Below are 72,089 nucleotides of genomic sequence, written 5' to 3' on the forward strand. Positions count from 1 at the left end.
ACTGATGTCTATGTCTCCTAAATGCGAACGATCCGACCTTTTTCTACCGTCAATCTGAAATCATTTTTAGAATTTCTAAGGGTCATGTATTGTCTTGAATTTATAAATCTTCTGTTAAGCTTTGCTGATTGTGTTTAATTATGTCATTTAAACTTTATTTTTTGTGTGCAAGTGACTACAGTTCATTCAACGTCAGCAGCCATATTAAAAGTCACTGACAGTTGATTCCGTCATTCTGCACGTGCGCTCATTCACTCGCACATTATGGAAAAATAATACCGAGTAGCATGGTTGCCAAAATTGCAAGATGACCTTGATCTTGCCATAATGGTTCTGAAATACCCTAGATTCTGTTACTTTATATAGTAACATAAGTATTAAGCCTAAGTAACACTCTACAATTAAACTGGACACGCAAAAAGCAAGGAAAAATGTTTTAAAAAATGAAAATAATTAAGCATTTCTGAGACCTATGCTTTTAGAATTCGAATGAAATGTATCAGAATCCAAAGCTGGGCAAACCCATTACACAAATACAGCTTGTTACATATTAAACAGAATGATTATAAAAATAAATTATGTATATGTATTTTTTTGTTAATAAGCGAGGGGTTTATTTAGATCTGTGATTAGTTTTCAAACATTTTGTCAGCTTATTAATACTTTTACAGATATTCATTGCGTTCAAATCACATCCTTCCACAATATTTTACTGCTGACTACCTTCAATGGACTTACCCTTTTGAATTTTGGAACAATTTATCAAGTTTAGGAAACTTTAATATCACAATGCAAAAAAGAGGTACCAACAGTATTAAGGTTATGACTTTTATTCCCAGCAGGTAAGTTACAGTAAATATTAGTTTAATTTGTCCAAAATTAATTAGCAAAGTGTTTTCAGTTTTAAGGAAACTTAAAATTCAAATGACGGCAGGTGTTTAATCACTTTAAATTGTTTATTAAAAAAGGATATCAAAATAAAGATGATAGATTATTTACCCTTTGTGCCTTCAAAACAAAATAAAACCAATCGAGTGTAACGCGTTACAGCTTTATTTATGACAAGATGCTGAGGTAAACAGCAACTGGTCGGGCTGTCTGTTCAAAAATGATATTTTTATATTAATAACAAAAAAAATAACAAAACTCATTAAAGAGAGACTTCTCAAACACAATATACATAATTTATTTTCACAGTTATAAATTAGTTTTAATAAGGCTGTAAGAGTCTAAGAGAGAGAGAGAGAAAGAGGTCACTGAATGAAACAGAATAACTAACGCCAGTCACCTGGTACACGCGGGAAGTCAGAACATGACCTGTAAAGTTAGTGAATGTCATCCTCTGACGTCAGATAAGGCTATAAAAAAATAATGTTTTATATGATTATATATCTGATCAATTCAGTAGTCTTGTTTGATCTACGTGAGTTTCAGACATGTTATAAACCTTTTCATGTTTACATGTTTAGGTTTAAAACGTTATCCTGTGTAAATATTATTAACAGTTTGCTTACTGTTATATCTTTGACACATTTATTACTATCAAATTTATATAACATATGACATCAGCGTTAAAAAAGGTATAAAGAAATAATCACAACGTTTATTATATCATACGATTTGCTTTAATCCTCTTGAAATTGTAAAGTGTACATGACATAAATATGCTCATAAAAATTGGAAAATAACTAATATCAAACAGTTTCGTTGTCTTTTAAATCATAAATATTTACATGATAACTTTAAGGTAATGTAGATTTTAAGTCTGAAATTGATAATATTTTCCCCCAAAGCTCTGTATCTTTGATGTTCTATAACTGTTTCTTGACAAATTGGTTTAAAGTTATCTTTTGCTTCTTTTGCGTTTTATAATAAGTACAGTTGTACTGATTAAGTGTTTTGTACGGAAGTAAAATACCACTTTGCTAACATTTTTTCAACGTCACTTTTGCAAACTGTCCGTGCTATTTAGATGGTAAGCATCATACATACTCTAAATCTATTACTTCAACATTATTTATCATGTTTGCTCTTCACACACACATACACACACACGCACGCACGCACGCACGCACGCACGCACACACACACGCACGCACACGCACATACAGACACAGAAAAAAATGAGGCTTTGTGTGTCTTTAAATGTCTATAGATTCAAATTTTGACCCAAGCGTTAAAACAGTATATATGTACTATAATAGACTTAAATAAAGTTTATAGAATATATTTATTGTAGTTAAAAACTTGAACATAGAAACCGCATGTTAAAAAAATACAAATATCATCTAATCATTTTTATCTTTTTTTGCGCACAGATGATATCATGTTTGTTTACTTAACATATCTCTTCACCCCGGATCATGTTGTATTTGGTAAGTGTATATAAATATTGATACTTAACTTTTTATTCTTAAATGCTGTATATGTCGTCGGATACTAATAAAAACAAATAACGAGTTATTACAGACGATAGCACAATACGTATTCTACTGTAATGAAGATTGTCAGACACTTTTGTTTTTTTCTTTCCTTTGGGTTCATGTCAGTTAATGGGGAATCAAACAGATTTGTATTTAAAATTAAATCTAGATTCCATGAATTCGAAAAACGTCTGAGTGTGTACAACTTTACGGATATGCTGAAGGTAAGTTTTTTCAGATTCTTTATTAGTTCTACAATCATATTTTTTCATAGGCAGATATTATCTTTAAACAGTAACGATGGTTTTAATTTATATACATTTTTGACTTGATTTGAACAATATAAATATCAATATAAATTGAAACAATTTGAAGAATACTTATATTTGAATATTAGATAAAAACAGCTTTGCGTCAACAGGTGAAGTGCTTTATTATAATAGGGAAAATATATTTTTAAGTTGTAATCTGAATACCTAAAATGAACAGGATAGACACGTTCGTAAATAAGCAGTTTGATGTGCTGAACGAAATATAATCAAATTTGACACACGGTTAAATAAAACTGAATCTAGAAATTAAAACTTAAACTTGACATACATAAACTTAAAATTTTTTAATCGAAATTAAAAGTTTGATAAAGCATATTTAATGTTTTACTTGCCACATAATATTAAAATCACCGTATTGTTTGTTAAAAATGATAAACAAAATGCGTGTCGTTTAAACGGCGACCTAATCACTAGTAAACAATTAATCGACAGTTATAAAATAATTCTTAGATTTTAAACAGTATATTTGATTTTTTTGTGATAAGGTACCACATTTTGTTCGTATGTTACTGTATTTAACAATGATTGAAGAAACATTTCCGATCGTTGATCTTATTCTTTAGGACTGTTCCCACCGTACATAAAACAATAGCATTAAATAAATATAAAAATGATAAAAGCTTTAATAAAAAAATATGTTCTAACATATAGTTTACAATCAAATGGCATATATAAATCAACATCTTCAAAAAATATTAATGTAAAGAGCCGATAGATTTATTGTTGCACTTCTAAAATCAGCGGACATAGTTCTTTGTCTGTAGCTATTGTCTGGAAGGAATCGAAATTCGTTAATTTGCATTAATGATTTTTTGAGCATTCTTATATTTGTTCTCTCACATCTCTTCGTAATTTTATAACCTAATCTGCAGTTCACGGGCAGCAGTTTCTTTTCAAATTCAAATAAGATCACGTGACATTTCTGTAATTTTAGGGAACTCAGCCTCCTACCATTAAATATTTTGGGGAATTATATCCGTCCGTATCTATATTCTTTAACAGTCCTCCAAGTACAATTTCGTTTTAACTTATGTTTACAACACAACCCGTAATTGAAAGGCTTGACGTTTGTGTTCATTTTGGCCCGTATTATCACTTTAAATCAATTTCAGATAACTCCAAACGTATTCAGTTTTAAATATGACGGTTTTGAAAGTCGAAAAAAGACAGAACAAGTGTTAACAGAAGTGAAGAGAGATCTTGCAGATGCAGTAAGTATTGACTGTTCTAGTTTACATTACAGGAGGGATCCATCAAGTTACCGGGTGCAGTTAAACATCCAACAGTAAGAACTTCGCCATTTCACCAGCGCGAAGAGGCGACACATTTCTATGTACTAAATTTGCGTTTGCGTTTAATAACGATGGACTTTCCAACGTTAGCTGTTGTATCAAAATTTCATTTAGTTCATTTCAAAAGGCTGATCCTGACACTGTTATTCATTGTCCAGGTAAAATTATTGGGTGAAATTAAAGTTGTCATCGCAAACGTATAATTCAGGAACAACAACGCGTCGTTTACCATTTAGAATATGCAGATATTCTACTTGGGGATTCGCATAAAATACAAAAATGCTTCGCCGATAATTAATTGCCATTTTCGTTAATAAATATGATAACTGAAGAGTAAAATATAATTTCGCATTTCAAATTAAATATCAATCATTAACATTAATTGATAATGTTCATATAAATTTAAATGTATTTTCCGTTTAGATATTTTTGTTGTTGTAGGGCTGTGAGATTCGTGTAAAGTTTAAAGCAATAAAAACAATCAAACGGTTACACTGGACAAAGTAAATTATTAAAACTGGACATTATGTTATTTGACAAGGATTATTATGTTGATGAACATTTAGCATTCTCAAGTTCTATAAATAAAAATCTGTTCTTATGAAATAAATCATAAATCTTATTAAAATATATCATATTTGATAAAAAGGAAACGCACCAAGAGGAAAAATGTAATGTTAAACCATATAATAAAAAGACAAAGGCAATATATCATACATCCCAGTATAACGTAAGATAAAATACATTAAATATACTTCCTTATTCAACTGATAACGAATAGCGACATATGTTTTAATCTCTTCACACTAGAGGAGGCGACAATATGAAAATTGTATATAGTGTCATTAAAAAAGTTGGCAGTTTTTTTAGAAAGGACAATTTTTACTTGACCTGTAATAGGGAATACAGACGCCAATATATAGTTTGTAGATTCTTCAAATAAGACATATTCAGTAAGAATTCAATATATTTCAATACATTTCTCCGCTAAAATGTTTTACTCACATATGAGCATAATATATCTTTAATCTCATGTAAAATATAATTTTGGCTATACTATAATACCTGCATGATTTTCTACCACTGACATTTCTAAATCAGATAGTTGAGATCGAGCAAGCTAAAGTATTAACTATCGGACAAAATTGGATCCTCGCTGATGAAAAACGAGAAGGGGGTGAAGATGTTGTTGGTGATGATGTCAATTCAGAATTAGCTTATGATACTACAAAAGAGGTGAGCAGCAACTATAATGTCATTGTTGAATGTTGAACCTGTTAATAAGACTCTCTCTCTCTTCCCTCTGTGCAGAAAAGCTTCTTTAGGGAGGATTTCGTTGCAATCATTTAATGCTGTTCAATCTTTGTTTTCATATATTTACAAATACGAAAGAACGCTTATGTTACGTTGAGTTATCATCACTATTACACACATATGAAGTAATGTTACATAATTATATCAATAAAAGATATGTCAATCAAAATATTCTGATAATATAACGTTATGTCACAGGGCAATGACAAAAATGTTGCTTTTGGGATGAACGTCGAAAGAGCATGGTCAAATGGTGTTACTGGTGAAGGAATCAATATAGCGGTGCTTGATGTCGGCGTTAACACAAACCTTACTGATCTGAAAAGGAATATCGTAAATATATTATTTTTAAGAACATGTTTGAATAATTTTCAATAACAATATCTTTTTAATGTTCTTCTAACGAAATATTCTTTAGTTATTACCTTCAACAAACCTTAAAAAATCTAATTGAGCGCAAAAGATATATACATGTATCATATTGCAACAAGATAATGTTATCAAATATGACTTGAAATATGTATGATATCTATTTAATGGTGATTTTTCTGAGACTAATTTGGTAAAAGTGTTTGTTAAATGAAGGAATAGGTTTGGTGGCCGGTAGGTGAACTTGAAATAAGTCAATAAAATGTCATGCATCTAAATACACAATTTTACATTTCCGCCATGTGTAAAGAATATGGTGCTTGCAAAAAACTTCATTGACAACACGCAGAATGTAATACCAGAGTATTTTCACAATTATCAAGCGGAATCACTTTACATTGTTGAGTAAGTATTCAAAAAGTGATAAACAATTCAATTTATTTTTCAACAAATGGCTCCTGTGTCTTCATGAAATATAGACAAATGATGCATCAACTTGCTGTCGATAGATTTCATTAGAAAATATACCATTTTCCTTTATCTTCTATAATATTACGACCATAACAAATATAACAGATATGAACAAGGGAATATCTCTTAAAATTATTTTTATTGACTAAGGGTTTCTGTCTTACTAATAAGAGATTCTAAAAGGTAAAAACTTCTGATTATTTTACAAGCTCTGGCGTTTACCATGCAGAATGGTTGATACACAATTTTTTTATACTAAAGTGACAAAATGTAATTTGCGAATGCACAAGGCAAAGTCGAAATAACTTTATTTTATTTTTTATTTTGGGTCCCATTATAATCCTGTTGTTTTTAAAGATAAACTCAATTTAGCTTAACATGACAGCAAAAGAAATGAGCATTATGTCACTTAAATACTTTATGATAGTTTGTATATTCTGGATATATATATAATTTAAGCATTACATGAAGTCATGTAAAAATGTCGTAGGAGGACTGCATCGAAGTTATATTCTTTTAAAATTATATGTAAATATCCTATTAAATTGCTTTTGAATCATAAAATTTAAAACGGGGGCAATGATTCTCAATTTAAATTTATTTTTAAGCCATGGAAACAGGTGTACAAGCGTTATTGCTGCTGAGAGAGGAAATGGAATGTGTGGTGATGGCATTGCGTACGAGGCAAAAGTCGTTCGTATGTGTTCCACTGTTCAAAAGTGTTTTCTTCCCTGAAATAACATAAACTTATAAGAATTCATTGTTTCTTGTCTTCATGGGGATACTTCACTAAATTCATAAACGAGTAAAATCTAAACTAAAACCTAATATTATCTATTTTGTTATGTATATACCAAGAAAATGCGGAGCAACTCTACAAATGATAAGTGAAGTGAATAAAGAGCAAGCTAGAATGTTGAATGCTCTTTCACAAAAATGTCCTTTGTATAACGCATTTGAGCTTTTGAGACAATATAATTTAGATAATGAAGTAATACTTAAATAGAGTTACATTATACTTTATTTATAAGATTTTTATGTAAAAATGTACGGCAGATAAATCAAATTCTTGAGGGATCTAGATAAAAGGATCCTCGGTTAAACTTCAGGACCTCATGTTGGTTACAGTTGAAAGAACATCATACCCTAAGTCTAGAAGCTTTCTGCTTTGGTCCATGTTAACCAGTTCCTTCCACATTTCTTCTATCTCTCTCAATTTCAACCAACTGCGTTACTTCTTCATAGACACAGTAGCATCTTGCCTTATTTCCTTTCCTGCTGTCCGAACCATATGTCTCCTTTCTGAAACAGACATAGATAGAAGAAACAGACAATATGTTTATATACAGAAAGGCTTTTTTCAGGCAATTTACATGACTAACTTCCTGGTTTAGTAAGTTTTTAGTCGGTATACGAAAGTAGCAAAGGGAAAATGTCAAACACAGTTCGGGATGATGCTCGTTTTCATTTGCAATTTTCATGTAATTTTGCTGTTTTTCTGGGGTATCACTTTTTTCAAGATGTATAATTTATTCCCGTTTTACATCTCGTTGTTGTGATATTTTTCTGACTTAAGGTTTTCAGCGTACCCGTTTATATACTATAACATGACGTGACCGCTAAAGACAGACCCGTAGGGAAAGTCAACCAATAATCGTGCCAGGAATCTGACACGCTCATATTTATTCTTCGAACATGCAATGAAGTAAAGTGAAGCATACCTTGATAAAACTATATATAATCTGTTGATAAGCCAAGGATGGACAAATAAAAATCTTATTACGAAGGTAAAAAATTCAGCACTTGGCCGCCATATTGCCAACATGTTTCACCACGTGATTACGAGATGTTTGAATTTACATGCTTCTCTGAATTGGTGGTGTAAAGATTAATATCAATAAAAACACATAAATGTAAATAAACCTTTTCGTTATGTCTAAGGACTTTCCTCGACATCTGATTATCCTTTAATGCCGTTTTAACCTCTACCTTCTAGCTTTGAAAGTATTCGAAGTCATAGGGAGTAGTCATCAATTTAGAATTTCCATCACCTCGGATGTTGTTGCTGCTGGGCTTGCGCATGCGCCACAACGAATCCATATCTATTCCAATAGCTGGTCCCCGACAGACAAGTTTGAACCACTAGACTTGTCAATGTGTGAAGCTATTGACGAAGGAGTTATGAATATATATCATTTTCATATGCCTTGTTATTCTTAACATGCCCATTAAAAGATGACATAAACATGTTAACTTAACAATTAAAGAACCAAATAGCAAATTGACATTTTTAAATGATATCATTATTATTATAATATCAATATTTATGCTTGTAAGTAGACATAGAAAAAAACGGTTATCATTTCTATAAATGACACTACATCTTATAATGATATATTACAATGATCGAAAACATTTATCTTCAGGGTCGTGGGAAACTGGGATCAATATATGTTGTTCCGGACGGTTCAGAAAATATTTCTGGCAGTGGATTGGCAAACAGTGTAAATACAATTACTGTTAATTATGTCGGTTTCAATGGACAACTACCAAAGAGTCCACAAGTTAGTGCGAGCGTATTGACGTCAGGCCTCGGGGAAGGAAATAGAATCTACACCTATGGTATTGTAAGTAGAGATTGATCACATTGGGTATTTCCATAATTGCTATTATTGCTATTAATAACATATATATAAAACGTTCGTTCGAAAATTTCCTACAAAAGTAGGTGAGGAATGGAACATCCTGCTAAAGGCCCTAACTGACTTATGTGTCATGTTGTGGCTAATAAAAACTCAAATAAAATCATGAATTTAGATTCAAAGAGTCTTTTTCAATATTAAACAACACAGGTAGACTAATTTACCTGCCTTAGTATTCCAAAGCATTACTGAACTTAAACGAAATTTATAACACACAAGGAAATTTTTTAAGCTGACATCAACTTTAAACGACAGATGTATAAAATCATTTAAAGGAGGATCAGCTGCTGTTGCAGAATTATCAGCTATTATTGCCCTTGTTTTGCAAGCAAGGTAAAGTACTTTCTTTTTTTTCATTTACCACAGACAATTTTGTAATATTTTTGCCTGGTTAAGAATGATAGTGAATAACAAAATAACTAAAAATGCCAAATATGAAATATTAAAAATGTTGAAGGCTCGGTTTAACTGAGTGCAAGCTACCGTACACTGCCCCTGGCACCAACATAAGCAGTATTCAATATTTATACATTGAAAGTGTAAGAATTTGAACAAATTTAGCATGCAGCGGTTTTCATTGACCTAACCTTAAATAACATGTTAGAGCCATTTCATTAAAAGCGGCTTATAGTTCCCAAGTAAAAAAAATCATGTGCCCTAAACGCGAAAACAACGGGCACGGCTAAATGGAATTGAATTTGAGATATCATATAATTCACATGAAAACCTCGGTTGTTTTCTTATTTCTCATAGTATTGCAGCAAGAGTTTTTTTCGCGTGAGCTTAATTCTTTTATTAGAGAAACGCAACCCTTAGATCGTATGCAGAACGTCAAATTAACAAATGTTGCAGGCGCATGTCTATCAAGGGTGGTTCATGGACGATATTGAAAACTGCAAGCACCGCCCTAGCCCGAAACACCGGCTTGAGCAGAATTGAACATTTCAACAAGAAAAATGAAAACAAAATGAGTTTAGAGTATCCACAGATGTAATCATAGATCATTTAAGCCAATAAATTAGTACCATATTATAAAAAGAGGTGTATAGTCCCCAACTAACATATAATGCATGTGCCATAAAGGAGAAAACAATTAACAAACCTAAAACTAATTTAATTAAGAAAGGGGGCTTTATTTTGTGGTGTGGCTGCTTTAATGCTGTATAAAAAGATGACGTAACAATTTGATTTGAACATCATTTTGGTAATGCCTTATTCAGTTGTGTCCGTTTATTGCAATATAAAAGTTTTTACAATTGTCTTAATGTTCGTCTTCTGCCTTGCTTCGTCGGGCCCTTGTAGGTGATTTTCTTTTTGCTCTGCCTTCCTTTAAGGCATCGAGTACTTTGGTAATGGTCATTTCATACATTTTCGTGTCATTCAGGAACATATTGGGGCTAAGAGAGAGGTTTGGCGCGCCTAAAACCGGTTTAAGCTCCCCAGTGGTGTTTAACTACCACTGACCGTTCCAAGGCGGTACCCCTCGGTGTTCCTTCACGTGTTTATCTTGTCTGTATTGTTACTTGTTTTTGGATGTTTACATGTTTTGTGATGTCTGTCTTGTTGGATTGTCGTTGACGGTAGGCATTTTCTCTCCCCCCCCTCTTCCATTTTTAACCCCCACCCCCACCTTTTCACCCGTACAGCCCTTATCCCTTTAATTCCCTTATGTGCCCGTTTTTGTTTATATTGTTTCACATTATATGTCCCACTCCTTTCGCCCTTGTGTCCACTCCAGGTTTTTGCTTGGTGCCATCTGGGTGCACTACTTGGGTGTGTCCGGGGGCGGCGTCCTGTGAACGTTACCTTTGCCTTGTTGATCTTTATTCTTGTTATTTGTGTTGAGAATTGAGGAGCGTAAGGATGTAAAATTTACGTGAACAAACTCAATAACATCGAGTCCACGACTATTCAACTACTTATATTTAGTTTCCATTGCTTCTTAGCAATATCCCATTTCCCGATGTTTTTTTTCTATGCCATGTGTCCTTCATATTCCGCTTGGAGCTGTCTTTAAACTATCTTTTGTACGTAGGCCAGTTCTTACGATGCGAGACGTTCAGCATTTATTGGTTGAATCATCAACTTCAAAAGAGCTCGAAGAATCAATTAAGTTTGAGAGAAACGCAGCAGGAAAGTTATGTACGAACATTCTTTTATTTATATTGAATGTAAGAATTGACGTTTTGCCGTTTGAATATATTAAGATTTATCGGCATCATTGCATTTCATCATTTTTTCATATGAAAAATTTCCTACACTAACTGAAAATTGATGTAAGCTGTTACCATATTAAAAATTATACATTTCTTAGGAATAAAACAAACATATTCATTCATACACATTTAAAATAGGCAGTAAGACTCTTAGAAAGAAAACATAGCAACTGAAAACAATCTAAATAGTTTACAATAATCAAGATAACGTATACGTATTCTTTTATTGTTGTTGACACATAATGTGAAATGAATAAATGATTATGATTATTTCAAAAAGACAAACTGCTAAGTACTTCATTTTCAATTCTTAGTTATTCCTATAATCGGATTTGGATTAATTGACGCTGGTAAAATGGTTAACCTTTCCAAATCTTGGACATTAGTTGAAAACTTGCACAGTAACACATTACACAGGCTTGGGGATGTCAGTAAATACAGGAATCGTCACAACAATTTACAATATCATAGGTATGTAGTTTAAATTTACCTATAATATGTACATTTCATATTACAAATGTTTTCTTACTATGGAAAAAGTTGGTTTAGCCATCAAACCTGATTATTATACATTCAGTGTGCGAATATAATAATAGATTAATATATATTGGAAAATTTTCAGTTTACATAGTTTAAGGTTAATTTTAACCCAATTTTTCCTTATGATATTTTATTCATTAATAGACGGTTTTTAAAAATAAATGATCTTAAGGTATGATAACTAATCTTCAATATAACAAAACCTATTTGATTCAGCGATTGACGTCCTGTTATAATGTTCTTCCGTAGTTGTAAGAACTGATCTTTGATTTTGCTTCACGATTTACCATCGCTCATCATTGCGTATCTTGTGATATTCTAAATATTTTTTTCCTCGGTGAGAAAAATTTATTTGTAATGTTTGATCATTATTTGCTGAATATATATAAAAAAAAACATTTCACAGTTTAATTTGATACGTTTGACTGAAAAAATTATTATGGTGCAAATGTCAAAGTTGTCTCCTTGCCGCTGGTCCTTGCTGCTGGGTCGTGTGGGGATTGCGATTTTTGAGCACCGCCATTCCTTGTTGATCTTGTTGATCATATTTTACACAAATTACAATGGACTCAACTGTAAATTATTCTTAAAAATAAGACTAATGACACACCACATTAAAATATATGATTCAGAACCATAAATCTAAAACATTTTATGAAACTAGTTCATTTACCACTATGTTTCGTTTTGCGTGTTCGTGTTTTAGTGTTTGTCAACATTAAGAGTTTTGTTTCTGTTGCCTGTCTATATTTTTGTTCTTTCATTCAAGTAGAAAAGTGTGTTTTCGTGTGTGGTATTTCTTTTTCTTTCATTTAGGAATTAATGAACAGATGGTAAATGAATGTTGATTAAATTATAGCAGATGAATGCTTATATTAATATGTATGGAATATGAAACAAATGGACAAAAATAAATAGATAAACAATTGGTTTTCAGTTAAAGTAATTCATCTTTTTAGAATAAGTGAGCTTTATGATAATCATAACAGATATTCTTTTATTATTTATAAACAAGGGAAGTGTTTTAAGAACTCATTTCCATTATATAACTTGAAATGAATAACTAGAAATAGATGCCCCCACATTCCGGTGTTATGTATGTCTACGGATGGATATCGTGACAGTGGAACACCGATAAAACGTGACATCATGTTAGTTTAATTTTGAGCATTAAAAGTTTTCTATCATTCTCTCTGATCGTTTATTCGGTTGATTCCTTATGTTTATCTACGATTCTATGTCATGAACCATGACCAATGATTGGTTAATAAACTTTATTCATATTTATTCTATTTCTACCTCATTGCAACGAACCTTTAGAACCTACAGAACCAGCAACAGAGAAGTCGAACAAAAAGGGCAATGGAAGTGCTGGAACTCCAATATACTTACATTGTTCAATCGTTTGGCTTGATTTATTTTTGACAGCCTTTGTTACTTTTATCATTTACTGACAGTAAAAACAAAATAATATGTTTGATAGTATACTTTAAATATGAGTGTTTTTTTTATACTTTTGTGATAAATGTTTGAATACATCATATCGACTTTTACAGTAAATCTAAATTTTTGCTGTTGTACATTTAAATGACACTATGAAGTTTTGACTTTTAGTCTGTAGCATTGATGACAATTAATTAAACGTCTGGTTCTGTATAAATCATAAATTTGTTACGATGATTACGCAAAAATTTATACACAGATGTATAATACCCATTGTAAAGGTCTAAAGAAAAGGACATAAATCTTTACTCATTCTTCGGACAAAGAATTACATAGAATTCTCCTGTTGTAAGTAGCTCAGACAATTAAATTTAAATATCTACAATCTTCTGAATAGACAGTGCCTGATATTAATGTATTAAAACCCTTATTGTGGGTACTAGATAAAAAACCCAACAAAGAATGAAAAACAAACAACAACACAACCCCTCTCGTCCAAAAAACAAAAAAAACAAACACAAAAAACACACACACACACAAAACAAACTCAAACAACAACAACAAGACTTATATGTCTTAAATTGTGTTTTTTATTATGTATTTCATAAAAAAGCAGAAAATGAATTAGAAAAACATAAAAATCCAAACAAAACCAGCTTGCCTGAATAACTAACAAGTAATTACCAATTGCTTCGCTATTGATCGGCTACTAATCTCACCTAATTTATGAATCAGCGAGAATACGCTAATAAACTTTATAATCAATGTCTGACAATACTTGTAATGAAGAAGTTGCCCGAGGTTCGAACCAGCGACGCCTTGATTGATAATTAAACGGAGACATATGCAAAGTTTTTTCATTCATTATTCTATAAATATCCTCAAAATGTGTACACAAGGCAGCCACAGGAACTAAACTTTTTTCCTTATAATGAATAAAATGGAGATTTCTTAACTTGACCCACGTGGGTCAGATTAGAGCGTTAAGAATTCACAATCGTTGTCACAGTGAACTCTGGAAACGTTAAAGAACATGTCAAATGAATAACTCAGACTTGTTTTAATCTAACTATCCACAAAATCAGTTTCTGTGAAAGTTCACAAATTGTTGCTCGATGAGTGATCCATTATTCGAGTCAAACACTTACAATATTACACCACAGAAAATAATGTGTAAAGTGCAAAGGGCGAAAAGTGGATCAGCATGTGGAATCGATGAGATCCCTTATGATGTACTGAAAACTCCTGCTGTTATAGAGACAATTTACCATCTATTTCAACTAATTTTTGACTGCAGTATAATACCCTCTGTGTGGCGAAAGGCAGTTATTTGCCCAATACTGAAAGACCCAAATTCTGATAAGCGTGTTCCAATGCACTACCGCGGGATCAGTCTGTTGTGTTGTATTAGCAAACTTTATTCATATTTATTCTATTTCTGTTGTAGTAAAATGTATTTCTTATTTGACTTTCCTACATTTCAGCGAAACAATAACGTATACAATATCTTTTAAGATGGACGAAAATAGATGCGGTCCACAAGTCCATAAAGTAGAACATGTCATTTTATTTATGGACTACTACATTATAACTCAACAATCTTTAATGTTAAAAATAGTTTCTCCAGGCGGGACACATTCAATCATTGTTGATAACAATGATGACCCAACATTCAGTACAGATCAGTCTGATAGAAATCTAACCAGTGTTCACTTTTAGGGCGAATGTCCTATTGGCACATGGATAATTGTGAGTCAACTTTCTCAAGAAATAGGCAAGTTTAGCTAAAGAAATAATTTATACGCTTAATCGTCATACCTTATCATTTAATGCCATTAATGTTTTAACGGCGATTTGGTTTTTAGAATACGAGTAAATCTGAGCAAATTAGCTATACTGATTAAGTTAACAGACATTCATCAGTAAATTAGAATATAATGTTTTAATTCTTCGCAGATGCCAGAAAGTTTGAAGCGGTATCCTTGATTGTGCTCGGAACATATGATGACCTTAAGAAACAACAAGAATGTGCACAACCAGAAACACATACGAAACCTCATTGCAACGAACCTTTAGAACCTACAGAACCAGCAACAGAGAAGTCGAACAAAAAGGGCAATGGAAATGCTGGAACTCCAATATACTTACATTGTTCAATCGTTTGGCTTGATTTATTTTTGACAGCCTTTGTCACTTTTATCATTTACTGACAGTAAAAACAAAATAATATGTTTGATAGTATACTTTAAATATGAGTGTTTTTTTTATACTTTTGTGATAAATGTTTGAATACATCATATCGACTTTTACAGTAAATCTAAATTTTTGCTGTTGTACATTTAAATGACACTATGAAGTTTTGACTTTTAGTCTGTAGCATTGATGACAATTAATTAAACGTCTGGTTCTGTAAAAATCATAAAATTGTTACGATGATTACGCAAAAATTTATACACAGATGTATAATACCCATTGTAAAGGTCTAAAGAAAAGGACATAAATCTTTACTCATTCTTCGGACAAAGAATTACATAGAATTCTCCTGTTGTAAGTAGCTCAGACAATTAAATTTAAATATCTACAATCTTCTGAATAGACAGTGCCTGATATTAATGTATTAAAACCCTTATTGTGGGTACTAGATAAAAAAACCCAACAAAGAATGAAAAACAAACAACAACACAACCCCTCTCGTCCAAAAAACAAAAAACAAACACAAAAAACACACACACACAAAACAAACTCAAACAACAACAACAAGACTTATATGTCTTAAATTGTGTTTTTTATTATGTATTTCATAAAAAAGCAGAAAATGAATTAGACAAACATAAAAAATCCAAACAAAACAACAACAACAATAAAAAAATAAATAAATGAATAAATGATAATTATGATTATAATAATACTAACAATAATTATCTAGAACAACAACAACAACAACAAGAACTCTATATGCTACTAGTACTATATTTGAATATTCCCAAACTATTCTTTAATTTTACCTTTGTACATTTCGCATGCATAAGCATAAGTGTCCACAAACAAGATCCGGTATCTTATATTATCCACTGTGTTGTTTTGTTAATTGTTAATTTTGAACAATTGTTTTGTTTTAATGGCAATTGCAAATGAATTTTTTGAAAGCATTTCAATAAAGATAAGTGATGTGATTGAGATAATGACCTAAATGTAAACACGATACATTTAACAAGCCTAGTTCATGTTTAAACTGAAGATTATTAGCGCATTTAAAAGTTTCGATACTTTGAGAAAGTCGTATATCAGGGTTTATATTCATTTATAATACTGCGTGTGTGTGTAACCTTGAATTGCAGTGTATAACCATGACATATATATATTCTTTATTGAAAAGGCTTCGGTAATTATAATAATTATAAGAATAATAATTTCGTAATTAAAACCTTGTTATATGAATACAAACACTATCAGCCCGAGTTATATAATTGTGCTTAGCACCGTTTATAATGTGCACAACGTCTATCGATTTTTTTATAACTAATAGTATTTCTTTAAATACACCTGAAAACACTGTCGTAAAATTACTTAAGCCTTTAAAGTTTATACATAAACTACTAGTTTTTTTGCAAGAAAATGAATAGCGTATGAAATAATACGGATGTAAGCAGGAATACAAAATAATGTAACATTGTAATCTACTATAATGAAGAATGTCAAAGTCCGCTGCTTTATTTTGTTGTTTGTGCTAATATCACTTACTAACGGGGAATCAAATAGATTTGTGTTTAAAATAAAATCTAGATTCCAAGAATTTGAGAAAATCTGAATTTGTACAACTTTACGGATATGCTTAAGGTAAGTTTCTTGTAGTCTATCAAATTGTAATAATTCTTTAATACGTTTGATAATTTTCCTTTAACCCATATTTACTACACATACTTACTATTCTTATTCTTTAAAACAATTAGATATTCATATCTCAGCGGACGATCTATTCAACCAGCTTGCCTGAATAACTAACAAGTAATTACCAATTGCTTCGCTATTGATCGACTACTAATCTCACCTAATTTATGAATCAGCGAGAATACGCTAATAAACTTTATAATCAATGTCTGACAATACTTGTAATGAAGAAGTTGCCCGAGGTTCGAACCAGCGACGCCTTGATTGATAATTAAACGGAGACATATGCAAAGTTTTTTCATTCATTATTCTATAAATATCCTCAAAATGTGTACACAAGGCAGCCACAGGAACAAAACTTTTTTCCTTATAATGAATAAAATGGAGATTTCTTAACTTGACCCACGTGGGTCAGATTAGAGCGTTAAGAATTCACAATCGTTGTCACAGTGAACTCTGGAAACGTTAAAGAACATGTCAAATGAATAACTCAGACTTGTTTTAATCTAACTATCCACAATATCAGTTTCTGTGAAAGTTCACAAATTGTTGCTCGATGAGTGATCCATTATTCGAGTCAAACACTTACAATATTACACCACAGAAAATAATGTGTAAAGTGCAAAAGGCGAAAAATGGATCAGCATGTGGAATCGACGAGATCCCTTATGATGTACTGAAAACTCCTGCTGTTATAGAGACAATTTAATATCTATTTCAACTAATTTTTGACTGCAGTATAATACCCTCTGTGTGGCGAAAGGCAGTTATTTGCCCAATACTGAAAGACCCAAATTCTGATAAGCGTGTTCCAATGCACTACCGCGGGATCAGTCTGTTGTGTTGTATTAGCAAACTGTACACATCTTTCTTGAACAAACGTCTTACAGCTTATTGGAAAATAACGACATCCTCGCAGACGAGTAAAACGGATTCAGGAAGCAACGGTCATGTGAAGACCACGTGTTTACGCTAAACAGTGTTATACGGAACAATAAATGAGTGTTCACAGCCTATATTGATCTTAAAAATGTTTTGATTACATAGATAGATACATGCTACTATACAAACTGTTGATAAATAACATAGACGGCAAGACGGATTAAGAATATATACGCAAGCTCAGTGTCGTGCATACGTATAAATAACAAGCTTACAGACTGGTTCAGCTGTTTGTCAGGCGTAAAACAAGGCTGTAATTTGTCCCCGACATTGTTCTCCGTATTCGCTAACGATCTTGCACGTGAAATCAACGACCTTGACCTTGGTGTAACGGTTGGTGATATTAAACTATCCTTGTTAATGTACGTATATTGGCGGATAGTGAGGAGAAATTACAGTCCATGTTAGACACTGTTAGTAACTGGTGCCAACGCTGGAGAGTACTTATCAATGCAGATAAATCTAAATGCATGCATTTTCGCAAGGGTCGGGCACAACGAAGTGACTTTGAATTCAAAATCGGCAACAGTACTCTGGAAACAGTTGAAAAATACAAATACCTAGGGGTTATATTCCATGAGAAGAATGACTTTACTTTACACAGTGAATCTCTTGGTAAAGCAGCTGGTCGAGCTCTCAGTGGCATCATTAACAAGATACACAACCTGAAAGATTTTGGCTTTAAGTCATACGAAAAATTGTATCTCTCCTATGTTGTGCCTATACTGGACTATTGCTCATCAGTATGGGGTTTTAAAAAATATCAAGCAACAGACAATGTCCAAAACAGAGCCATGTGGTACTTCCTTGGTGTCCATCGCTTCACGCCTTTTCTCGCGATGGTTGGTGACAGTGGGTGGATACCTAGTGTTCACAGTCGATGGGGAAATATTCTGCGACTGTGGAATAGTTTTACATTAATGGACGATTCGAGAATTACAAAGAAAGTCTGGTCTTCCCACATAAAACATGTTATGACCACACTTGGATTAGACTCAAATTACGACAATAGAACAGTTATTAACTTATCACATGCTAACGGTTTGATAGTGACAAATTATACCAATATTTGGTCAGAAGATGTCTAAACAGTGCCAAAACTAAGAACTTACCGAATATTTAAAAAAAGCTTTAAATGCGAAGACTATATATTGTTGAACTTGAACAAGAACGAAAGATCGATACTGTGTCATTTTACCGTTAAGAATTGAAACAGGGCGTTACATTGGAGAACAGCCTGATCAGAGATTATGTAGACTTTGTACCTCGAATCGTGTAGAAGACGAGACACACTTCCTTTTTCAGTGTGAACAGTATAAAGACTTGCGTGAGAATCCGTTCAGAACTCTTTTTGATTTCGTTAACGATCCTCTCATGGACATGAATCAGAGACTATCTCATATTGTTTCAAACTATCCTAGAAAACATGCAATATTTCTTATAACCGCTTACCTTAAAAGAAGAAGTGTCTTGTTCTCATAGTAATCAATTAACCTTGATAACTTCTTTTGACTTAAATTATTATATACATATAGCCTTGTATATGTAATTAAAATGAACCCATTTTGCAATGAATGTGTGTATAACATAATTATGTAATATTGTAATTCGAAGTTTTCTTTGTTTCACTATATGTTTGTGTCCGTACTATTATTGAAACCTTACCTCTTTTTATATACATATACACGATATTTTTAACGCAAGTTCAGTAACGTAATATTGTTGTTATTCGAATATTAATAGTGTGATCACTCTATCACTAGTTCAGTAACACATTCTTAGTGATATAAACTTTCAAAAGTAAACTGTTGCCAAATCCCAACCTTCTCAGTAACAAGTGTTGTATATGAAATTTAAATGCATATAATGCTATGTACTTGAATAATGTATATATATGTATTATGATAATAACAATATTTGTAATATGTCGCCTAAATTATATATGTATAATAATAAGCACAATAATTGTAATATGTCGCTCAAATTTGTACCTTTATATAGTAGATAATTAGTTTTTTTTAATAGATTCTATTGATATTTGATAATGTAAGAAAATATATTACCAGTATTTTGTACATGTACTTCAGATCATCCTATGTATAAAAGAAGTAACTTTATTATGTAAATAATGACACCATTGATTTCCCGGTGACATATGGGCCCAAAGGGCCGGGTGCCTTTTGTTTCATCTGTATATTAGGTATCTATGTCATTTATGCACATGTCACGATAATAAACTATATCTTATCTTATCTATATTTTACAAAGCTTCCTATATAACAAAGTTAAAAAATACATTTACCTGCTGTCTAAAAAAACCCGTATCGACTGAATTTTGAAAAAAAAACAACAAACAATTCTTTTAAAATATCAATACGAAACAAATAGGTTTGTATACTGACTTAATAGCATGATTAACTTTATGAAGGTTTTATATACCATATAAAGGTAGTTAGCCATTCTTTACTCTTTTCAGTTAAATATATCTTTAAGCAATGTAGTTTGTAACCACCACAAATGTTTTTGCATTAATAGATAATGTTAAAGAACAAAGGTACGAAATTCAACACTTGAATGTACAAAAGAATTAAACTTTACTTTACGCGTTATATTTGATAAAATTACACATACTACGAGGTATTAGTGATAGAGAGAGCATGGAAACACGAGGTTATCTGATGTGAACGAGGGGCGTATTGTTTTGATGTTCTTTCTCTTTTGTATCATAGGCAAAAATAAAAGCACCTACCCTGTGGTCAAATATTTAAACCCAGAAACATGTTCGAGCATTTCAATATGACTTTTCTATCGTTACCTCTTTTCCTGTCTTCAAAATAAGTAAACCTCAGAATCAATGAGCCAATCATCGCACATGCTCTAGACAGACATTGAATGCAAATAACTTATACCTGCACGCCAGTGAACGCACTGTGCATGTATTGGTAAACGATTTATCTCTGACACGCTTCAAAAGTTAAGTCTTCAGACTATGGTGAAACGAATTATACATTTCTTGTAAATGTATTTGTTTTTCGAGTGCATACTTAATATCATATCTGCATGAACGGGTTTGGAAGCTAATCGGTGTTTTTCTTAGTAATATATAAAAATCTAAAGAAATATATGAGATTCATAAATCCTTTCAGATAACTCTAAATGTATACAGTTTTAAATATGAAGGTTTTGAAAGTCGAATAAAGATGGAACAAGCATTGGCAGATGTGAAGAGAAATCTTTCAGACACAGTAAGTATCGGCGTTCTAACTAGTTTCACTTTAATGCCATCAAGAAAGACAAAATAATCAAGTTCTAAAATAAACAATAAAATAGTAACTGTTATGAAGTTGGTACTTATATTTGGAACTTGTATTTGACTCGAAAGGATTTTACTCGAATCACATGAGATCCGAACTAGTAAAACACATGAGCCAAAAACATGTAATTAATTAAGATACTCCTATACTACCCCTTTAATTTTATATCCTATCGAATATAAACTAAACTATTTTGTACTTTTATCAATAAGGTTATTGACAAAACGCCAGCCATAGAGTGGAAATATAAATCTTTGCGGGATATTATTTGAAAAGAGGGTATAAATCTATATCTTATGTAATATTTTAATAAAGTTTATAAACAGCACAATTATGTTGGTTCCATTATTATATGATTGAAAAAGTCCCGAAAAAGTTGTAACATAGAATGTGTCTGTTATTTAATACACATGAATAATGTGCGTTAACAGAATAAAATGTTCCTGATTGCTATTTTAAGGAGGGTTTTATCCGTTTAACAACAATTTTGTGCATGCGCCATTCGCGTTTAAACGCAAATAATATCCCGCAAAGATTTACATTTCCATTTATCTTTGAAAATAATATGGCTGGCTTATTTGTGAATGTATCTACAGAACAGTAAGTGTTAGAATGTTACAAAAACATTTATTATTATTCCAGTATGACAATGAATACATATAGCACAGTAAATTATAACTTTGAAATGGCGATGTTACAACACTTTTGATTCTAATTTATATTAATTTTTAATAATACCTGTTTAGAATTGATGTATATATCTACTAGAAAACAATCTTAAAACTAGATAACAATATAAAAACAATATGTTTTAACAGACACAGGGCACTATTCAGGCAACAGCAGTTAGAACATAATAATATTATTAAGATATTTAGCACATTAAAGATAAAATGTCAGGGAATTCTGTAGAAAGTTTCACAGCTTTACATTAAGATTGTTTATTTTCATTATTGTCCCTTTTGTGTTATTTTTTTTTGTGTTTTAATATTCATTCCAACAATTTTTAATGCATTCAAGTAACAATAAATCAATAAATATCAATATAAACACATATGTTACATTGATTTATCACATGTTATTTTACTTTCAGATGAACTCTAACACATTAATCTTTGTTTTGTAAAGTCACTTTAATCCATTTGAATACATAGAAGACCATCATTTTGCTGTGTATTCATAGACAAGTAAATATACAGTCAGTACATACATGTAACATCCAAGGTATATATTCAGAAACAACTTAAAGACCTTAATCTATGTATATCTTTCATTCGTCATTAAACGCATTCACATAAAGCTTCTTACATGCATTCAGGGAAATAATTGTAGATCACTGTTTGCCTTTTGTGACCATGCATAAGTTTTATTTTTATACATGTGCATGTAGAAACAAAGCTTTTATGGAATGTATTAAATTTTACATAATGTACCTTATTCAATATAAAAACCTTACAGATATTGGTAAATTGATGAAATGTTTAATAGTCTATATAACTTTCTTCTAAAATACTTTTTTCATCAGATCTATTCATTGTTCAGAATTAGTCCTTTAAACTATCTTTAGGACTTATATGCCCTTTGTTGGCCATATAACAAGGTCACAACACTTGACCACTTACAGGGAGAGCTGTCCCTGGATATTGATTCCAATCATAGGATTGTTTAGCTGCAAACCTTTCATCATTCAGCAGTAGTCTGAAACATTACAGAGAATAATCTGAGTTAAAATCAAATAATAAACAATGGAATTTAGTACAATATTTTTTTACAAACTATTTCATATGAAATGCATGAACAGATAAATATGAAAATGTATAATTCAAATAGAATCCTTATAAACTAAATTTGAATAGATTTTATTCAATAATTCTGTATGTCTTTGTATTATGTGAATTTGTCAGTCATAGTCATTGAGCTTTTAAAGAAGTTCTTACTGTTAGTTTTTTTTTGATATTCCTCTATAACTGTCAGTTCCCTGACAGTGTAAGGTCATTTTACTTTTATATTAATGTTTCTAAAATAAGTTCGTCACTACTGACCATGGTGATATACAGCATCATCATTGTTAATGTCCTCTTTTACAAACACATTGATCAGCAGATACACCAAGTACTAACTATTCATTCTGGCTTATATCTGTAAGGAAAATCAGATACAAATTCAGCTACAATTTTATAGTCTCTATAAAGCATGTACATGTATAAACAAAAATCAAGTGATACCTGAAAAGAAGCCTAAATAGGATAATATCTACATAAACTTTAACAAACCTATGAGTAATTATTATAATGACTCCCACAAATCTAACATTACTAAAATATATTACAAAAATATTTGTTTAAATGTGGAAACAAGGCACTAAACTTCTGAACACTTCACCCATCATCGCTTATTATTTGTAGAATAAATATTTCAACAACAAATAAACATTTTGTTTGTTAATTTTCTTTTGTTTAGTATTTTTCTTTATAAAATGTTTAACTCAAGGCAATTTTTAATATTTGTAACACTGACAAGTTAACTTGCAACATGGAACTTTGATATAATTATACCACCATTTTCTAAAACATTACAGTACATGAAAGACAATTTAAAGTATCAATGTGACATAAAAAATATAGAAAAATCTGCTGTACAATTGTTGAAAAATATATAATATTATGTGTGATTTTCAACAAAACTATCAATGTACTGTCAATCTGGCACATACACATATGTCCCAGTATCAAATGAATCGAGAAAACAATAAACTGAACTAAATAAAATGGAATTTTGAAAGGGGATCTGAGGTTATGAAGCCTGCATATCACAGATATGACGTCAAAAGACAAATTTAAAAAGCAGGCCACATATCCTAAGGGTGATTCAACAGTATTTAAGTTAGGAATACTGGAACCACCCAACTAGAAAGATGCCGAAAAGAAAGAACTAAAATAACACAAGCACAACAATTATGTCGTGCTGAACGATCTTAACACTTGTCTTTCACCTAGATACTGTAGCAACTTCATTGAAAGGTCTACAAAGGAACATGCTTAACTAACTATAACAATGAAATTGGTTTTATAGCTTGACAATTAACACACTTATTATTGACAATTGTTAGATCTAAATGTTCTGTCCAAAATCTGCACTGTCCGAAATTTCTGTACTAAAATATTTCGAAAAGAAAAGTAGGAAACGGTATAGAAAATTGTAAGAATCATTTGCTAATCTGGCTACAGATATGACAGGAGTTTTATTAAAACACACACACACACACATATATATATATATATATATATATATATATATATATATATATATATATATATATATATATATATATATATATATATATATATATATATATATATATATATATATATACGAGGGATGATCAAAAATTAACCGGACTTTGTAAATGATTCTTAACCTGCTGAATGAATTTACATAACAATACACGGAAAATAAATCGGAATCTATCCCCTAAATGATACAAAAAATACCAACAAGAAATATTAACAAAGAAAAAAGTTATGCTGCTATTGGCATGCACATGTAAAGCAATGCGGCGCACGGTATAACTTTAAAATTGACGTTAACGACGTCACAAGCTTATTGTCCTTAACGGAGCAGATTTTTACTCATTCACGGAGTAGGTCAATATGTGGTACAGTCATGTTATTGATGCGGTGGATCCCCTGCCAATATATATTTCTGTACAAGTGGGTATCATATTGTATTGTAATAGAATGAATGGTGATAAAGAGCTCCTGTAATGATGCAAACTTCCTGTATTTTCTTCTGTAACTTGATTGTTGAAAAAATCGCACATGCAATTAACTATATTATGTATTACAAATAATGTAAAATAATGTTGCTAAATGATAATGTATCATACATACGAAAAAATAACAGAATAATACAACTATGATCAAAATCGTCATTATCTTAAAATAAATAAAACTTATAGCCAATTTGAACAGTGGCTGTTAAATTGTTGACACAATTTCTCCATAACACTACTGCGTAAAATAAGAAAATAATTGATACAATTGTAAACCAAGAATACAATACATGTAATTAATGCATTAACTATTATCATTTTAAGATCCCCAGACCCGTAGTTACTGTCGAACATCGTTGACAATGTCCGCAGTCAATCGGCTGTCATTTTTCAACGTCTTGGCGATTGACGTCACCAACGTCCTTGAAAAAGTCTTTTTTCTGGCTCTCCCTTACTTGTTTCTATTTCTCTATTATCCTTTCTTAATCTTTTAAGCTAATCAAAAAATATGCTGTGGCTTTCTGGAACTTTCCCCTGATAGCCATAATCTTTTTTTTTACGTTTTAAACAGTTTCTCGTCCTACATTTGACAAATTTTTCCTATTGATCGATTTTCGAGACATTCCGACGACATAGTTTGAACGCGAGTATTTCATTAACATGTGATGTTTGAATTGTGATTGTAAATATAAATATGGTTTACATGAAGTCATTTTTACTGACAACGTCAAAGATATGGTACATGACGTTTTGGCGTATTTTAAAATCTAAATGTGCCATATTGTAAAATACACGCAGCATAAAGCGCCTCATGTCATGGCGAATTACGCACTGCGCCGGGTGTGCGTTACCATGGTTTTTGAATTCGCTGTTACGGAAAAGCTATTTGCGTTATCAGATTAGATATAGTATCAGTTTACAGGTATTGTTTTCCGATTAAGTGTGATATATAACAATAAGTGACAGGATGAAAATTCTTCAATTGCCAGTCACAGTCCGGTTTATTTTTGATCATCCCTCGTATATACGTCGGATGTACTAAAATGAAAGTACTACAACTAACGATAGCTTCTTCATGGGAATTATTAACATATTAAACTAGAAGTGATTGTTGCGTCCCTTGGATGTTAAAATAGATTTAGCACTGTACATAAACATGTACGCGAAAAACTTACGTTAGTTGAAAACTTCAATTGTTCAAATATTTGTGTTTGAAAGTTCCTATCGGGAAGTATGCGAAAATGGCCGCCATTTTTAAGATCTTAAGCCTACTTACGACTTGTCTGAAGCAGCCTTAAAGTAACGACGTTAATCTACGACGTCCTAGCTGCGACCATGTTGATAAAACGCGACTTAGACGTAAGATCGGTCGTACGACCAAATCTTAGCTACGACCGGGCGTACGATCGTTGATAAAACGGCACCCTGATCTTGTTTATGGACACTTATGCTATGCATGCAAAACTTACAAAGGTAAAATTAAAGAATAATTTGGGAATATGCTAATATAGTAGTAGTAGCATATGTAGTAGTTCTTGTTGTTCTAGATAATTATTGTTAGTATTATGATAATCATAATTATCATTTATTCATTTATTTATTTTTTACTGTTGTTGTTGTTGTTTTGTTTGGGTTTCTTATGTTGTTTTTTTTTAATTCATTTTTTGCTTTTTTATGAAGTACATAGTAAAAAGCAGAATTTAAGACATACAAGTCTTGTTGTTTGAGTTTGTGTGTTTTTTGTGTTTGTTTGTTTTTTTTGTTTTTTTTTGGACGGGAGGGGGTGGTGTTGTTTTCATGCCACCGCAGCATCTGCGATGCGGTGGTATATAGCGATTCACCTGTGTGTATGTGTGTGTGTGTGTGTTTGTGTGTTATATAGATTATATAGTGAACTTAAAAAATCTTCTTGTGAAAAACCACTAGTCCAATTTCATGCAAACTTGGCAGGATTGATCCTTGGGTAAAGGGCTTCCAAAGTTGTTCAAAGAATTTCATTCCATGCAGAAATCTGGTTGCCATGGCAACCAAAAGGAATTATAAGAATAGTTAAAACAATCTTCTTGTAAAGACCCAAAAGGCCTAGAGCTTAGATATTTCGCATATAGCATTGTCTGGTAGATCTCTACCAAGATTGTTTAAATATAGCCCTGGCCCCGTGTTCACAAAGATTTGAGGATCAGGATCAAGATCAGGATCAAATCTAAAAACTCAAATAATCTCCATTATATATTCTCACAGATTAAATGTTTAATATTAACATGATAAAACTGGACTTGAAATAGCATGTTTTTGTTATTTTAGAATAAATTTATCGTTATTTTTGCAAGATATGGGCATTTTACAGTTGATCCAAATATTGATCTTGATCCTAAAAATGATCCTTATTTTGATTTGATTATTTTTGTATTTGTTTCGATATTTGTCTATTTTATCCCAAAATAGGGTTGTTTCTTTGCAAATCAGCAAAATTTTACATTATCTTTATGTACCATTCAATTCTAGCAAAATACGATCAATATTAGTTATATGAAACAAAGAAAATAAAATCAGAATCACTTGATCCTGATCCTGATCTTTTCTTTGTGAACATGGGGCTTGGGGTCAAAATCGCTCCCGCCCCGGTGGTCATTGATTTTCACTATATGTACATATAGTAAAAACTTAAAATACCTTCTTCTAAAGACCCAAAAGGCCTAGAGCTTAGATATTTTGCAAAAGGCATTGTCTGGTAGACCTCTACCAAGATTGTTCAAATTATAGCCCTGGGGTCAAAATCGGCCCCGCCAGGGGGTCATTGATTTTCACTATATGTACATATAGTAAAAACTTAAAATACCTTCTTGTAAAGACACAAAAAGCCTAGAGCTTACATATTTTGCATAAGGCATTTTCTGGTAGACCTCTTCCAAGATTGTTCAAATTATAGCCCTGGGGTCAAAATCGGCCCCGCCAAGGGGTCATTGATTTTCACTATATGTACATATTGTAAAAACTTAAAATACCTTCTTGTAAAGACACAAAAAGCCTAGAGCTTACATATTTTGCATAAGGCATTTTCTGGTAAACCTCTTCCAAGATTGTTCAAATTATAGCCCTGGGGTCAAAATCGGTCCCGCCCCGGGGGTCATTGGTTTTCATTATATCTACATATAGTAAAAACTTAAAATACCTTCTTGTAAAGACCAAAAAGGCCTAGAGCTTACATATTTTGCAAAAGGCATTGTCTGCTTGACCGCTACCCAGATGTTCAAATAATAGCCCTGGGGTCAAAATCAGCCCCGCCCCGGGGGTCAATGGTTTTCCTTATATGTATATAGTAAAAACTTTAAAAAAATCATCTAGCAATAGACAAATGCTAGAGGTTAGAAATTTTGTATGAAACAGTATGTAGTGAACCTCTAGCAAGATTGTTCAAATTACAGCCCTGGGGTCAAAATTGCCCCCGCCCCGGGGGTAATTGATTTTCAATATATACATAAAGTAAAAAATCAAAAAAATCTTATTGTCTGAAGGTACAAGGCTTAGAGCTTTAACATTTGTTAAATGATATCATCTATAGGTACTCTACCAAAGTTGTGCAAATTTTGCCTCTAGTTTCAAACTTAGCCCCGCCCTGGGGGCCATATGTTTTCTTATATGTATATAGTAACAAATTAAAAAATCATTTTCTCTAAATTTACAAAGGCTAGAGTTAAGATATTTTGCATGAAACATTGTGTAGTGAACCTCTAGCAAGATTATACAAATTATAGCCCTGGGGTCAAAATTGGCACCTCCCCCAGGGGTCATTGATTTTCACTATGTATATATAGTAAAAAATGAAAAAAAAATATTGTATGAAGGTACAAGGCTAAGAGCTTTGATATTTGGTATATAATATCATCTATGGGTCCTCTACTAAAGTTGTTTCAATTATGCCCCTAGTGTTAAAATTGCCCTGCCCCAGAGGCGATAGTTTTCCTTATATGTATAAAGTAAAAACTTGTAAAATCTTCTTCTCTGAATTGACAAAGGCTAGAGGTTAAATATATAGCATGATACTTTGCGATGTGAACCTCTACAAAGATTGTTCAAATTATAGCCATAGGGTCGAACTTGGTTCCGCCCCGGGGGTCATTGATTTTCATTATGTACATATAGTAAAAAAAAAATATTTTTGTCTGAAGGTACAAGGCATAGAGCTTTGATGTTTGCTTTATAATATCATCTATAGGTCCTCTAACAAAGTTGTTCAAATTTTTCCCCTGGTGTCAAAATTGGCCCTGCCCGGGGGCAGTGATTCTCATTATGTACACATATTAAAAACAGAAAATAAAACAAATGTTTTCTGAATGGGAGAAAGCTACAGCTTAGATATTTGACTTGAAATGTTGTTTGGTGGACCTGTATCAAGATTGTTTTTAATTAAACCCTTGTGTCAAAATTTTGTCTTGCCCAAGGGGACAGTGGCCTACTGTCTTGTCCTTTGATGTACAGCAATGAAATTTTGACCATGTGCACAGTTTTAGTTGTAAAATTGAACTTTGATATCAGGTGACCTAGATTTTGATGATGTGACCTACTTTCTTGTCCTTTGATGTACAGCTTTGAAATTTGAACCATGTGCACAGATTAAGATGTAAAGTGAACTTTGATATCAGCTGACCTAGATTTTGACAAAGTGACTTACTGTGTTGTCGTTTGATGTAGTCATGAAATTTAGGCTGTGTGAAATATGACCTTCACAACCAAATTCACTAGACTCAAGTGCATTGGTTTATTCCTACTCTGATCTTTTATTGGATTAACAATAGATTTAACCACTAATCTGATAATAAGAATTAGATAGGTCAGGGATCTATGCATTATGACAATCTAAAATTGTATAGAAACAAAATAAATCTGTTCCTACGTAGTGTTGTATTAATGCGGTGGCATAGCATTTTTCTCAAATGCAATCTTGTTTTTATTCTTTGTTGTTTTTTTTGACCTTGCACCCACAATAAGGGTTATGTTTCTAATACATTAAATATCAGACACCGTCTAATCATAAGATTGTAGATTTCCAAATTTAATTGTCTGAGCTACTTACAACAGGAGAATTCAATATAATTCCTTGTACTAAGAATGAGTAAAGATTTATGTTCCATTTCTTTAGACCTTTACAATGGGTATTATACATCTGTGTATAAATTTTTGTTTAATCATCGTAATAATTTTATGATTAATACAGAACCAGATGTTTCATTAATTGTCATCAGTGCTACAGACTAAAAGTAAAAAGTTCATAGTGGTGTTTCCTCTTTTTAATGTACAACAGCAAATATTTACCTTTATTGTAAAAGTCGGTATGATGTATTCAAACATTTATCACAAAAGTCGTAAAACACTCATATTTATGGTATACTATCAAACATATTATTTTGTTTTTACTGTCAGTAAATGATAAAAGTAACAAAGGCTGTCAAAAATAAATCAAGCCAAACGATTGAACAATGTAGGAATATTGGAGTTCCAGCATTTTCATTTCCCTTTTTGTTCGACTTCTCTGTTGCTGGTTCTGTAGGTTCTAAAGGTTAGTTGCAATGAGGTTTCGTATGTGTTTCTGGTTGTGCACATTCTTGTTGTTTCTTAAGGTCATCATATGTTCCGAGCACAATCAAGGAAACCGCTTCAAACTTTCTGGGATCTGCGAAGAATTAAAACATAATATTCTAATTTACTGATGAATGTCTGTTCATTTAGTCAGTATAGCTAATTTGCTCAGATTTACTCGTGTTCTAAAAACCAAATCGCCGTTAAAACATTAATGGCATTAAATGATAAGGTATGACGATTAAGCGTATAAATTATTTCTTTAGCTAAACTTGCCTATTTCTTGAGAAAGCTGAATAACAACTCTCCATATGCCAATAGGACATTCGCCCCAAAAGTGGACACTGGTTAGATTTCTATCAGACTGATCTGTACTGAATGTTGGGTCATCACTGTTATCAACAATGATTGAATGTGTTCCGCCTGGAGAAATTATTTTTAACATTAAAGATCGTTGAGTTATAATGTAGTAGTTCATAAATAAAATGACATGTTCTACTTTAAGGACTTGTAGACCGCATCTATTTTCGTCCATTTTAAAAGATATTGTATACGTCATTGCTTCACTGAAATGTAGGAAACCCATATTAGAAATAAATTTTACTACTAAAGAAATAGAATAAATAAGTATAAAGTTTATTAACCAATCATTGGTAATGGTTCATGACATAATCGCAGATCAACAGAAAGAATCAATAAAAAAAAAAAAAACAATCTGATAAATGATAGAAAACTTTAAAGGCTCAAAATCAAACTAACATGATGTCAAGTTTTCTCGGTGTTTTGCTGTTAAGATATCCATCCGTAGACCTACATAACAGCGGAATGTGTGGGGGCATCCATTTCTAGTTATCCATTTTAAGTTATATAATGGAAATGAGTTCTTAAAACACTTCCCTTGTTTATAAATTTCAGTAAATAACGACAACAGAATATCTGTTATGATAATCATAAAGCTCACTTATTCTAAAAAGATGAATTACTTTAACTGAGAACCAATTGTTTATCTATTTATTTTTTTCCATTTGTTTCATATTCCGTACATATTAATATAAGCATTCAAAATTACATCAATATAAGCAGATCTGCTATAATTAAATCAACATTCATTTACCATCTTTTCTAAATTCCTAAATGAAAGAAAAAGAAATATCACACATGCAAACACATTTTTCTACTTGAATAAACGGACAAAAATGTAGACAGGCAACAGAAACAAAACTCTAAACGTTGACAAACACTAAAACAAATTCAAAACGAAACATAGTGGCAGATGAACTAGTTTCATAAAATGTTTTAGATTTATAGTTCTGAATCAGATATTTTAATGGGTTGTGTCATTAGTCTTATTTTTAAGAATTATAATTTACAGTTAAGTCCATTTTTATTTGTGTGAAATATGATTAACAAAAAAGGCGGCGCTCAATGAAAGCAACCACCACACGACTCAGCAGCAAGGACCAGCGGCAATGAGTCAACTTTGTCATTTGCACCATAATAATTTCTCATGTCAAACGTATCACAATAAACTGTGAAATGATTTTGTTATATTCAGCAAATAGTGATCAAACATTACAAATGAAATTTTCTTGCTTAGGAAAAATATATTTAGAATATCACAAAATACGTAATAATGAGCGATGGTAAATTGTGAAGCAAAATCAAAGATCAGTTATTACAACTACGGAAGAACATTATAACAGGACGTCAATCGCTAAATCAAAAAGGTTTTGTTATATTGAAGATTAGTTATCATACCTGAATATTATTTATTTAAAAGAAACGTATATTACTGAATAAAATATCATAAAGAAAAATCGGGTTAAAATTTAATTGAATCTATGAAATCTGAAAATGTTCAATTATGTATTAATCTTTTATTATCTTCGCACAATGAATGAAGTATGATAATCAGGTCTGTTGGCTTAACGAACTTTTTTCCATACTAAAGAAACATTTGTAATATGAAATGTACATACACGTATTATAGGTAAATTTAAACTACATACCTATCATATTGTAAATTGTTGTGAGTATTCCTGTCTTTACTTACATCCCCAAGCCTGTGTAATGTGTTACTGTGTAGGTTTTCAACTAATGTCCAAGATTTGGAAAGGTTAACCATTTTACCAGCGTCAATTAATCCAAATCCGATTATAGAATTAACTAAGAATTGAAAATGAAGTACAAAGCAGTTTGTTTTTTTGAAACAATCGTTATCATTAATTCATCTCATATAATGTGTCAACAAGAATAAAAAACTACGTTCACGTAAGCTTGATTATTGTCAAATATTCAGATTTTGAAATGTGTAATTTTTTTTAGGTATAATATTAATAGGGTAACATATAATATCAATTTACAGTTAATGTCGGAAATTATTTATATTAAACAAATTATGTAATGTACTAATGCCGATAAAACTTAATCTAATTAAACGTCAAAACGTCAATTCTTACATGCAACATGAATAAAAAAATGGTTTTTACATAACTTTCCTGCTGCGTTCCTCTCAAATTTAACTGATTTTCCGAGCTCTTTTGAAGTTGATGATTCAACCAGTAAATGCTGAATGTCTCGCATCGTAAGAACTGGCCTACGTACAAAAATATTTTAAAACCAGCTCCAAGCGGAAGATGTCGTAAATGATTTGTATTATATTTTCAAAGACACTTTGCATAGAAAAACATCGGGGAATGGGATATTGCTAAGGTACAATGGAAACTAAATAAAAGTAGTTGACTATCGTGGACTCGATGTTATTGAGTTTGTTCACGTAGATGTAACATCTTTCACTCTCCTCAATCCTCAACACAAAAACTTTTATATTGCAATAAATGGACACAACTGAATTTGGAATTACCAAAATAATTTTCATATTAGATAATTACGTCATCATTTTATAAAGCATTAAAGCAGCCAAGAAATAAATGAGGCCCCTTTCAATTTAATTCTTTTTAGGTTCGTTTATTATTTTCTCCTTTATGGCACATGCATTATTTCAGTTGCTTTTCATAGAATGGTTTTAACGTATTGCTTAAAGAATCCATGATTACATCTGTGGATATTTCTTGTTATATTTTTAATTCTGCTCAAGCCGGTGTTTTTGGCCTCGGGAGATGCTTGCAGTTTCCAATATCGTCAATAAACCACCCATGTGAAACATGGGTAACATTATTTTATTTTGACGTTTTGGACATTCTAAGGGTTGTCTTTTCCCTAATCAAAGAGTTAAAGCTCACGCGAAAAACCTCTTGCTGCAATGCTATAAATAATAAGAAACCAACCGAGGTTTACATGTGAATTATATGAACTCTCAAATTCCTTTTCATTCAGCCGTGCCCGTTGTTTTCTCGTTTTGGGCACTTGGACTTTCTTATTTGGGAACCATCAGCCGCTTTTAGTGGAATGGCTCTAACATGTCATTTAAGGTTGGGTCCATGAAATAGATAAATACAAAATCCCTAAAGAAAGCCCAACACGGCAAAATTGAAAATGTTGCAGGCTCGGTTTGATTGAGCCTGTTCATGGACGGTACTGGAAAGTGCAAGTTACCGTCCACGCCCCCTAGCACCGGCTTAAGCAGAATTCAACATTTAAACGTGAAATAGTAACATTTTGAATTTAGAAACATCCGCAGATGTGTTCATACGGCGGTTATCATGGAACCTTCAATGTGACACTTCCGTGCCATTCCATGCCTCATGCTTAACTTTTTAAATTCTCATAATTTCGATGAATGAATATTAAATACTGCTTAAGTTGGTACCAGGGGCAGTGCACTCAGTAAAACCGAGCCTTCAACATTTTTAATATTTCCGTTTAGGTATTTTGTTATTCACTATAATTCTTTACCAGGGAAACGAATTACAAAATTGATTGTGGTAAATGAATAAAAAAGAAGAAAATTTTACCTTGCTTGCAAAACAAGGGCAATAATAGCTGATAATTCTGCAACAGCAGCTGATCCTCCTTTAAATGATTTTATACATTTGTCGTTTAAAGTTGATGTCAGCTGAAAAATACATTTGTATGTTATAAATGCCGTTTAAGTTTCGTAAGGATTTGGAATACTAATACAGGTAAATTAGTCTACCTGTGTTGTTTAATATGTATTTTTTCTGATTGAAAAAACTCTTTTAATTTTAATTCATGTTTTTATTTGAGATTTTTTTGCCGCAACATGAGAATAAATCAGTTTGGGTCTTATGCAGGGTGTTACATTCATCACCTTCTTTCGTAGGAAATGTTTTTAACGAACGTTTTATATATAATAATTATGGAAATACCCAATGTGATCAATCTCAACTTACAATACCATAGGTGTAGATTCTATTTCCTTCCCCTAGGCCTGACGTCAATACGCTCGCACTAACTTGTGGACTCCTTGGTAGCTGTCCATTGAAACCGACATAATTTACAGTAATTGTATTTACACTGTTCGCCAATCCACTGCCAGAAATCTTTTCTGAACCGTCCGGAACGACATATATTGATCCAAGTTTTCCACGACCCTGAAGATAAGTTTTTTTGATCTTTATAGTATATTATTATAAGATGTAGTGTCATTTATAGAAATGATAAACGCTTTTGTTTTGTTTATGTCTTCTAACAAGCATAATTATATATATTATATTACTAATGATGTTAATTTGGCTCTTTGATTCTTTAATCATGAATTTAACATTTTTATGCCATCTTATAAAGGGCCTGTTAAGGATAACAAGGTATATAAAAAAATTATATACATTCATAACTCCTTCGTGAATAGCTTCGCGCATTGACAAGTCTAGTGGTTCAAACTTGTCTGTTGGGGACCAGCTATTGGAATAGATATGAATTTGTTGTGGCGCATGCGCAAGTCCAGCAGCAACAACATCCGAAGTAATGGAAATTCTAAAGTGATGATTTCTCTCCATGACTTCGAATACTTTCAAAGCTAGAATGTAGAGGTTAAAACGGCATTAAAGGATAATCTGATGTTGAGGAAAGTTATAAGACATAACGAAAAAGTTAATTTACATTTATGTGTTTCTCTTGATATTAATCTTTACATCACCAATTCAGAGAACAAGTAAATTCAAAGCATACTCAGCCGTTACGATGAATTTAAACGTAACAAAACTGTCATGCTAATTAAATCACACATTTGATGGCAATTATCATTATTTTCATGATAAGTACACTCTATATCTATTGGTTTGAAACTAAAATGTGTGTATTTTATGTATTGAAAGATGCTTTGAATAAAGTTATGTCACTCAAGGCCAATGAAACACAGAAACTAATAACTGAAGATTGTATAACTTGGTTTAACTTAATTTTGTTCATATATAGCGAAAATGGAAGATCCAATTACTGATGCCCTTAAGCTCGGTTTACCTGGTATTCAATCCTTAACAATAAAATTGTAAACACTGGCCTTGAAGGATCAGAAAAATATAACAACAACGAGATGTAAAACGGGAATAAATTATACACATTGAAAACAGTGATCCCCCAGAAGCTACTTTCGTATATCTACTAATTACTTTCAAAAGCAGGAAGTCAGTCATGTGAATAGCTTGAAAAAACCTGTCTGTATATAAACTTCTATATATGTTTGTTCCAGAGAGGAGCAAAAGGTTCTGACAGCAGGAGAGGAAATAAGGCAAGATGTTAATGTATCTATGAAGAAGCAGGGCAGTTGGTTGAAATTGAGAGAGATAAAGGCAAGACATGTGGAAGGAACTGGTAAACATGGACCAAAGCAGAAAACGTCTAGACTCAGTGTATGATGTTCTTTCAACTCTAACCAAAATGAGGACCTTTAAGTTAAGCGAGGGTTGTTTTTATCTAGATCACTTGAGGATTTTTACATAAAAATGTCATAAATAATGCATAATGTAACTTTATTTATTAATAAGTATTACTTCATTATCATAATTATATTGTCTCAAAAGCTCATATGCGTTTTACAAAGGACATTTTTGTCATAAAGCATTCAGCATTCTAGTTTGCTCTTTATTCACTTCACATATAATTTGTAGAGTTGCTTCGCCTTTTCTTGGTAAAAACATAACTATAAGGATAACATTAGGTTTTAGTTAAGATTATACGTGTTAATGAATTAAGTGAAGTATCCTCATAAAAACAAGAAACAAGGAATTCTTATTTATTTTATGTCAGGGAAGAAAACAACTTTGAAAGGCGGAACACATACGAACGACTTTTGCCTCGTACGCAATGCCATCACCACATCTTCCATTGCCTCTCTCAGCAGCAATAACGCTTGTACATCTGTTTCCATGGCTTGAAAATAAAATCTAAATTAAGAATCATTGCCCCCGTCTTAAATAATATGATTCAAAAGCAACTAAACGGGGTATTTACATGTAATATTAGAAGATTATAACTTCGATGCAGACCTCTTAAGACATAATTGCATGACTACATATAATGCCTAAATTATAAAATGTACAAACTATAATAAATTATTTAAGTGACATAATGCTCATTTCTTTTGCTGTCATGTAAAGCTGAATTGACTTTTTATTTTAAAAGAAGCATTATAATTGGACTAAAAAAATGATTAGAAAAAAATTATTTCGACTTTGCCTTGTGCATTCACTAATTACGCTTTGTCACTTTAATATAAATCAAATTGCAAATCAACCATTCTGCATGGTAAACGCCAAAGCCTGTAAAAGAATCAGAAGTTCTAACCTTTAAGAATCTCATTGTAGTAAGACATAAAGTTAACCCAAAGTCAATTAAAATAATTGTAAAAGAGATCTGCCAGTTTTCATATTTATAATATTTATAACGGTCGTAATATTATTGAAGATAAAGGAAAATGGTATATTTTCTAATGAAATCTATCGACAGCAAGTTAATGCATCATTTGTCTATTTTTCAAGAAGACACAGAAGCCAATTTTGGAAAAAATAAATTGAATTGTTTATTACTTTTTAGATACTTACTCAACAATGTAAAGCGATTCCGCTTGATAACTGTGAAAATGCTCTGGTACTACATTATGCGTGTTGTCAATGAAGTTTTTTGCAAGCACCATATTCTGTACACATGGCGGAAATGTAAAATTGTGTATTTAGATGCATGACATTTTATTGACTTATTTCAAGGTCACCTATCGGCCACCAAACCTATTCCTTCATTTAACAAACACGCTTACCAAATTAGTCTTAGAAATTCACCATTAAATAGATATCATAGAGATTTCTAGTCATATTTGATAACATTATCTTATTGCAAAATGATATATATCTTTTGGCATGCCGTTACATTTTTTAAGCTTTGTTGAAGGTAATAACAAAAGTATATTTCATTTTAAGATCTATAATGCAGAAAATTAAAAAGATATTTTTATTGAAAGTCATTCAAACATGTTCTTAAAAATAATATATTTACGATATTTCTTTTCAGATCAGTAAGGTTTGTGTTTACGCCGACATCAAGCACCGCTATATTGATTCCTTCACCAGTAGCACCATTTGACCATGCTCTTTCGACGTTCATCCCAAAAGCATTGTGTTTATTGCCCTGTGACATTACGTTATATTATCGACATATCTTTAATTTATTAATATATGTAACATTACTATATATGGGTGTAATGTTAATTATGTACTCAACGTAACATAAGCGTTCCTTCGTGTTGGTTAATGTATGAAAACAAAGATCAACAAGAAAGAACAGCATTAAATGAATGCAACGAAATCCTCCCTAAAGCAGCTTTTAATGCACAGAGAGAGAGAGAGAGAGAGAGAGAGAGAGAGAGAGAGAGAGTTTCCTGGCGTATATCATTATCTTGCCTAGAAAGCAACACAAGCACGCATGCATGCACGCGCACGCACGCACACAGGTCGAGAGAGCACCAGAGAGGGAGAGTGTGTGTGTGTATATATATGTGTGTGAGTGTGTGCACGGGCATGCGTGCATGCGTGCGTGCTTGTGTTCATTTCTAGGCAAGATAATGATATACGCCAGCAAAATGTACATGAAAAACTCGTTTGAATAGTTTTGAGTGATCATGGCTCGACTCCTTAGAAAATTGAGAATATTATAAATAGTGAACCTCAATTATATTATCAGTATCATGTCTTGAGTTCTCATTAGTATTTTCTATAACAGCTATTTCATTCCCTGAAGCCAGGTTCAATATTCAACAATGACGTTATATTTGCTGCTCACCTCTTTTGTAGTATCATAAGCTAATTCTGAATTGACATCATCACCAATAACATCTTGTTCATCCCCTTCGTGTTTTTCATCAGCGAGGATCCAATTTTTTCCGATAGTTAATACCTTAGCTTGCTCGATCTCAACTATCTGAATTAGAAATGTTAGTAGTAAAAAATCATGCAGGTATTATAGTATGCACAAAGTTTTATTCTACATGAGATTAAAGATATACTATCATATTTGAGTTAAAAATTTTAGTGGAGAAATTTATTGAAATCTATAAAATTCTTACTGAATATGTCTTATTTGAAAACTGTACAAACTATGTATTGTCGTCTGTATTCCCTATTACAGGTCAAGTAAAAATTGTCCTTTCCAAAAAAAAACTGCCAACATTTTTTATGACACTATATACATTTTTCATATTGTGGCCTCCTATTGTGTGTAGAGTTAAAAACATATGACGCTATTCGTTATCAGTTGAATAAGGAAGTATCTTTAATGTAAGTTATACTCTTACGTTATACTTGGATGTATAAGTTATTGCCTTTGTCGTTTTATTATAAAGTTTAACATTACATTTTTCCTCTTTGTGCGTTTACTTTTTATCAAATATGATATATTTTAATAAGATTTATGATTTATTTCATAAGAACAGATTTTTATTTATTGAATTTGAGAATGCTAAATGTTCATCAACATAATAATCCGTGTCAAATAGCATAATGACTAGTTTTAATAATTAACTTTGTCCAGTGTAACCGTCCGTTGTTTTTATTGCATTTAAACTTTACCCGAATCTCACATTTCTCAACCCAACAACAAAAAATACCTAAACGGAAAATACATTTAAATTTATATGAACATTATCAATTCATCTTAATAATTGATATTGAATTTGAATTTGAAATGCGACATAATATTTTACTCTTCAGTAATCGCATACATTTACGAAAATGGAAAATAATTATCGACGGAGCATTTTTGTATTTTATGCGAATCCAAAAGTAGAATATCTGCATATTCTGAATGGTAAACTACTCGCTGTTGTTCTCGGATTAAACGTTTGTGATGACAACTAATTTCACCTAATAATTATACCAGAACAATGAATAACGGTGTCAGGATCAGCCAATACGTCCGATAATTTTGAAATGAACGAAATGAAATTATGATACACCTGTTTCAATACAACAGCTTACGTTGGAAAATCCATCGTTATTAAACGCAAACGCAAATGAACTACATAGTAATATGACGCCTCTTCGCGCTGGTGAAAGGGCGAAGTTCTTACTGTTAGATGTTTAACTGCACCCGGTTACCTATTCTTCACTTGATGGATCCCTTCTGTAATGTAAACTAGAACAGTCAATACTTACTGCATCTGCAAGATCTCTCTTCACTTCTGTTAACACTTGTTCTGTCTTTATTCGACTTTCAAAACCGTCATATTTAAAACTAAATACGCTTGGAGTTATCTGAAATTTATTTAAAGTGATAATACAGGCCAAAATGAACACAAACGTAAAGCCATTTAATTACGGTTTGTGTTGTAAACATATAAGTTAAAACAAAATTGTACTTGAAAGAATGTAAAAGAAAATAGATACGGACGGATATAATTCCCGAAAGTATTTTATGGTGGAGAATGCTGCCCGTGAATTGCATATTAGGTTATAAAATTACGAAGAGATGAGAAAGAACAAATATAAGAATGCTAAAAATTTATTTATGCTTATTAACGAATTTTGATTCCTTCCAAACAATAGCTACATACAAAGAATCATGTCCGCTGATTTTAGAAGTGCAAAAATAAATGCGGTTCTATCGGCTCTTTACATAAATATTTTTTGAAGATGTTGGTTTATTTATGCCATTTTATTGTACACAATATGTTAGGACATAATTTTGTTTTTATTAAAGCTATTTTATTGGGTACGGTAGGAACAGTCCTAAAGATTAAGTACTCCACAATCGAAAATGTTTCTTCAACCATTGTTGAGAACAGTAACATACGAACAAAGTGTGGTACCTTATCACAAAAAATCAAATTAAATGTTTAAAATCTAACGGCCGATAAATTGTTTACTTGTTATTAGGTCGGCGTTTAAACGATACGCATTTTGTTTATCATTTTAACAAACATTATCGTGATTATAATGACAGATAGAACATAAAATAATTAATTTCGATTAAAAACTGTACAAGTTTATGTATGTCAACTTTAAGTTTCATTTAAGTTTTATTTAATCGTGTGTCAAACTTGATTATATTTCGTTCAAATACTGTTCTGCACATCTTATTGTTGAATAACGAACGTGTATATCCTGTTCAGTTTGGGTATTCTGATTACATCTTGAAAATATATTTTCCGTATTAAGATAAAACATTTCACCTGTTGACATAAAAGTTGTTTATCTAATATTTAAATTTAAGTACACTTATAATTGGTTCAATTTACATTGATATTCATACTGTTTAAATCAAGACAATAATGTTTATGAATTAAAACCATCGTTACTGTTTAAAGATAATATCTGCATATGAAAAGAATATGATTGTAAATCTAATAAAGAATCTGAAAGAAACTTACCTTCAGCATATCCGTAAAGTTGTACACACTCAGAAGTTTTTCGAATTCATGGAATCTAGATTTAATTTTAAATACAAATCTATTTGTTTCCCCATTAACTGACATGAACCAAAAGGAAAGAAAAAAACAAAAATGTCTGACAATCTTCATTACAGTAGAATACGTATTGTGCTATTGTACTCCTGTGTTCGTCGGTTATAACTCGTTTGTTATATGTTTTTGTTAGTATCCGACGACAATTACAACATTTAAGTACAAAAAGTTAAGTAACAAGATTTATATACATTTTTATTTCAAACACAGCATGATGAGATATGTTAAGTAAACAATGATATTGAACATTATTATCTACTTTGCGGCTTGCAAAAACGTATTTTATTTGCAGATGATATTAAATGTAATTTAACATGCGGGTTTTTATTTCAAGTTTTTAATCAGAATAAAAAAATTTATGAAAATAAATTAAATTTATTGCAGTATATGTTGTTAAATGTTTGAGCGCTTCGCACAAAATATGAATCTCTTTATAGCAATTAAAAGCACATAAAGCCGGAAGTTAGAACGTGTATGATGCTTACTAGTAAATAGCACGGACAGTTTCCAAAAAGGTGGTCGCAAAATGTTATATAAAGTGGTGTTTTGACTGCCGTACAAAACAATAAATCACTACAACTGTACTTATTCCTTATTAAAAAACAGGCAAAAGATGGCTTAGCTTGCAATTACCACTACCATTCATGAACAGGTTTAATCAAACTGAGTCTGCAACATTTTAATTTTTTACGTGTTGGTGGCTTTCTTTCGGGATTTTGTTTATCTCTATTTTAGCGAAAAGGACCAATGAGTCACGAAACAGTTTTAGACCACTTAATATACATAGTTTTTGAAAAATAATTATCGTATCCATCCTTTTAAGGCTTACCTGACCTTAAATTTTTGGTTGTAAAAGGAAACTGTTTAATTGTTATAAGTTATTTTCTGTATAACCAGAGGTAGTGGCTTTATTGGTGTATACATGTCACATACACAATTTCAATATGATTAAAGTAAATCGTCTGACATACATTACGTGAATATTTCTAAAGCTGATATTATAGGTTATATTAAAATAAAACAACTATTTTTTTTTAAAGATATAACAATATATAAAATGAATAAGGTTTTTATACACCCAAGATAACCCATAAAACCTAGACATGTAAACATAAACAGGTTTATTACCAACGCAGTCCCTGTCTTAAACTTACGAGGATCAAATAAGAAATTAATCAGATATTACTTTATATGATTTATTTATGGGCTAATATGACCTCCGAGGATAGATTCCGTTTTTACATGGTAACATCACGGTTTAGCTTCCCGCGTTCACAAGGTGCCTGACGTTAGTTATTCTGCTTCATGCAGTAACGGTAATCTCTCCTTCTTAACCTCTTAAAGCCTTAATAAAATCAATGTGTAAATTGAAATCGGTGTTTGCGGTTCAAAACTTTACATAGTGTTTGAGATGTCTTTCTTGCATGTGTCGCGTTAAGATCTTACCGTGACCAAATAAGAAGTCAATTCTGGAGGTCTTTCACAAAGCCAATAATCGGCGAGCTTTCATAATATTGAAAGTGATGCGGTTTCTTATTCTAATTTTGGAAAGCAATACTGAGCGATATCGAGAACAAACATGGCCTTGTCCATATAGCCAACAGGTAAACTGGCAAAACAATCTTGCCTATTAAAAATGACCTATCATTTCAAGTTAATTTGTAAAAAAATACATCACAAAAAAGTCAACATTTGTTAAACTTTCACGGATAACGGTATTTTAATATTTCGTCTAATGCCTATAGATGTGTAAAAACCGCTTTAATTGCACGGCTAAAAATAGCTTTCTCGGGAAATCCGACTTACAAAGAAAGCGAAACATATACGGTCGTCATCAAATCTACATTTTTTGCATTTGTTTTTATGAAAGAAATAAATAGATCTGAGCTTTAGTCAGATTGATGATTTAGTATGAGTGAAATTGGCATATATATTTACATAGATTGTATTGTGCTTTTACAGTCAGAACAACTAATTAAGAACTAGCTTAGTGAGCAGGACGAGTAAAGGAACTTTAAAAATTTGAAAATAAGCTTCATTCGGCATTAACATCGTCGGAAATGAAAAACAATAATGACTGCATGCATTGAGAATATCGTCAAAGCTTTATATTAACACATATTTTGAAAATATATTTGGATGAACCTTCTTATTACATGTGTTTATGTTACAGAATAATCAAAATAACGCTGGTTTTGGGATGAACGTTGCAACAGCTTGGTCTAATGGTGCTAATGGCGAAATAATATAGCAGTACTTGATGTTGGTGTTAACACAAATCTTTCAGATCTAACAAGGAATATAGTAAGTGTATTGTTTGCAACTTTCTATATGATTTGTGGCTAGTTTCCAATGATATTATCTTCTTTATTTTTCTTTATTGTAGAGATAGTGATGTAATGTTCTTTTCTATGACGTGTTACCTAATTGTAACAATTTAAAAAAATAGTTTTCCACAAGATATTTTATTTCGGATACATTTATTGAAATGTTTTGCTGAATAAAAACTAGAGAGCAACATTCAGACGAAACGTCAACCCCACTATAACAAAGAGAAAGAATGTAGAAAGTCAATTGATATCCATTTCTAAAGGCTATGTGCTTGGCCGTTTCGGCAAGTGCCTTTGTCTATTGAGGGGTTACGATTGCGTATGTATCAGTGATTTCAAAATAAATCAGTCATCTCTTTACATTTAATTTTATTTCTGTCATGTGGAAAGGATATGAAGCTAGCAAAAAACTTCGTTGACAACACACAGAATGTAGTACCAGAGTATTTTCACAGCTATCAAGCCGAGTCACCTTACTGTGTTGAGTAAGTTGATTACGTAGATAATTCGTATGCATATGCATGTCTTTATAAATAACTGTGAGATCTTCACGAATAAAGGACTAACGAATTAATTAAGCTATCGCTGTAAGATTGCAAACCAAAATAAGCATCTTCTGTACTCTTTTTTTTATTATTTTCGTGTGCGTATGTGATAATGCTTATAAAATGTTTTTGGTATGTTTCCATCTAAGAGGATTATGCACTATTATATCATTTTGTTTTCCACCCATGACTAAATAAATAGAAAGATCTTTCTGAAACTGAAAGCAACAATCCGGTTGTAAGTAGGATTATTTATTTCTTTCATTCTTTTAAATTTTACATTCAGTGTAAAACAGTTCTTCAGGGCCAGTAATGCTGAGACATTGGAATATGTATATATTAAATCATAGTAGTAGTGTCTAACTAAAGGAGTTTTAATATTTTTTTGTCTTTCTTTTTTGAAAAAGTCCTTAACGGCCCATTATGCCACATAAACACTTTTATTGTTATTTCCCTAAATCATTTATATTTCAGCTATACTTTTTTTGTTTCAAAAAATTTAATCATAGGCCAATTGTCGGAAATGGCCTTTTCTTTTTTGCTCTCTTGCAGTTAGTACTGTATGAGCGATCAAGTACTTTGTATTAAAGTCAAACTTCTATTTGTTTATGTTGCTAATTAAATGACTGATTATGTCAAATTTCACGTTACTTATTCAAGTAACAAGCATTTAACATACTCCAAAACCAGTTTGTAAATGCTATAAAATTTATTGCCCGTTCAAGAAAATAAGGAATTTATGTATTCGTTTCTGAGGCATAATGTCCCTTTAAAATATCTAATCGGAAATTTTGAATAATATGTTGTTTTTTTTAAAGTAATAAATATTTTCAAATGTGTACTTTCTAGCCATCGAAACAAATGCGCCAGCGTTATTGCTGCTGAAAGAGGAAATGGTATATGTGGTGATGGTATTGCATACGAGGCAAAAGTCGTTCGTATGTTTTTTTGTTCACACTTCTCTTATAATGACTGTTTTATAGTTTGGACACATTTCAATGGAAAATATATTGAAGGTAAATCGTATAACCGTAAATGCACAGTGCGTTAATTGGAGTGCAGAATTAGTCACCCACACTACAGTAACTGCATTGTCTTTCAGGGATAAAAAAGAACATGCTCGTTGATTTCACATTTCACTTATTAAGACGACAGGGAATGAGATAATGATAAAAAGTCACATCAATATGCTCATTAATTAGTAACATATTTTTTGTCTACATATCTGAGGACAGGGAAAACATTTTTTATTTTTGCCTATGATACAGAGCAGAAGACAATTTAAGACTCGGCAATTAGATTTATACTCGGGATGGGGAAGAAGTGTGGCTAAGGGCCCTCATACAAATTAGATAGCCTATTTTTTTATGCTCTTACTATTACTTATAATGTGTGTTCACATCCAACCAGTCAATAATTATCAAACTTAATACATTTAGCGACATAATTATGTACAGCATAATTACATAAATCTATACACGAATCCTATGATTGTATATCCCATACAATTTTTTATGTCTGATCGGCGTATACTGCGGATAACTGATGTACTTTAAAATTAAAACCGGTTTATGTTTCAGACTCTTACAACTGTCACAGTTGTTAACTTTTTATGATTGTTTGTCAAAATATATGTGTATTTCCCATGAAAAACAATTGTGTCGGTTTTATTTCTTCGTTGTAAAGAGCTGTACATGCTTTGTATTAACTGCCTTACTGTATTCATCATGTAAAGACTGAGCGCCGGATAAAGATCCGATCACTGGATGAAATAATTTGATGTGCTCAATGACTTAAGTTAATTTCAGAATATACTTTTATACATTTATAGTTTCTACATTTCAGCCTTAAAAGTATTCAAGGTGAAGGAAAGGAAACACCACTTCAGCATTTCTGTTTCATCAGACATCTTTGCCGCTGGACTTGCGCATGCGCCACAACAAATCCATATCTATTCAAATAGCTGGTCCCTAATAGACAAGTTTGAGCCACTCGACTTGTCAATGCGTGAAGCTATTCTTGAAGGGGTATCAAATGTAAGTAAATGATGCTGTTTTTGTTTGTTTTTTGTTTTGTTTTTTTAAATGATAGAGATCTTTTGATATAACTTTACAATAAAGGATTGAGAAAAGAACATATCGGGCATGATCGATATCGCATATTGCTTTTGATGATATTAAGAAAATATGAAATAACAATTTTAGAAGATTTTTTTATTATAAAACATGATTGATATGATATCAGTATATATACAAAGTTTATTAACAAGGAAAAACAAACAAATCATTTTTTTGTATTAATTATGATTCTAGATCTTGTAACAAAATGCTGCATTATTAGGCTGGTGATGTCAAGGTTACAATAAATAATAATAAGTCTAATCGAACAAAATATGAAAGAAAAATAAACGGATTGGAATGATTTCATTTCAAAGGGTCGTGACAAGCTAGGATCAATATACGTTGTTCCGGATGGTTCAGAATATATTTCTGGTAGTGGGCTGGCAAGTAGTATAAATACGATTACTGTAAATTATGTCGGTTTCAATGGGCGACTGCCAAGACGTCCACAAATAAGTGCTAGCGTTCTAACTTCAGGCCTTGGGGAAGGGAATAGGCTTGATACATCTTCTATTGTAAGTTGCGATTGCACCATCTGTATCATCAATCTGAAATACAATTTGTATGCAAGTAAGACACTTACACCCCTTGACATCTCGACCCGGTATTACATCAAGATGACTGCTAGACCAATTGACTCTTAGAACCCTTTTAAAATGGCTTTTCGACCCTAATTGGGTAAGACATTTCAACCCCTATTTCATTTGTTTTTTTTTTATTAAAAAAATATTAAAAAGATTAAGCAGCAAGTTAACAATGTTTTTAATTAATTTAATGTTTTGTTACATAACACTCGGTTATATTATATTTGTGGGTTTTCTTCGTTTTAGAAAGCACTTAATGCACTTAACAGTACCGTCCACGAACAGGCTCAATCAAACCGAAACTGCAACATTTTCACTTTTGCCGTTTTGGACTTTCTTTAGGGATTGTTATTTTCCATTTAATATGTTTTCACATATTATTTAATGTATAAATAGAAGTATATATAATTTTATCAACATTTTAATTCCGCATGAACTTAAATACACTTGCAACTGATAATAATGAGGAGATAAATGTTGACATAATTATTCCATTTGAAAATATTTTTGGAATGACATTTGAAATGTTACCGTAACGTTTTTAAGCATTGATTATTGCTTTATTTGATGTGGCATTTAACGAAGCTGCATTTACGTGAACATATTCATCAAATCAGAGGTTAGTATATTTAACTATTTATACTTAATTAACCATCATCCTTAGAAATATCCCATGTCTAGTAGCATTACGATGAAAAAATGCGTTTAGAAAATAATAAAAACAAATAAGAAGCAACATATTTCGCTTGAACCGGTTTTTAAAAAAAAACTTTATTTATCATACGTAGGCCAACTCTGACCATGCGAGACATTCAACATTTACTGGTTGAATCATCTTCTTCAAACGAACTCCCAGAATCAGTTTCCTTTACTACGAACGCAGCAGGAAAGTTATGTAAGCACCATGTATCCACATTATTTGTAAGAATTGCCCAAGTTTAATCCGTGCTATTGCAATTATAGTTATAGTATGCTCATCTTTGGGTAAAATACTTTTATTTCAGAAATTAAGCGAACTCTGGAATATTCTAACGGAATTTGTCCGTTTTAAATAAAGGAATGCACAATGTACATGCATGTTTGGGAAGCTGCATATCGTTCTTTCTTTCGAATATCAATTGATACTTTATTGATACTATGATCACCTATTATGTGTGGAGTTTAAAATGTTACATTTCTTTTTTCACATTAAAGATGATTAAAGAACAGTTACATTTTTGATATATTAATAATACGCTGAAAAAGTAAAATTAGATAAAGTAACTAGTCTAAGAGTATAAATCGTTTAATACGTAGTACCTGTATTTCTTGGATTGAATCTAAAAATCAAAAAGTTAACAATATTTTTCAAATTACAAGTTAATCCTGTTATCGGATTTGGATTAATTGACGCTTGGAAAATGGTAACTCTTGCTAAATCATGGAAATCGGTTGGAAAACTGTACAGTGAGAGATTACACAAGTTCCCAATAGAAATCTACGCTTGGAAACCCAGCAACCATTTTCGTTACGAAAGGTATCTTTAAATTTACGTCTGCCTTTGTTTAGGGGGACGATCAAATTTGAATATGATAGCATTGGGTTACCGTTAACGGTAATGCAAATTACTTAAGGTATTACCATCCTAATGCATTACCACTGCTTTGAAGAGTATTCAAATAGGCTAGACCTACTGTTGGGAAAACATTTTTCATTAGAATGTTATTGCAGATTATCTAAAGGTTCCTCATTTCTAAAAAAAAGGGCCCTCATAACATCCTAGCTTGAGTTCAGAAAAGTGGCCATAACTTGATTTCCGTACGGTAAACTTGTTTAAATCGTGCATAAGGTATATATCTGACCTATGATGTCAATTTTTTAGTTCCTTATAGTTTCCATTAGGGTTGCAATACCTTAATATGTTTTTGTTATATACTTCAGTATTTCAATGATAAATATTCATCTTGTTTGTACGTAATTTTCTACTGTTACACAGTAGCTTTCTTACTATTCAAGTTACGCTTGCAGAAGTTTTATAAAATAAAATATGCGGTTAAATTGTGTCACTGCAAGCATATCGGGAAGAGTATAAAAGCTACAATTTGAAGTTAAACTATGTCTGGAATATAGTTAAATTTTATTAAGATATAACAAAAAATTAGCAAATACCTTTTAAGTCGACCACAAGCAGTAATTTGTGTTCACACACCGTTCAATTTGTTGTTAAAAATTAAACAGACTCAAAAGGAAGTTTTATTCTAAGAGGGACTCAATTGGGGTTCTTTGAATTGACTGCCTGGAATAGATTTGTGTAAATATTCAGATCTTTCAGTCACTCCTTTTGTCCAGATTAGTCTATTTGTAAAAAAAAATAAAAAAAACTTTAATCAGACTAAAAATAGAGTTGATAATTATAAGAAATTAAAGTTTAATGTTTTCAGGCTTTGGACATCAGTTTAGTTCCTTGAAATACACTCGATTAAAATAACAATACCACTACAATAATTGATCTTCGTTTATGGAATATATAAACCAAATTATTGTTAATTTAGTTAATGACGTTATGTTAAAGTAAGTGTTCTTCAGGCATGATTAACCTTAGTTTATTATTACTCATGCTGTGTTGCCATGATAAGTTTTCCTCAGTAACGTTTTACTGTCGATGATAACAATTGATCTTCTGTTAAAGTAATTTATCTTAGTTTGTTTATACTTAGTGAGGTTTTGTTGTAATAATATATGTTTTGTTTATTGTTATTGATATTCAGTTGTCGTTACTTTGATTGTTTGTATCTAAATAGAATAATAGGTTTCTTTCATAACAGTTACAGGGTCACGTATACAAGCTTTTTCAAGTTGGACGAAGAAAGATGTGGTCCACAAGTCCATAAAGTAGAACACGTTATTTCGTTTATCAACTACTACATTATAACACAACGATCTTTAAAGTTAGAAATAGTTTCTCCTGGTGGGACACATTCTATGGTTGTTGATAACAGTGATGACCCAACATTCAGTACAGATCAGTCTGATAGAAATCTTACCAGTGTTCACTTTTGGGGCGAACGTAAAAATATTCTTAACCATAGGAACATGGAGAGTTGTGAGTCAACTTTCTCAACGAATAGGCAAGTAGCTTTCAAAATGCTTTTTCATAACTTTAATGCTTCAGTGAAATAACTTATCTTGAAAAGCTACTTATGTCTTAACATTTAATTTCGGAATAATTTTGAGCAAGTCAGTTAAGGTGCATTAATAAATCAACACATTTATCTGTATAATTGGGATGTTGTTTTCTAAATCCTCGCAGATATAAAAAAGTTTGAATCAGCATCGTTAATTGTGCTCGGTTCACACGATGACATTAAAATACAACAAAATTGTGGAGCACGAGAAACGCAAACGAATACAGTACATAAACCGCTTGAACCGACCAAACCAGCTACAAAGAAGTCAAACAAAAAGGGCAAAGGAAATGATGGAGCTCCCAGGTTTTTACGTTGTACAGTGGTTTGGATTGATATACTTATGGCAGCCTTAATCATTTGTTAAAATAAACACATATGTTTCATATTAATACTATAAGTATAATTGTTTTACCATTTTTTGAATTTTAATTAAAATTAATTTACTTTTTAATTTATTTATGATAATTGAATTTTAATTTTGTATTATAAATATATATAAGGAAATCGTTGAAACTTAAAGGCAGTGAATCGATTTGGTGTGGGTTGAAATTCTAAAAAAAAAGAGAAAATAATGCGGGAGGATTATAAGCAACGTACTTATTGGAGTAATTGTGATTGATAAACGAAAATAAAAAATTGTCTTCTTTCAATTCTTTACGACCAGTATTATCACTAACGATAAATCCACACACATTAAAAACCCCAGCAACATGAGAGACGAAAGAGCTCTTCGCAGCAAGATTTATAGCTTTTTCAAAACACATAATAATACGTTCATTGGGGTAGAGTTCTGTATGTTTATTGACCCATTTTGACTGGTCACTAACATTTGTTAATTTGTGTTAGTCAATGATATGAAACAAAAATCAATGGTGTATAATAATATTTAAAGAAATGATTTAAAATTAACATAAATAAAGTCGTTATGTATATTTTTGTTTGTAGAGACTTTTTAACTGTGAGACTTTGACAGTGTTATCAAACTAATATTGTGTTTTTTAACTATTATCATCGTGTAAAGTTATATAGTTCTGCCAGTTATGTAATGATGGAATTGTTTCTATAAGCAAAAATATAATTACGCGGGAAATACTATATTTGATTAAACTTCATCAATTCATTGACACGAACAGTTAGCAAAAGTTTTACTATTATTACTAATTTACATTAAAATGAAACACCAAAATGCATTTTTTGTATTCATTCTAAAACATTTGGACACTAAATTAATAGTCCGCGTCTGTATTAATTGGTTACTAGGATGATTACACAAATACTTATACACAAATGTACGATACCCAATATGTACAGTTCCTAAGAAAGGGGATGTTAATCTATACTCATACTTTAGACAAGCAGTCATGTTTTATTCTCCCTTTGATAAGACTTATATTTGCAAAATATGTGATACAATGAAGAAGAAAAATATACTACCCCCCCCCCCCAAAAAAAAAAAAAAAAAAAAGAAAATAAAACAACAACAAAAAACAAAACAAATATAGATAAATAAAGCACATCAACACATGCTAAGAAAGTACATCCGAATGACTACTTTAAATTTATCTGTTTAAGAACATTTTATGTATTATCTGTAAATCTTATCTTCTGGTGGTAACTGATTTAGCGTATTTGACCAGTTTACACGGTATCATCTGTAAACACTGTAAACTTTTTAGTCACAGCATGATTATCTTTTCAACTTTCAAATCATGACGAATGGATTTGATCAGAATGTTGAAAAGTCCAAGATAACATTGACTACATCAAAAATAAGCTAGCAAAAAAAAAAAACATCAACAAAAAATAAAACTGTACCAGTCTCTAAGCACAACAATAAACAACGAAAAAACAACAACACAAACTCACATAAGAACGTACAAAACAACAACAAACAAAACATTAACAAAAAAAACACGCGCGAAAAGCTATATAAAACAAAATAAACAACAACATAAAAATAAAACACGCACGCACGTTCGCACACATACACGCACGACAAAGAGACAGAAAAACACCTAAAATAAGAATAAGAAAATAGAGTTTCTGCCACTTTTAAGAAATAAATCCCTTACAGTATCAATAGAATATAATAATAAATCTTGCAATAGAAATATTGATTTACCTGCAATGAATGGCTTTATGTAAGGCTTGTGTCAAATTTGTCATATTATTCCGCGAGGACAAATAAATAACCTTGATTTTATTGTTTATTGGACGCATTCAGTCTAAGAATTAATACAAAATCAATCATTTGAATACGTTATCTAAATACCACTGCAATGAGAAGATATGTCATTGCTTAATTCAGAGAAAGATATGGATTGCTGCTTATTTACATCATCAACATCATCATCATCATCATCATCATCAAAAACAACAATATGACAACAACAACAACAGAAGCAACAGCAAGAGCAGCCAAAGAATCAGCCATAGTGACGACGACGACAGCAGCAGCAACAACAACAACAGCAAAACAAGTAGCAGCAACACCAACTGTTAAGCATTCTCATTTTTTTTTTAGAAAAAAACGTTATACATTGCTCTTTTTCTTTTTTTTGAAATATGTACCAGTTGTTGAATCGATTTCTTGCAGTCATCAGCTATGATATATAATACTCAAACATTGTTTCATTAGAGCCACAGAAATGTTAGCAAGAAAAACATCAGGGAGAGCAATGTGATGCCTTGCTACATTTATATATGCATATCAATCTTAGCTATTTGTATACAAATCATCGATAGGTCTTTTTATTTCTTCGTCATTTAGATACTTTTTTCTTGTTATTTGAAAATATCTTATATATTGCTTAATTCAGAGCAGAATGTTTTTTCTTGCCATTTTACGCGTGCTCCGATTGACCGGCCTAATGATATGATGACTGGAAGTGTCCATTCTAAAGACGCTAGAAAGTTTAACGTAAGTTTATAAAATGACGCGGACAACTTTAAAATCCGCGAGATTTTATTGTGAAATTGTATAAATGTCGCGGCAATTAGAATAAAAACTCTCGAGTTTTTTCTTAGACTTCTGTCGTAAAAGCCGAGTTTAACGAAGGAAACCGCGAAATTTTCTGTCTAAGTAGTAGGCTAAGCCACGCGCATACATATACCTACTTCAGGAAGAATCTAGCGGGTCTGTGGGTTGCCCTCGACATTTTATGATAAAACGATAAAATTACTCGCGGATTTGAAATGGCCGAAACCGGCCACAATATAATGCATCGCTTTGTGATATCATGTGACCAACATTGCGGTATGCTATAGACTGGTAACCTAGCCGTAAATCATTCTGGACATCAGACCTCGTCTATTTGTCTAATTAATAAAACATTTATGTAGTTGTCAAAATTATAAGTGTTTTCCAGACGTTGAGTGTTAACCACGACATTTGATACGCCAGTTTGATACTCATTTTAAAACAGTGTGGTAAATAATGAATATTGCTAATGTGTCCTCACAACTAGGTTTTATCTACCATAGGCCATTAAAGAGGTGTAAAGGGAAAATGTCACATTTAGATATCTAAAAGTCTAAATGCATTTACTGACTTTATAGTGGATTAGTCTACAGTGGTCATGATTTTTAAAGGCATTTCAAATATTGAAAAAAACAATAGAAGTATATCATTTGGATATTCCTATGAAATATTTCCTGAGAACTATATGTTGATAGAGTTCTAAAGTGATTGACTATGATAGATGCAAATATGATGAATAATAACATTTTGTTCTAGAACACTTTATTATCTGCTATATATTTATATTTCATATCGGATCATTTATTCAACACTTACTAATAACACCCTAACATATGCTATGCTGTACGAAGAAGTTTATTATATGCAAACGAGATAATCGCAGTGACGGTATAGATTTCGCTTCCTATTTCAGATAGGGTTTCTTATAATTAAACATCCGTTTTATAGTTCGTTTCCAGTGTTGATAACACAATTATGTCAAAGCTGCCAATAGCTTTCCTGACACTTTATTATGAATTATGTCTAGTGTCAGATATTAATAATACATAGTTCATTGTGATTGCTACATTATCTCATTATAATATTCCCTAAGAATCAGGTGCTGATAGACCATGTCTAGCTAATGACACTAAGGTTTTATAGAACAAAAAAATATATATATTAAAAAAAAGTGTGATTTTTTGTTAAAACCAAGAAAAAAGGATTTCTTTAAACTGAAAGCTTGGTTCAAAGTGTTCAGGCAAAGGAGTTCCTTACATCCTCATAGATAATGCGGATTCATTTCATTTTTTTCATGTGATATTTTAATTTCATCGCTTCCCAGGTATCTCACTTGTTTTTGACTTTCATATCTGCGTTAACGCACTGTAGGTTTTCTCACTCTTGTTTAACATTAATAGAAGTTCAGTTGGTACGATTGTAAGTAATCGTGTTCTAGTTTCTCGATAAATGCTTGCCAATGTTTTATTAGACAATTAGACGTGACATATTAATGGTGTATCGTAAGTACAATATGAAACATTATACACTACGTGCAAGATGTTTCTGATAAATTACGATCCTCTTGTTGGAGAAAGTGTGATATAACACCCCTTATTGTATCATAGTTTCTGAAATAGAGCACACTTTCGTTCCTTTTTTTACATTTAGCATATTTCTTACTGGAAAGAGTGGTGTTGTCCAAATTGATATGTTTCTTAGTGTATATGCATGAAATCATTTTTGGGTACAGCTGGCATCATCACAAGCGAATCACATTGTACCATTTGATGTGATTGCTCAGACAATAAGCGAAATATTGTCCAATAGAAATTTGATAAACTATATTGATTCTCTTTGAGATTCAATTTGTTAGTTAATTGACGATTGATTGTAGGTACCTAGTAAATATATGTAATAATTTTACATCAATTGCTTGAATTGTTAGTTCTCCTCACCTGAACACACGCTGAAGTAAAACTGTTCAAACATGTCTACTGTCATATTTATACTGTTATTGCGTTCAATATTTCAATTTCTGTTTTTTTGTGTATTTAACCATTTCAATGACGTACGTTTATTTTTATATTTCAAAGTAAACCATGAATGTATTTTATACTTTCTAACCTTGGCCAAACACAATCGTAATGGTTTCTACAATATTGTTTACATTCAAAGTATGTCAATTATAAGTACACACAAAACCAACAATAAATCCCCAATTGTGTTAAGTCATCGTATTTTAGTCATCCAAATTGTTTTGTTCTCATGCACGTATCTTTAAAAACAACTTCACTTGGAAAATTGATTGACTATCAAGTGACAAATCCAAAACATGAATATAATATTATGATAAGGTTTTATAACTCAAAGTTATATGTAAAGTGTTTGGCACAATATATTAAGTGATACACTTTAACCACTAGACCGTGACTTCCTATATAATATCTCAGTACATGTGTTACTTAAATATTTTAAGGGTAACGCAAATAGATTAATAATTAAAAAATGCAAAGTGCATGCATGTAAAAAGTATAAAATATATGTATAAACAAGAACATATCGTCCTTGTTTTTATCAAACTTACTCGAATAAACTAACATGTGTGTAGCGTTATGTTATTATAGTACTTAGTATAGTTATCATGTTACGCCATAAATCTGTCAAATCTAATTAAACATTGGCAGATATTTACTGGGGAAACAAGTGCAAAGAGCTGTTGTCAGTACCAACCAAACAACAGGCATAAGGAAATTACAATGGTTGTTTATATAACTGCGTAGATACTGTATTCATAGAATTTATTTTGCGCTTTTTAAGCTAGTGCTTTTTGAGGTGGAAGTAACAAATCTGTGAACATTTGTAGTTTCAATCATTTAAATTATCAATATGTATTTATGAAGTACTATGATGTAGTATGCAAATCTTTTACCTATGCTTAACTGATACACATTTCAAAGTAAAATATCCCTTTACAAAAACGGTTTTGCTGTCTGAAAGTATCTATTATTTAAAGATACAAAAGAATCGTTTAATTCATGTTATTTACAGTTTGCATACTTTGAATAAAGATAATTTAACTTGCTTAAAGGAAGGTGATATTGTTCGTTGCAAGTACAATAGCAAGTAATACCTATATGGTTTGGTATTTTTTAACGGTTGAAATCTATTTAATTAAACAATGAATTTGTTTTCAAATAATAAAGTTAATCATAAATCACACGATAATTTAACTCGACGTTATAATTTTAAATGCTTATAACATTATTTGCAAAGAAATAAGTCATCTGAATGCATTTTCATTTTTTCTGGTATCAGAGAATTACGTCAAAATGGTATTTTATATTTTAGTCAATCTATTTCAAATGTAATAAATTAAACATTAGAAATCTTATTTAAATGGGTATTGTTTTGCTCCGTTTTCAAAGATTGATTTATGGTGAATAACCAAATAGCAGTGCGCTTATTACTATATACAAAAATAACAACAACAAACATACGAAATATAAAAAAAAAATAACACGAACAACAACAACGAAAAATGGTTTTCCAATTTTTACAAAGTATCTATGCATAATCTTGCTAATAACATTTTCTCTTTCATTTTTGAATATCTATTTTATTTATGCTCTAAAATGATTGAGTTGAAGCTAAAATGTTTTATTTCATTTTTATAATAACATTAATTTTAAATCACTATTTAAAAACATGAAGTGTAAATATGACAAAAAATTAGAAATCATTGTTTTCACCATTTGCGCCTGTTTTTTAAAGATAGTACGATCGTATTATAATAGATTAACTGTTAATACGTGAGACAAATACGTTGTTTCCTCTGTTCTGTCAAATAAATAAAGGCTAACATAATATTGTTTCTATACAGTTAACCATATGAATGCAGCAAACTTTCGCATTCCTTGTTTCTTACTTATTTTACGTATTTGTTTGATAATTTTAGTCAGTCCTCTGTTGATGTTAACATAAGTTTTACATTAAATAGGTTCAAAATATTAAGTGAAAGGATATTTTGGCAATTACCTTTGTTAATTATGTATGCTCTCAGTGGCATATTGCTTGGGATTATGATAAAAAAGTATGAAAATATAACATCAAGTTCAACAAGAGGTTTTCTTTTACGTGAAAATACAAGCATAAGCAAAATGCTTAATGCTATTCTAAACAATTCCTGAACTTGCTTATACAATGTACCATAAAATAATTTCAACAAAATGTTGTGATGATGAACCTTGGTCATACTAGTTTTTAGATATTCATGTAAATATAAAGTCAGATAATTATATATATACATTGGCGTGAATTAAAAAAGTATATATCATATGAAGACTGTGATACATAATATGTTTAAAGTACTTAACTGGACCGCTGGTACTTTCTCTTACAAAAACAATGATTCAGATTGTACAAAATACAGTTATTTTGTTCTTGTTCCTCAGCAGAAGCTTGCCAATGTTTTATTACCCTTGACATATTTATGGCATAACACTATTACTGGCTCATCACGTGTAAAATATAAGTTAATGGCGAAATAACTTGATTATCCCATTCAAAAAGATTTATGCATTGCTTTTATTCCTCGGAATATGAACATGAAGAAAAATGCACTTAGTTAAACAAACCTTATCACATTACCAATGTGTCTCTCCGTAGTAATGAAAATAAGGAGATATATTGTTTTTTTTCTTGTCATAATGGAATAAATCTGGAAAACATTTTGTTAAGTTTCAATAGATGTCTTTCTTCTTAAAATTTTGCTTGTTCTACTAATGCGATGCTAAGAAATGCATTATATCAAAGGAACTCCTAAACACTTAAAATTTGAATTCGAATTTCTTACATAAATTGGCTAGGGCATATTTAAAACAGAAAGATAAGCAAAAGATGACAAAGATATACCAAAAAATAAATAAATTCAAAATCGTCTTCTTGTGCTATTAGTTTCCCGATTTGAGTGAAAATCGTTGCAACGCTTTTCAATTTTAGATCATTTTTTACAATTAGAAAAATTATCCTAGAAAAACGGAGTGAGCCGAATAATCTGAAACTTTGCACACACGTTACTGGTCTAAACCTACATCAAATGAAATATTTATCTCATTTTTTTTTTTCAGTCTCGTCATGTCAAAACACCTCACTGGTGTCCCTTAAACAAAATGCGTTTATGATATATAGAAAGCGTTTATGAATTTATATTACAAACGGAAATGAATTCAATGGGTTTTAGAGCCGGAATAAATATTCATGTAAACATAACTCCATTGAATTAGTTTCTTATGAAAATGGACTGTTCAAATGAATAATTCATTTAATATATATATTGAATTTATAATGTATTTTCTGATGGAAAGCAGTATTTGGATATACAATTGAAATAATATAATCAATTACAGGTGTGTGGATCATTAAATCTTTAGTTTATTTGTTCATTTATTCATAGCTACATTATGAACCAACAAATTGATTAACCTCAAGAAACTTTGTTTTCTAAATGCATATCAGTGGTTTCAGCAAAATATTCGTTGCCAATGTTGATGGATATAATCTGTGAAACCAATCAAATCACATACAACTCAAAAACTATTTTAAATTTTATTTATGTCAAAACCTTGATTTAACCCAAATCTTTTCTTAAGAGGTTGATAATTGATAATATATAAGATTCAAGATATATTAATGTTTGTATAGTGTAAAGTTGTATCCATTCTTAAATTAATTTTTCCTTAAGAACTTTAGGTCATACATTTTATCAAAAAAGAAAATCGTCCAAAATTGCGAAAAAATACACCACTATAATTGCCCAATTTATCTAGTCTTCGTGTTATCGTGTCGCTCTGATATCGGTGACACGATAAGTCGGCCAATTATCGTGTCTTCATCTTTCGCCTTTTGAGGCGAAGACACCTCGACACGACAAATATAAGGCGCCGATTAAAATATTTCAACCCGCCGACACGATAATTCTTCAGACGAAGACCTCGTGTCTTGTCCTATTTAAATAACGTTATTTCACCTAAAATGTATCGTGACTTCGTGTCGGCGCCATTAAAAGTCGTAGGCGAAGACACGATAAGTTAGCATGTTTTCGTGCATTCGCCATTTACTTTTGAGGGTCGTAGATACGAAGACACAAAGAGGAAGAAATCAGCCACTATAGTTCTTTTGTAGGGTTAAACTTATGATTGGTAAACAATTTATTTTTGCGTGAATTGTTACAATAAGGCATTGTAGCTTGCAAGCTTTAATTTTACGAACAACATGCTTCATCATTTTGTGCAGTAAATAACCGTATAATAAGATAATCACATCATTTGCATGAAATGTTAGTTCGACTTATTTATCATATAATAATCCTAAGAGTAAATGGTGAAAAAATACTTCAAATAAAATGACTGCCCATTGGTACACATAATTTTATGAATACTGTTTTATTTATAATAACTATAATTATCACTTATCAAGTTCACTCACCAGATATATTACATATACGTCACAAGAGAACTCGCTCTATGATATAAATACATTATCGTAGCTTCCAATGTTTTTCTTAAAGGTATTTTTAATCGGAGCTGATTATAAATAAAAAATAAAGGAAAAACATTTCCTTTCTTTAATTAACCATTAAACTTCTGAACTATACATCATTTTAAAAAATCTTCTATAACACTATTTAGGTATAAAAGGGTAATGGTTGTAGTTAACGCTGCTGTTATCAAAGCAATTAAATGCAGCTGGTGGTAATATACACGGTGAAAATGCCGCTATATGGAACCATTATTGTCATATGACTATCTAGTTGAACTATGAAATATTGCCAGAAAATCGCTTCCTTCCAAAAACTGTCAAATTTTACTGACAAAACCGGAAAGGGGGAGATCCATCGGGAGCAATGAAAACTTAGTTTCAAATGAAAATTGTAGACTCTGTTGATTTGAGTCTGTTGAAAACACATAATGAAAAATGCAACATCTCTCACGCCGGTTTATATATATTCAATTATTAACACACCATTAATCATCAAATGATGTAGCACTAGAAAAAATATTAAAACACAGACGAGAAGAAACAGTTAAGTTATGTATTAACGGCAGGCGAGCGACACAAAATAGTCGCCAAAAGTGTAAGGTACAAATATAAGGAAATAATAATGCACCACTTTAAGAATATTTCATTATAAGTTATGTGATATAATCTGCATGTATATCATACAATGCACATTTTAGAAGTATAAAATACATACATATATGCCATAAAGACCTCACGCAAACAGTTTATCATTTCTTTGAGCACTTAAAAGAATAAAAAAAATGAAATGGAATATTGTAGTAATCAAGGTTAGGTTTAAAGCCTATACATATATCTCTAAGTTACTAAAATATAAGAAAAAGCTTAATTTGAATAAATAACTAATTTAAAATAAAGAGTTTCTATTTTCACACTTCAAAAAAGAAATATTTAATTAGATTGCGATATTAGTTTTGTGTTTTTTACATAATGACACAATATAACTATTTTCTGAAAGATAAGAATAAAACACCTTATTCCTTGTAAAATAATGCACGAAAACACGTATGAACTGTAATAAGAACTTTACATAAAAAATATGCCATTAATCTAAAGGTCAAAGAATTCTGGGAAAAGTTTAGCCAATACGATAAGGCGTAACCCATTTAAAGGTATCATTTATCGACAATCACCAATGTGTTAAATCCGGCTGTGAAAAGCTATTAGCCGGATATATCATTTATCAGCATTGTATGTTGTCTCTTGGTCTGACACCGATATAATTGTGAAAAAGCCCGACTTTTATCGAAGCCAGATGACACTAATTTAACTAGGCAGCTGACAGAAAAACAAGAGTAGGTGAGCGGCGGTATCAAACTAGAACTGATGATTACATGAAATAATTAATACTCTTAAAGCATTCTGGTTATTATTACCTTTTTCGGAAAAGAACCTACTTGTATTTTAAAAACCAAACACTTGATTTGAAATATAAATTTTATTAGAATAATGATCAAAATGCAAATGATATCATTTGTTTAATGTTTTTGAGTGGGAATTCATTTGTAAAATTCAATTTAAGCATGCTTTTCTTTTTTCATTTCTTTTTTGTTTTAAAAAGGCAATAAAACGAAAAATGTTATACAACAAGATCATACTGGATTTGCTTGTATTACGATTTTGATAACCACAGCTTGTATATTTATCACTACATTATGGTGAATATTGAAAATATTTTATCTTTATTTTGGCGTGATCAAACAAAGATATCGGCAGACATTACTTCAATTAAATTCTAACTTGCTAAAGTGAAAGTCATACGGACTTTAGTAAGAAAATGTTTGAAGAATTTTAACGTATGTTTAGATAAATATTGCGTGAGTTTTCCGATTACAAATTCCTTTTAGCTAATTTTATCATGTTATCATGTTTTGTTTCAAAATTATCTTTAGTATTTGCATTGATGCTAACAAAAACTATTTTCAAGGCATCACACGTGAGATAATAAATCTTCTTTGCAAAATGTTATCTCCAAAGGGGCTATAAAATTTATGTTTACAAATCACATATTACAATTTGTAAACCCATTTGCTGTTATACGTCTATTATAAATAGAATCTTGTCATCCTTAAGATAAAACTATACAATATTAAAGCACTTTAACAGTCGTGATAATTCTAGAACTTCATTCAGTAACAATTCATCAGATGAAGGTTATAAAATTACGGATAACACACATGCTGGCTTGAAAAAGCAATGATTTCGCTGATGTTCAGATGTATCTATGTCATTTATTATATGAGGCATTCAATTTAGATATCAAACAAAAAATGTAACGACCGGTCGGAAGTAAATTATAGTATTGAATGCATCGTGCAGCAGTAAATGTGTAGTGGTGAGTAGTCATGTTTTGTCAAAATTTATGCAGTCGCAGTTTGGTTTAATAAATAGCTACATTATAAATTCTGACAAAAGGTCAGGCTGACTATATTTTATTTGAGACTTTTCTTTATTCACATTGAATATATGTACACATTCTCCTCTTCGCATTCGACTGTTTTTCTTCCAAAGTTATTAAACAGGTCGTAACAAAACATTTATCAAACATATTAGTTATCCTCAGCCATTTCATTCCAGAGATAAAGTAAAAGAATGAAAGAGTTAAGACCATACATATCCTTTCCATAAAACCTTGAATTGACCCAAAAGTAGATCAACAAGGAAAGGCAAGTGTTTGATGAACGTAAACCCCACACGACCCAGCGGCCAGGAACATTTAGTAATAAAATTCAAATTGATAGTTTTTCAAGAATATGTTCACTGCTTTGTAGATCTATGTATATTGAAAAGATATACCAATGTTGGAAGATAACCGAAAGGCAATGTCGAATAATGTTATTCTGAAATCGATTGGCGTACTTTTATGCTTAATTGGGAAAAACAAAACAACTGATCACTTTGTTATATTTCTTTTCTTTAGCGGACAGTTATTAAAGGGCCCCTTGAAGATGAGGGGTTGCTTTTTGTGGTTGAGGCATAAGTATTACAGTCACCGTTTATACCTGCGTGATTGCAAGAGGCGACTTAATGTTTTGAATAAATTGAGTTTATACATCTCTAAGCTCCAACAGGTGGTTGGTTTTGACCCATGTTGTTGTTTTTAAAGTTTGTAGCAACCGAGGTTATCCATAATCATCTTTCAATTTTCGGCATCATATGACCCATGCTATGTTAGTTCGTCGGAAAGCCAAACAAGCAAACATATTATTTAAAGGTCTTATATCTTATTGTAACGTTTTAATTTTCTCTTAAGATTAACTTTGACGATAACCTTTTGTAGGCCTTTAAGAAAATTACATTTCATAATAAAGACAGTCTGACCTTGTTGTATATTGATCGATGTTAATATAAATACGATAATTGACGAGAAAACATACATTTTATATCATCAGACATATATCACATCATAATTATAGTGTGCTGTCAATCTTTATAACGTTTTATTAATATGTGTCTGGCGACATAAAAATCGAAAAAGTATATTAATGTTAACAAAATAGGAAAAGAAAAGAGATTTTTATGAGCTAATTTCATTCGAGCTCGTATTATTGACATGCTATAGGAAATACCGATCTTAAAAGATCTTTGAATGGTTGCAGACATATAAAAGTATACATAAAATGTAATTTTAGAATAATGTCAAGATATCAAACCTATAATTCTGAAATACTAGTAAACGACATTTGATGGATCTAGACTGTTGTAAATATGAACAAAGGTTATTTGCCGTTAAAATGATCTTCCTTAACATACAATTACAAATGAAATGGACAAACTATGTTCGTTGCAATGTTGAATTCAGAACTAAATCGCTACACATATCATATGTGGTATTACTTTGAAGTATTGCCATGAATGAATTATTGGAAGTACGTTATTATTTTCTGTTAAATCATCTATCATTTGTTTGTTATGCCCCCCTTCGAAGAAGAGGGGGTATATTGTTTTGCTAATGTCGGTCTGTCTGTCGGTCTGTCTGTCGGTCCGTCGGTCATGTGCGGTCTGTTCCGTCGTTAGCGCACATGGTTCTTTCGCGCTGATTATCTTGGAAAAGTATTTAGCACAAAGTCTTCTATTACACATAGTGATTGGTCATCACTAGTAGATGACCCCTATTGATTTTGGGGTCACTAGGTCAAAAATGTCAAGGTCAACAGGGGGACCTTAAATTATCAAAATGGTTTCCACTTATTTATCTTGAAAAGTATGTTATTACAAAGTCTTCATATTTTCACACAGTGATTGGTCATCATCTAGTAAATGACCCCTATCGATTTTGGGTCACTAGGTCAAAGGTTCAAGGTCACAGAGGCCTTAAATGTAAAAAAATGGTTTCCGCTGATTATGCTTGAAAAGTATGTATCACAAAGTCTTTCATATTTTACATAGTGATTTGATCATCACGAGTAGATGACCCCTATTGATTTTTGGAGTCACGTAGGTCCAAAGTGCTTCAGAGGTCCGACACCGCGCCGACCTTTAAAATGTCAAAAATGGTTTCCACTTAATTATCGACTGTTGATGTGTTCATTGACAAGTGTGAGACAGTCTTCCATATGTTTAGGGCATAGTTGAGTTTTTGGTCATAACTAGTTATGGCCCCTATTGAATTTTGTTGTTGTGTCACCTAGGTCAAAGGTCAACGGTCCACAGGAGGTGCCTTTAATAGTCAAAAATGGTTTTCGCTTAATTATATCTTGAAAGTAATTCATCACAAAGGTCTTCATTATTTCACACTAGTGATTGGGTCATAACTAGTAGATATGACCCCTATTGATTTTTGGGTAACTTCTCAGGGTCAAAAGTCAAGGTAACAGGGGCTTTAAAATGTCAAAGGGTTTTCCGCTTAATCTTGAAAAGTATTCATCACAGCAGTCCTTTCAATATTTCACCTAGGTTATTGGTCATAAGTAGTGGATTGAACCTCTATTGATTTAAGGGGTCCATTAAAGTAAAAGGTCAATGTCAACATGGGCCTTAAATGTCAAAATGGTTTCCGTTGATTTTTTTTCATAATTGAACCACTTCAATGTACTCCATTTTTGGCAAGTTTTCTGTAATAAAGGTGGTCTATATATAGAGATATAGAGTCAATTGGCTAGAAGTGGGGGTATATTTCTTGCCCCGTACACCCCCCATTAAACCAACTGCTCCTCTCGCTTCTCTCGCTCGCTGTGTTTCCTATGGGTACCACACTATCAGTAGATATCCGATTCAGTCCTGCCCCCCCACCCGGGAACGGACAGAGATAACTCGCTGGCTACAACTAAAGTTGCATCTACCAACCCGCTATAGTCTCACACACTGTAGAAAGTAAACTGTCCCACGCGTTCTGGAGTTAAGAATACATTAGTCAGTTAATGTATTTTTCGAACGAAGCCCATTGTCGCTCGCCTCATCCGACCATGCAGGCGCACTACACGCGCCTGGCTCAGCCACATTCTACCATCTCGCTGTATGTACACATTACATCATCTGTATTTTTAAAGACTTTATTATATGATTATATATGGTTATAAATTAACAGTGTTTAGCTCTGAACATTCGAGGGACCTTCCTTATCATTTTGTAACTGATACTAGTATTCTATATATATACACGTATATAGATGACATGTTAACAATAACGTTTGATGTGGACAAATTTACAATTATTAGGGAGCATAGTCATCGTTTTTACCGATGTTGAACGATGCTATCGCCCCTTATTCGCGACAATTTCGTTAAGAAATTCGTTCTCTCTTTATTCCTAGTGGTTGCAAGGCCCTCACGCCTCCGGGGGCCTGCACATCAATCGATTACCCAGCGGCTGTATCTTTCGCACTTGTTTTCTTATTCTATTATTCGCGTTATACTCTCTTATATTCTTAAGATTACGTAGGTTTAGAAGTACAGTAAGGAAGAAATACTATAGTTAACTATTCCAGATTGTAAAGTCGAAAGTATCGGGATCTGTTGGTTTTATAAATTCAAATGTTTAAACTTTTCCTTGATTTACAATTTTTTATTATATACGGTGGTTGGTCAATTACGTACAACTTTGGCTGCAGCATACGTATGCATTGGGTTAAGCAGTTAAGCGGCAAAAAGTACACATATAATTGTTGTTTGTTGTTGTCACTTGCCATAAAATAATGCTGACCAGGTCGCGGACACTTGACAATGTGGATATATGGATACTCTTAAACCTACAGAAGGTCCAGCGAAGGTTATTTCAATATTAAGGTGTCTTAGAACGAATGCATTCTAGTACCAGAGAATAGAAAATTTTGAAAGTTAAATCATAAATAAAGTCTTCTCAGAGGAAATGACTCATTTTAATTATCGAATGTTGACAAACCACGAAATTTATTCTTAATAGTTGATTATTCCAAAAGAAGTTAAAAGAGTTTCTGTGTGTTTCATAGGAAATATTGAAGTCAGAAAATCATAACACTGGGTAACAGCATTAGGGTAATATCGTATAATTATTAAGCAGGAAATAAAAGGAGAGATGGTCGTTCGGGGACGACGCAAAGAAACAGGCCATCGTCCCAAAATGTTATCAATGGGGATTTATAAAAAATTGTCATCGTATCTTCAGGTTCAATGTCCATATTTTTGGACATTTGAGCAATAAAAATATGAAAAGTATCTATTGATATTCGACTTAGGACTCTCGCTATGTTATGAGACAATAAAACTATAATTAATCTTAAGCGGTTTTTAATCTTTCTGAATAGTTTTTCTTATGACCCATGTCATTGGACGTATATCGTGTTCTTTAAATGACATAATAGTCTTCAAAACTATTAAATTGCCACCAGAAAAACAACATTATTTTAGATTGTTGAAAAACTCTCTAGCTATATTTTAATATGTTAACGAAAAAGATTTAAAAGAAAGCTAAGATCTCATTTGGACTGGTTTAATTTAAAGGAATAATACAAACCATTCATTAACTTCGGTTACTGAGGTGCTCTCCTCTATGACTGTCTGGAATATAATAGAAGTCTAAGGGTTAAGGTGCGATTTGCAATTATGGAATGCGAATTATCTACTTTACGCATACATACGTATCGGGGGAACAGCTATTGTCTTCATGTGGGAAAACATAACAGCAGAAAGTGGTGTGTATTAGTCTAATGTGGTGGCTAGACGACGCACCACTGCGGGCCTGAAATTTTTGCCCTGACAAAACATTAATTTACAGAAGTTTTCTGATCTTTATATTTGTTAGCCTTTATTGTTATTTGTATATAGGAGAAGGTTTACTCTTGGGATTATTTTGTCTCTGTCTTGGTTTTTTCTTGCTCCTCGATCCATGGCGGCAGATTATCTTGCAGACATGTTTTGACATTACTGTTATTTTATAGATATTCGAAAATAGAGAAATTAGTTAACGCTAGAGTTTGATACTTTTTCATTTAATAATGTTTATTTGGACAGAGTAAAAGTTTATTGGAATTGTGCTTAAGTTAACATGATTGTGACTGATTTGACTTATATTCGGGTTAAACTTACGACCTACCTAAGTAATGGCAAATATCGGTCAATGACCTGGACCTTGAGGGATTGGACCTTTACAACACACAGCTCTCGCCACTCTCTCTACACACAGGTGTCAGTTATTTGTGTGTGTGGCTGCATTGCAACTCGCACACTCTCGTATTCCTATTTGGAAGTAAACAACACTTAGGTTTGACAAAACAGAAATGTCTGTTGACTCACTCCACCTCTGGTACTTGAACCTATACTGTATTCCTTGACGCAACTGTCAACACAGCTTCTCAGTAGTTCTCGCTCTTCGTTTTCTCGCCATGTATATCTATATTCACTGAGTGCAATCCTTCCAGTACACCACAAATAATGCACGGTTCTCGAGATATAATGCCGTAGTAATCGACGCCTATATCACGAAGGCCGATTCAGCGCACACTCTGTAGATGCCGTGTAATTCAAACATTTGGAACGATATTGTTCTGGTGCATCACTCTCAGGCCGGCAGAAAGTCAATATTGAACCTCGGCTATCGCCTCGGTCAATTATGTCATCTGCGGGTGAATATCACATTCATAACTTCATGGGACACTAGTCAATCAATTGTTATAATAATGCACGAAGAATTAATATTCTTTCGCATTCTAAAACACCGTCAAGCTTAAAAACATATATTCTTATTATGTATGTATCCCACAGAGCTCTCCGACTCTCAATGTCATTTGGCTGGTTAAATTTCGTCTTTCCGTCTCAGATTCTCCAGTATAAACGTTCTTTAAAGGCTGTTCCAGTGCGCGCTCTCGAAAAAAACTGTCGTTTAATCTACTGTGTGGTACGAAACATTTTGAGAATATTGAAATTTTGAAAACGTTGCATAAAACTCTTGTCTTGTCTTAGTTTATTTTCACTCTATAATTTTTTCAAGCGAAATACAAATTATTAAAAAGTGAAATATTATGTAAAACTTTAACTCGTTTGCGAATTAAAATAGCTTTACTTGACTTGATTGTTTTTGCACCGTGCTCTTGCGCTCACATTGGTGACGTCATGTAACATACACTTTAAAACGTCTTGTACCGGTTAACGACGTGATTAAAGATATTGGTGTTCGATTCATTTTCTTAGTTAGACCATTTTTTTTTTCATTCCTAGATAGCCTTTCACAAAAATTTCGGACAAAAGTTTTATTTGATTAGATTTTTTTAATCTAAATGGCGGCCTCAATGGTGAAAAATACACAGGGAGATAATAAGAACGGCGAGTGCATTGTTGTAGAATAATGCACGCTTCGGGCCTTCTTTGTTTATTTAGAAAAAAATCCGATAGTGTTAGAATTTTCATTTTAATATGAAAAGAAATTAGTATTGCATGTATGATAATATTTGGAGCTATATTGAAATCATTTAGCTATGAATCAAACGTCCTGTCAAGTTGTGGCATTTGAAGGAAGTGGACGCATGTCTCATCATACTCTCATGTATGTTTGTTACCAAAACGTGCAACTCAAACGCTTCAAAAAACTATGTATGTCTCTATAAATATTATGAAAACAGCGCACTAGCGCATACCATGTTTTCTTTGTTTGTTTGACCTTATACAACAAACTTGTAATTTTTCGATTCTATGTTAACGTGTATTCTGTTTACGTCTTCTTTATAATTCATATACTTAATATATGTGGTCGTTGGAACTAATCGGCATATCATTTTGGATCATTTTAAAAACAACTCTCCTTTAGGGTCATTAGGATAATACTTTATGAACGGAGAAGAATTGGGATAAAAATCATTTCTTTTGTTGGAAACTTATTTATTGCTACGCAACTTGGACAATAAATGACACAAAATGTTCTAGCATATACAGTCCCATAAGTTTAGGTAACGAACGAAACACCTTATACACGTGAAAAGTTGAGCTTTTTTTTGGGCGGGGGGGGTTTTTTTTTTTCTCACCTGTTCCTGAGGTGATGCGATATCGTGAGTACTATGAAACGCGTATTACGTGACTAGCAAACTGGCATAAATTTCAAAAGTGTGTTTTTTTATATGAACGTCAAACAGTTATGAGCCGCTATGTATATTTTATCCAGACCTTTATTCTCCGACTAATTTGTGTAATGGGACTTGCTCCGTGTTAGGACCTGAAATGTTAACCGTGCCATTAAATTAATGTAAAAGTAGTCGCACTTCAGTTGGCCGATCATTTTTCAAAACATTGTTAAATTGACTTAAAACAAAAAAAAGTTAATGTAAGTAATAGAAACAACGAAAGATACAACAACAAAAAAGCACAACAAGGAGCCCGTTTCATCGTAGAAGAAGGTTTAGTACGCTTGTTCATTACAATTGCACTTGGATTCGGCATCCAGTTGTTATTGATATGAAGACAAAACATGAATAAAGAAATTGGGTCATGGTCATTTCATATTAAGAGCAGAGCATTCTAGTTAATATTGTATACATCAATTTACTGCAGACTAATGGCATAGAAAAGCAAAGGTTCATTTCGTTCGTATAATGAACTAGGTAAACAAGATTAACAAACATAATAAAAGAAAGAGAAACGGAGATTGTAAAATAACAAATAAACGGTGTCAGCTAGTATAATCCTAAAATATATAAATTTTCCCCAAAATGATTGATTGAGAAGACGATTTAAGTTTCGGTTATATGGAAAAAAAAATCTGTTTAGTCAATGTAATACTAACAAAATACAATTCGAAAAAAAGACTTATGCGAATAATGAAGTTTTAATGTTTTTATTCTAAGAAATGATTTTTGATGCGGATATAAATATCTATTTTATTGGGCAATAATCATTCTAAAAACAAAAAGTCAAAATTGTGAACAAAGGTTATCAAAATGAAAGACAGAGCAGGGCCTTTACAGACAGGTGGTCTTAATTTGAAAGTTACTTTTCTGTATTAAACCGATGAAAGGGAGAGACCCTTATAAAATGGTGGCCTTAATGTGGAGGTGATCTTCAACACCAAGTCTTGACATCTCTAAAGGGTTTCGAATAGGTAATTGGATTTTTGTGAAGCCAAGCATAAGCAAAATAGCATGTAAAACAACCACACAAGATAGTTTTCTCTTATTTACTATTATTGTTAAAGTCCGCCTCGAATAATAGATCCACTCGATCACTGACAAACCAACGAACAAGATAAGATTCCGTGCACACAACTTCTTTCAATCTATTTCTTACCAAATCCAAATTGTTTGCTAACTAAACGAGTTAAGCAGCCCTGAACATCCACAAATGAAGAGTAGATCTTTTGAACTGTTATTGTGTCAGCTACAAAATATAACTTTATGTTAGAAACTTTCTGGCATATAACATGAACCAATTCACGCAATATCCACGCCAACCTGTCCTCAGCTTTTTTGCGGTAAAGGATTATACAAATCTTAGCGGTTCTGCTTATTAGGTTGATATTAGGTCACACATACGATCTAAAACTCCTAGCAAATTTAACTAAATAAGACACCAGAGGAAATGATTAATCAACGTATCCTTTTAATACATTTAGCTTAAAGTTTATTAACTTTGTTTTCGTAATATCCGGCATGTCTAAAGAGTATATGTACTCAATCAACTTGTATGGAATCTGCTAAGAAATACACAACAGATGAATTTTTTTCATCACTTATATGTGAACTTCTGAACTATGTACTGATGTTTTTTTCTATCCTTATTTGCGTTAGATATAAAATCTCTGGGTACACCTTTCAAAGGCAAAAGCAGGGACATTGTGCGATATATAGGTTATGTTGTTTTTTTTATAACAAACGATATAAAATACAATGATAGGCAAGTGCGCTATTATCCATGTCTTGACACATGTAGGCCTTCTACTTTTCATTATTTCATCGACCGAAGGAACCAACTCCACGTACATCTATCCAAAACGCTTACATTACCGTTGCACATGACATCTATGTCTGTAACAATGTATGTCTTTTTCTCGCAGTAACTATTGGTTTTCAATATATATCAAAAAAAATGGGCTTCTCAAACTATGGTGGGAACTCAAGGCTCATTTCAATGAACAATAACGATGTTCTTCAAAGTGCTAAAATATGTTAAATTCAAAGACTTAATGTGAATAGGTAAAATTAAGTTAATATCAGATTTAATGATGTTTCTTATACATAGAATTGACATCGACTCTCACATGGTTTATTAACTGATGTTGTTTAATTGAGTAAGTTGTATTGGTATGATATCACATTTTATAGATTATATATGAAATCACATCGGATATAGACTACTCAATTGATGTGGCAACGGGGACTCTGTTACTCGGAGAGAAGCAGCGTCGCTGGGTCGGAATCCTACAATTATGTGCTCCATTATAACTTTCACTTTCTAAAGAGATATAGATATAGATTTTAGTAGCATATACACGATAAGTAAATATACTCGTTAAATATATCGCATTTATTCGCTTCCATTACACAAAGTTCTGGGCACCAAGACAATTTTTAGAAAGGCAGGTCATTTAAATAAGCACAGCAATGCAAAGTAAGACCTACACCCGGGCGGGTGGTACTCGGATAAGAGAGATAGATATAGCGGCCTCTCACTCTCACTCGCTGAAATACAATTTGGATTAATTTCAGGTTTTTTATATTTCATTTATGTACTTTGGATAAATAATAATATTTTGAGAGACAAAATCCAATTTGAGAATGAAACTAATTCGTTTTTGAAAATAATAAATCAAGGGAATTTTTAAAACGACAAATCAGTTCAGTTTTAATCATGCTATATGGTTTAAATTTCCAAGTTTTAACATTTTACTAAATATAACTAAGAAACAGAAAAGGACGCAATGTTGAGGGGACAGTACTTCAGAA

General features: G+C 31.7%; 4 protein-coding genes across 6 annotated transcripts; 3 read left to right on the plus strand and 1 right to left on the minus strand.

The window, feature by feature from the left end:
• Nucleotides 1–2,437: 2,437 nt before the first annotated feature.
• On the plus strand, nucleotides 2,438–14,876 carry LOC132755074 (neuroendocrine convertase 2-like). 2 transcript variants are annotated; one of them, XM_060745869.1, is made up of 11 exons: nucleotides 2,438–2,647; nucleotides 3,868–3,966; nucleotides 5,149–5,283; nucleotides 5,560–5,694; nucleotides 6,041–6,135; nucleotides 6,810–6,898; nucleotides 8,628–8,828; nucleotides 9,136–9,236; nucleotides 10,939–11,045; nucleotides 11,434–11,590; nucleotides 14,587–14,876. In XM_060745869.1, the coding sequence occupies exons 1-7, from the start codon at nucleotides 2,498–2,500 to the stop codon at nucleotides 8,723–8,725; spliced, it is 801 nt and encodes a 266-aa protein (XP_060601852.1). In that variant the 5' UTR covers nucleotides 2,438–2,497; the 3' UTR covers nucleotides 8,726–8,828; nucleotides 9,136–9,236; nucleotides 10,939–11,045; nucleotides 11,434–11,590; nucleotides 14,587–14,876. The 2 variants fall into 2 exon arrangements, with proteins under 2 accessions (XP_060601852.1, XP_060601851.1); XM_060745868.1 differs by lacking the exons at nucleotides 8,628–8,828; nucleotides 9,136–9,236; nucleotides 10,939–11,045; nucleotides 11,434–11,590; nucleotides 14,587–14,876 and adding an exon at nucleotides 8,198–8,540.
• Nucleotides 14,877–30,802: 15,926 nt separating this feature from the next.
• LOC132755075 (neuroendocrine convertase 2-like) lies at nucleotides 30,803–41,626 on the minus strand. 2 transcript variants are annotated; one of them, XM_060745871.1, is made up of 12 exons: nucleotides 41,373–41,626; nucleotides 40,155–40,257; nucleotides 38,789–38,922; nucleotides 38,006–38,137; nucleotides 37,558–37,652; nucleotides 36,798–36,886; nucleotides 35,344–35,534; nucleotides 34,909–35,109; nucleotides 34,510–34,610; nucleotides 33,085–33,191; nucleotides 32,605–32,761; nucleotides 30,803–31,161 (listed from the first exon to the last, which is right to left on the minus strand). In XM_060745871.1, the coding sequence occupies exons 1-12, from the start codon at nucleotides 41,520–41,522 to the stop codon at nucleotides 30,858–30,860; spliced, it is 1,764 nt and encodes a 587-aa protein (XP_060601854.1). In that variant the 5' UTR covers nucleotides 41,523–41,626; the 3' UTR covers nucleotides 30,803–30,857. The 2 variants fall into 2 exon arrangements, with proteins under 2 accessions (XP_060601854.1, XP_060601853.1); XM_060745870.1 differs by having other exon boundaries at nucleotides 30,806–31,161; nucleotides 38,789–38,926; nucleotides 40,159–40,257.
• A 3,536-nt stretch (nucleotides 41,627–45,162) lies between these two features.
• On the plus strand, nucleotides 45,163–47,319 carry LOC132755076 (uncharacterized). The gene is made up of 3 exons (XM_060745872.1): nucleotides 45,163–45,278; nucleotides 46,186–46,376; nucleotides 46,775–47,319. The coding sequence occupies exons 2-3, from the start codon at nucleotides 46,344–46,346 to the stop codon at nucleotides 47,102–47,104; spliced, it is 363 nt and encodes a 120-aa protein (XP_060601855.1). The 5' UTR covers nucleotides 45,163–45,278; nucleotides 46,186–46,343; the 3' UTR covers nucleotides 47,105–47,319.
• Nucleotides 47,320–47,623: 304 nt separating this feature from the next.
• LOC132755086 (neuroendocrine convertase 2-like) lies at nucleotides 47,624–50,575 on the plus strand. The gene is made up of 4 exons (XM_060745883.1): nucleotides 47,624–47,939; nucleotides 48,404–48,560; nucleotides 49,849–50,126; nucleotides 50,334–50,575. Exons 1-4 carry the CDS (start codon nucleotides 47,846–47,848, stop codon nucleotides 50,573–50,575), a joined length of 771 nt encoding a protein of 256 aa, XP_060601866.1. The 5' UTR covers nucleotides 47,624–47,845.
• The last annotated feature ends 21,514 nt before the right edge of the window (nucleotides 50,576–72,089 follow it).

The sequence above is a fragment of the Ruditapes philippinarum genome, unplaced genomic scaffold, assembly GCF_026571515.1.
Source record: "Ruditapes philippinarum isolate M1 unplaced genomic scaffold, ASM2657151v2 ctg268_1_1_1_1, whole genome shotgun sequence".
NCBI lineage: Eukaryota > Metazoa > Mollusca > Bivalvia > Venerida > Veneridae > Ruditapes > Ruditapes philippinarum.

Excerpts from the sequence above, each read along its gene's own strand:
- LOC132755074 (XM_060745868.1), top strand. The coding sequence starts at position 2,498 with ATGAAGATTGTCAGACACTTTTGTTTTTTTCTTTCCTTTGGGTTCATG. Across the intron at positions 6,136-6,809 it reads GAATCACTTTACATTGTTGA|CCATGGAAACAGGTGTACAA; the intron begins GTAAGTATTCAA and ends TTTATTTTTAAG. Across the intron at positions 6,899-8,197 it reads GTACGAGGCAAAAGTCGTTC|CTTTGAAAGTATTCGAAGTC; the intron begins GTATGTGTTCCA and ends TCTACCTTCTAG.
- LOC132755075 (XM_060745871.1), bottom strand. The coding sequence starts at position 41,522 with ATGAAGATTGTCAGACATTTTTGTTTTTTTCTTTCCTTTTGGTTCATG. Across the intron at positions 38,923-40,154 it reads AGATCTTGCAGATGCAGTAA|TTGAGATCGAGCAAGCTAAG; the intron begins GTATTGACTGTT and ends TAATTCAGATAG. Across the intron at positions 31,162-32,604 it reads AACAATTTACAATATGATAG|TGAAGCAATGACGTATACAA; the intron begins GTATGTAGTTTA and ends CCTACATTTCAG.
- LOC132755076 (XM_060745872.1), top strand. The coding sequence starts at position 46,344 with ATGCGTGAAGCTATTCTTGAAGGGGTATCAAAT. Across the intron at positions 46,377-46,774 it reads TTCTTGAAGGGGTATCAAAT|GGTCGTGACAAGCTAGGATC; the intron begins GTAAGTAAATGA and ends TTCATTTCAAAG.
- LOC132755086 (XM_060745883.1), top strand. The coding sequence starts at position 47,846 with ATGCGAGACATTCAACATTTACTGGTTGAATCATCTTCTTCAAACGAA. Across the intron at positions 47,940-48,403 it reads GAACGCAGCAGGAAAGTTAT|TTAATCCTGTTATCGGATTT; the intron begins GTAAGCACCATG and ends TCAAATTACAAG. Across the intron at positions 50,127-50,333 it reads CCATAGGAACATGGAGAGTT|ATATAAAAAAGTTTGAATCA; the intron begins GTGAGTCAACTT and ends AAATCCTCGCAG.